Here is a 72,089-nt window from a genome sequence, read left to right on the forward strand (position 1 = left end):
ACAACATCTATTTGCAGTTGTCAACTGCCATTGAATTGTTCACAATGTCTGCAAAACATGGACACAACTGGAATCGTGGGGCCGTGGATTGTTGTAGTTTGACAAAGAAACAAAAATGGAGTAGCAGTCTAACAGAGGAATAAGGTTGGGTGAACGTTGTGACAATTAAATGGGTCTGCAAGTGTGATGAAAAGTACCAAACGGTACAATTTTAATTACTTGCGTAAATGTGCAAAAGACGCTCATGCATAACCCACATAATTTTTCTTAGCGCTACGAGTGCTTTCCCTTATAACGTTGATTAACAGGGTGACTTTCTCTGTAACGTAACGGGAACACTTTTTCATTAATATTTAAAAAAGAAAGTCTCTTAGGAAATGTGCTTGCATGGTGTTTCTTCCTCGTTTCGGTATATCGAACTCACCCATATATTCAATAAATTTATACACCCTGTTTAAAGGCGAGCTCGGAGGTAGTAATTAACTGTAGAGTTAATATGATTTTTCTGAAATTATGTGGTTCTCGTTTATCTTGATGGTTACCCTGTACTGGGGTACAGCTTTAGGTGAGGAACACTATTTAACCTACGGTACTGAAGATCACGTGTTAGAGATCAACCGCTGTCAAGGCAATGAAAAGTAATCTAAGTGAAAAAATATTCAGAAGTCACTGGAAGAAAATGTAGTTGCACTTAGCACCAGAAATTTTCTAATTTGTGCAACATCCTTATGTTTTAATTCTGCATGTGTGCACTTACATCCAAACGAATTATATTAGATGCGGTGCGTATATCACGTAACTGTACTTAAACTGACATCGATGTCTGAGTTCTCGTTGTCTCTCGGTAACGTCATTGAAACTTACAGTGCACTTCATTATCATTGTGGGATTACTGGAACAACGCACCAAAATAATTACCGAGGTGTTGTTATAAAGTCCGTTGTAGAAGAAGCCGCTTCTAAACAGTTCTACAGATTAAACTTTTTGAGACTCTTCTAATTAGGAGTGCTGAGAACATTTTCCACCAGGGAAGAATTACACATCGAACAAAGAAATGTTCCGAAAATTAGCTACCAAACTTCGAGCTCCTCGCTTTAAATTACTTCTCCGCAATATTTAACTGAGAACTAAAGCGTAAGTTCCCGCAAAGAATTCATGATACTTCTGCTAAGCAGCAACTTCAGCAAATTCGGTGAATGAAAATCAGTAGTTTATCTTCCGCAGTTTTGCAGGAAGCGATTTGGGCTCAATCCTGCCTTACTTGTTTCTGGACGGACGCAGTGTCATTTTAGGCTTGAAAATTAGGGTACAGACTGATCTGCTACCATCAGTGGGTTTCAATTATGTGATATATGGAACTCCCTTTGGCGAGCACAACTGAATTTTTGAACGCGGGTCATAATTCATGCCCGGACAGCTTAGTCGTTAGAGTATTCGACAAGAAAAGCAAGATTCCGGTTCGAGACCGGACAGGTACACTGTTTTAATCTGTAAGAAGTTTCAAACCAGCAAATACTTCGCCACACAGTAAAAGATTCATTCTAGAGTCCTACGTCGGTTTCTAAAATCTGGTAGCGATTTCCACAACATGTCTTTTTCTAGACGCAGCCTAATGGCACGTCAGATTGCTCAGCCGACGATGTCTCCAGTCATGTTTGGAGCTACTCCAGTCATGAAAGCTGACAACGACCGGGAGAGCGCTGTGACGTCAATGATCTGAGGAAGACACGGCGGTCGGTCACTACCGTCGGCCCTTCCTAGGCCTGTTCGGATGGAGTTAGTTTCCATTCTGAGGTTTGTTCTCTTGGGTGTTATTTTTCACTGGAACCTGTGCTCCTAATTCGGAGACCAGTATTAGTTGCGGCCCTGGATACTATGAAGTGAAGGACATGCTACGGGTACTGTCAGCCAACATCCAATATCGCGCCGCCACCATCTGAATTTTTAAAACGGTGTGTTGGACTTATAGCCCAATAAAGCCGAATACTAAAACTGCTCCTTCTCCATGAGGGAGCAGGATTCTGCACTGAGGCTCGTAATATGCCGCCTCCGTCACGACCGAATCCAGATCAATATGTTGCGAAAGCTACGTTTACGTCTATGTCTAGATCTACACGATTATTCTGTAACTGACAGTTAGGTGTCAGGCAGAGAGTTCATCGAACCACGTTGAAGCTACATCTCCACCGTTCCACTCTCGAAGAGCTCGCGGGAGAAAGGAACATTTCAATTTTTCCGTGCGAGATCCTCTGGCCGTAATAACGGCCTTGATACGCCTGGGAATTGAGTCAAACAGAGCTCGGATGGCATGTACAGGTACAGCTGCCCATTCAGCTTCAACACGATACCACAGTTCATCAAGAGTAGTGACTGGCGTATTGTGACGAGCCAGTTGCTCGGCCACCATTGACAAGACGTTTTCAATTGGTGAGAGATCTGGAGAATGTGCTGGCCAGGGGAGCAGTCGAACATTTTCTGTATCCAGAAAGACCCGTACAGGACCTGCAACGTGCGGTCGTGCATTATCCTGCTGAAATGTAGGGTTTCGCAGGGATCGAATGAAGGGTAGAGTCACGGGTCGTAACGCATCTGAAATGTAACGTCCATTGTTCAAAGAGTCGTCAATGCGAACAAGAGGTGACCAAGACGTGTAACCAATGGTACCCCATACCATCACGCCAGATGATACGCCAGTATGGCGATGACGAATACATGCTTCCAATGTGCGTTCACCGCGATGTCGCCAAACACGGATGTGACCATCATGATGCTGTAAACAGAACCTGGATTCATCCGAAAAAATGACGTTTTGCCATTCGTGCACCCAGGTTCGTCGTTGACTGCACTATCGCAGGAGGTCCTGTCTGTGATGCAGCGACAAGGTTAACCGCCGCCATGGTCTCAGAGCTGATAGTCCATTCTGCTGCAAACGTCGTCGAACTGTTCATGCAGATGGTTGTTGTCTTGCAAACGTCTCCATCTGTTGACTTAGGGATCGAGACGTGGCTGCACGATCCGTTACAGCCACGCGGATAAGATGCCTGTCATCTCGACTGCTAGTGATAAGAGGCCGTTGGGATCGAGCACGGCGTTCCGTATTACCCTCCTGAACCCACCGATTCCATATTCTGTTAACAGTCATTGGATCTCGAACAACGCGAGCACCAATGTCGCGATACGATAAACCACAATCGCGATAGGCTACAATCAGACCTTTATCAAAGTCGGAAACGTGATGGTACGCATTTCTCCTCCTTACACGAGGCATCACAACAACGTTTCACCAGACAACGCCGGTCAACTGCTGTCTGTGTATGAGAAATCGGTTGGAAAATTTCCTCATGTCAGCACGTTGTAGGTGTCACCACCGGCGCCAACGTTGTGTGAATACTTTGAAAAGCTAATCATTTGCATATCACAGTATCTTCTTCCTGTCGGTTAAACTTCGCGTCTGTAGCACGTCATCTTCGTGGTGTAGCAATTTTAATGGCCAGTAGTGTAGGTGATTGAAATTTCCTGATATGGTCATGTCGCAGCAAGAAACGCCTCTGTTTTAATGACTGTGACCATAATTCGTATATCACAGCCGTGACACTCACTTCCTCGTTTCACCATAATATAAAGCGGGCTGCCCTTCTCTGAACTTGCTCTGTGAGTCGTATCTGACGAGGATCCCACAACGCACAGCAGTACTCGAGAGACCAGCGTACTGTAAGCAGTCTCTTTAAAGGACCTGTAATATTGCCTAAGTGTTCTGCCAACAAATCGGAATCTTTTTCTTGATTTGGAGATCGTTCTAGAACTGAGTTTTGTGTTGAGTATGCCATACAGCACAGTTTCCCAGACCATGGTAGAAGGTAGCTTTGGTCTCCTCAAAACAGGGAAGGACCGAACAACTCCAGCAGTTATCGAAGCGTCGCTCGTATTAGCTGTTAGGGAAAGACGATGGGGCGTATGGCAAACCGTCACCAAGTATGGATTTTAGAGTCCAGGAAGCTCCTTAGCCGCTCTCAGTATGGATTCAGGCAGTATCTATCATTATTGACAGGCTGACGATGGTGAAGACCGCTATGAAATGGCCTTCCTACGGAGAGGGTCTCTACCAGGCATATTTTTTTATGTGGACAAGGTGTACCATACCACTTGGAGGAAAAATTTGCCCAGATTGTTCAGTCAGCGGGACTAGCGTGGAGAACTCTCGTACAGTGTGCTTCATATCCCACATTATTTTGGATACCGAGATTCTGTAATTCGATCTGACACATCTGAGCAGGAGAACGGTGTCCGTCAAGGCAGTGCTATAGGTGTAACTTCGCTTTCAGTAGCCGTTAATGGTATAATGTCCAGTGTGACGAGCTCAGTGGAGTGTTTCTCGTTTGTGGACGATTTCGTAGTCGTCTGTTCCTCTTTGAACGCTGACAGCAGCTCGACAGTTGAAAGTTGCTATTAGATATCTGGAAGAACACGTTGCTTACACGTGTTTTATGCTGTAGGTAAGTCTGTTTGTGTTAATTATAACCATTCTTCCCTATTTTTTAATGTAACTGATCTCTAAGGTTTCTGGACACATATTTGATTCAAAGCTGTGAAAGATATCACACATAAAGGACACAGATGCTAGATACCTAAAAGTAATGAACATTTTGAAGTGCTTTAGTCGCAGATCTTGGGGAGTAGACGGGACGCGTCTGCCCTAGTTTTATAAAGCTTTTGTATAGTCGAGACCAGTTAATGGAACAGCGAGACATTGTTACCTCAAGACTATTGATGCTGTGTGCCAAGAGGGGATCAGCCCTATACCTAGTCTATCCTGATGTACTGGAGCTACCATTTTACAACTGGGGGCAGCTCTCTAATGTTCCCCAGCATACAGGTTCTCTGTTATTGCTCATTTATTAGCGTACCAAAACACTACTCCTCCTCCGATGTAAACTATTTTTACACCGTCGGATGTGCCCAGGAAACTGTGATAGGCCAGCTCTTATTGTCCACATACGTAAATAAACTGACGGGCAGGGTGAGTAAAGTTTGAGGCCGTTTGCTGATGATGCTGTGCTGTAAGGGAGGTAGTTGAGCGACAGTGGGAGGATGCAAGGGGACTAAGACAAAATTTCTAGTTGGTATTATGATTGGCAGCTTGCTCTAAATGCAGAAATATGTAAGCTAAAGCATGTGAGTAGGAAAAGAAAAATACCGTAATATTCGAATACACTATTGATAATGCACTGCTTGACACTATCACGTCAATTAAAGACATAAGGATAACGTTGCAAAAGTATACAAAATGGAACGAGCACGTAAGGCCGGTAGTACGGAAAGCGAATGGTCGACTTCGACTCATAGGGAGGATTTTAGGAAAGTGTGGTTCATCTGCAAAGGACACCGCATGTGTGACACCAGTTCTTGTGTACTACTCTCCACCAGATCGGATTAAACAAAGATGTCGAAGCGGTTCAGAGGTAAACCAATATATTTGTTACCGCAAAATTCGGTCAGCATGTGAATATTACGGAGACGCTTCGTAAATTCAAATAGGAATCCCTGGAGGGAAGATGTTTTCCTCGAAACACTATTGAAAACATTTAGTGAGTGAGCATTTGAAACTGACTGCAGAACAGTTCTACTGCCACATTTCACATAAGGCTGGTTCAAATGGCTCTGAACACCATGGGACTTAACTTCTAAGGTCATCAGTCCCCTAGAACTTAGAACTACTGAAACCTAACTAACCTAAGGACATCACACACATCCATGCCCGAGGCAGGATTCGAACCTGGGACCGTAGCAGTCGCGCGGTTCCAGACTGTAGCGCCTAAAACCGCTCGGCCACCTCGGCCGGCTTTCACATAAGGATCACTAAGAGAAGAGAAACTAGGGCCTGTAGGGATTCATATACATAGTCGTTTTTTCCCCTTACACTCTTTACGAGTGGAACACGGAAGGTAATGACTAGTAGTGGTACAAGATAGCCCCCATCAATAGCACCATACGGAGGCATCCAGATAATGTATGCAGGTGCAGCTGTAGATATTTCTGTTCGGTACATTTGTAAAATGGATGTACGTATACCTAAGTATCCGGAACAGGCGGTGTCTTTCTCAGCACTAAAAAATGCATGCAACTCAGCATATCACAGGAAAATTTTCGACACACTCAGAATAGATCGCTGTGCTGCCTAGACAGTCCCCGAACGTTGACCCATTTTTAAATATACTAGTAGATATATGCACGTTGTATTCTTTGTTTTTCGGTCTCTTCTTCCCGAAGTTGCAGTTATGCAAGTTTTATACGTTAATATCGTCTTTTACAAATGTCATGAAACTCTTATTAAGACCAACGCATTTCGCTTCATTCTAAAGCATCTTCAGTAATCAGTATAACAATATGATTCTTTTCTCTTACAATTTTGTTTGTTAGGGTCATGTACAGTTCGATTGCTTTACTACAATAAACAGTGTTAATTATTATCGTTACTCAAAGTGTTTTGATGTTCACATCATTCTTTTGCTGTTCCACATCCATGTGTTAGATTTTAGTACACACCACTTTCACTGTACTAAATACAGAACATCCACGTTTCTGTATTGTGAAGAACTAGTGTTACCTCGCTATTTCGTGAATTTGTTTGGTTTGGTAGTGATGTGAGCATTTGCTATTGATGGGAGCGTTTGCTATTGCTCCTCCCCCCCCCCCCCTCTTCTCTCTCTCTCTCTCTGTGTGTGTGTGTGTGTGTGTGTGTGTGTGTGTGTGTGTGTGTACGTGTATGTGTGTCAGTGTGTGAGGATATATATTTTCTTTTCTTTCATTTTTTTGGTAACATCCACAAGAAACAAGGAATAAAAATAGCATACGACAGCAATAACTCTATTTAGAAATGTCTTAGAACTTTTGAAATACGGTATGAGGAACACAGAAGAGGTTGTAAATATGGCACCAGCCATTCAAAATTTAGAGAACACCTCCTAAATAAAGTCAGTACTCTATAACAATATTAAAGGACAGGAAAATACGCAGATTCACTAACAATGAACATGTCCTACCCCTACGAGAGAACTTCCAAATTCAGAAAGCACTAATAGAGGGGAAACAATAAATGACCAAACAAACATCAGCAGCCAGACGTTATTTAAACTAATAAGATACATTGTAGACAAATAACAACGTCCCTAGAAGGCACAAAAAAATGTCCAAACTTGGCAACATCCCAGTTCTAGATCACCGAATACTGTTATATAATAAAGCAACAATTTATACGCATACCAGTTAGGACATGTTAGCTCCGTTTACAAACACGAACACACACACACACACACACACACACACACACACACACACACACACACACGCGCGCGCGCGCGCTCTATAATACAGGGTGATTCAAAAAGAATACCACAACTTTAGGAATTTAAAACTCTGCAACGACAAAAGGCAGAGCTAAGCACTATCTGTCGGCGAATTAAGGGAGCTATAAAGTTTCATTTAGTTGTACATTTGTTCGCCATTTCAGCCAATAAAGTTTTTGGTCCCTTTTTCTTCGAAGGTGCTACTGTAATTGGACTACAGTATCTGGAGATGTTAGAGAATTGGCTGTTCCCTCAGCTCGAACAAGAAGCACAACAATTCATATTTCAGCAGGATGGAGCGCCACCACATTGGCACTTATCTGTCCGTAACTACCTGAACGTCAACTACCCGAGGCGATGGATCGGCCGCCAGGCAGCCCGTGACAGAGCACTTCATCACTGGCCTCTAAGAAGCCCTGATCTTACCCCCTGCGATTTTTTCTTATGGGGGTATGTTAAGGATATGGTGTTTCGGCCACCTCTCCCAGCCACTATTGATGATTTGAAACGAGAAATAACAGCAGCTATCCAAACTGTTACGCCCGATATGCTACAGAGAGTGTGGAACGAGTTGGAGTATCGGGTTGATATTGCTCGAGTGTCTGGAGGGGGCCATATTGAACATCTCGGAACTTGTTTTTGAGTGAAAAAAAACCTTTTTAAATACTCTTTGTAATGATGTATAACAGAAGGTTATATTATGTTTCTTTCATTAAATACACATTTTTAAAATTGTGGTATTCTTTTTGAATCACCCTGTATTATTGGGTTTCGGATGCTCTGCATATAAAATATTTGTCATAAAAGAGAAGAACAGCCATCGAGCTGCAGTTGGAAGAAAGGTTCGCATCACAGCACAAATGTTAGGAAAAGAAATATTTTTGTAATGTGCGTTTACACAAAGACGCGAGTCCAGCATTAACTGCTTCAAATAAACACGATGACCCGCCTAGCGCAGATATACAGAGAATTGCCGCAGCGCTCGATCCTAATAAGATACGAAACATATGAATCATAAAATTTTTGTCTTTTGTTATGAATAGCTCTAGAGACTTGCTTACCTTCTACTGTTCCGATGCTGACGTGTTAAGAAGTGTAGTGTAACGTCGCTACAAGTTTTATATCATATTTGTGTACCTGTAATGTAAATTTTCGAACGAACACTTCGATAAACAGTGCGACGCTACGAAATATTCACGGTCACGCAAGGAGAATTAATTTGGAGAAAATATTGGACACTGTCGTAGCACGGAACGTGTGTAAGAAGTGCAAAATGTTTTATATGCCTTGATTATTTGTTCATGCTTAGTGGTATGGATTATTTCAAAATGTACTGATGTGTTATAATGCAATCCCTTTTTTTAAATTCTTTTTAACCTCAGTGTTTTTCCGTTGTATGCAAACTATGTTACAGGGCAGCTCTTTACAGCGGTATCTTGATTGTTTTCGGGAGGCTTCTAATATATTCAATCGCAGGTTTGATAACCGTTACCATAACACACTTTTCTTCATCCATTTCCCTTTCAATATTCAGTTAGGTCCCTTAGGCGTTTGTACCGAAAAATCAGATTGCGTTAAGGCAGTCCGGTTTAAATGTCGGGTTCAAACCACCTTCGCGTAATCAAACACTATTCCTCCTGGACGCAATCGAGAACCGACGCAACGCAGATCACAAATTCTACTCTCTCTCTCCAACCTGCACCAAAGTCAGTAAAGAAATTACCGTGAGCCGTGAGTGAACATCTATCGTAATTACTATCGTCATACCACATTACGTACAAATTATATATATATATATATATATAGCAGACGCTCCCATCACTGCCAAAACAAAGGACACGAAATCACGAAATAGTGAAATGATGTTGGTTCTTGACGAAACAGAAATTAGAGTAATGGTATTTAGCTCAAATGTGTGTGAATTTCTAAGGGACCAAACTGGTAAGGTCATCGGTCCCTAGACTTACACACTACTTAAAGTAACTTATGCTAAGAACAAGTCACACATCCATGCCCGTGGGGAGACTCGAACCTCCGTCGGGAGGGGCCGCGCAGTCCGCGACATGGCGCCTCTAACCGCACGGCCAATCGGCGCGGCTGGTATTTTGAACAGTGAAAGTGCTGTGTGCTAAAATCCAATAGATACATGTGGAAGAACAGGAATAATGACTTAAACAACAAAACTTTGAGTAATGAGAACCGATTACACTAGTAGGTAACGTTACGTCTAGCTACTTAATCGACATGATTGTGTCAAGTAGCGCACTACCAACGCTGTATTTGAACATGAGGGGATTGTTTTCCCTACTCATTTGCTTTAACTTACAATATTCTATATTTAGAGCAAGATACCAATCATCACAGCAACTAGAAATTTTGTCCAAAAGACCTTGTGGCCTCCAATTGTCACTCAAGGATGACACCCTCACTTACGCCACAGCATCATCACCAAACAACAGTAAAATACTACTCATCCTTCAGTCAGTTGATTTACGTATACGTAGAACAAGAGTGTTCCTTCGACTCTTTTCTGAGGCACTTCCGACGATACTTTTGTCTTTAGTGAACACTCGCCGTCGAGGACAACTTACCGGGTAATATTACATAAGGTATCTTCGACCCACTCAGGTATCCAGGAACATAATTTGTGTGCTCGGACCTTCGATGACAGTCAGCAATGGACATCGTGCGAAACACTTTTTGGAATTCTAGGAATATGAAGTCTGCCTGTTGTCCTTCATCCATGGTTCGCAGTACATCATGTAAAAGAAGGGCCACCTTAGTTTCGGACGAGCAGTGGTTTCTAAATCCACACTGACCTGTGGGCAGAAGATTTTCCGTGGCAATGAAATTTATTACATTCAAATTCGGCGACAAACCGATGATAAGCATAGTGATCTGTAATGTTTCGGTCCGTTATTTGTCCCTTCTTATACATAGGACTCAACTGCGCCTTGTTTCAGTCGTTTGGGAACTGATAAAAGCAAGCCACGCAACTGGACAAGTCGTAGCAAACTTCCCATAAAACCCAATTAGGATTCCAACCAGACCTGGTGACAAATATGTTTCAAACCCTTTCCGTTGCTTCTCTACGTCAGGGATGCCTGTTACTACGTGTATGTCTTCCATATGGCAGACTCTGCGACTTGTACGATCCTCCTGCTTGGAAGCAAAAGTATCCAGATCATCCAGGGCTCCCTTCTCCGCCTGAAAATCCTGGGTAAGGAAGTTGCATTCTGCTGGATAGCAGGTGAAGAGATAACGCGGGAAAATGGGTTAACTGGTGTGACAGCGATAGACGTGTATTTTTATCCCCCCCCCAAAAAAAAAACGATGTATTCTCGGTACTGGGATACAGAACGAAGTGCTGGTAGGCTCAAGAGTGACTGGAAGTGACAGACCCTAAGTTGTGGTTGGTTAAACCAACTACTCAACCTTGGCGTACCTAATTCAAGTTACTGAGACGGCTCGTCATCGTATTGAGTAACATACCATTATACATAATCCCTGCTCTACTGTGGGTATCCTTAAATTCATGGTGCTTGTGGCATAGAGAATGTAGTATACATTTAAATTGAATACATTTTTGAGACCTGGTGGTCAAGGAAAGGGAGGATTCGGTTACGATTGTGGACGGGGCCGTAATCAGTTACTACTGGTAATTCTAGACTCAACAATAAATCAAGACACCACACGTTATTAATGAAGGAATAAACAACTGTGTAATTAATAGTACTTTCAGTGCGTTACAATTTACCAAATGAGCATAAAATACAGACACAGCAAACAATGTTTTAAAAACAAGCCATCATGATCCCAATTAGAATCTTAAGGCAAGTAGCCACAGTCACGGCTGAAGGCCTTTACGCCAATATCGGCAATTATTAAAAATTTAACAAACATACTGTTAAACAATAATGCAATAGCAAAGGTTAATTTAAAAGGACAGACAACTGATCACCAAACAGGTGAGACAAAATGATGATAAACTTGTTAGCACAACCATTTATACCTGCTGTAACACCTAGAATGGCAATTATATAAAAAATTTAAAAAAAAACATAGAGTAAAACAGCAAATACAACAGCAAAGGTTAATTTAAAAGGACAAGCAACTGATCACCAAACAGGTGAGACAAAATGATGGCAAACTTGGTAACAAAAAAATGGTTCAAATGACTCTGAGCACTATGGGACTCAACATCTTAGGTCATAAGTCCCCTAGAACCTAGAACTACTTAAACCTAACGAACCTAAGGACATCACACACACCCATGCCCGAGGCAGGATTCGAACCTGCGACCGTAGCAGTCCCGCGGTTCCGGACTGCAGCGCCAGAACCGCACGGCCACCGCGGCCGGCAAACTTGGTAACACAATTATTTAAACCTGCTGTAACGCAAAGAATGACAATTATATAAAAAATTAGAAACATACAATAAAACAGCAAATACAATAATAAAACACAATGGCCAGTCACAGACGGTGCACCAGGAATCGACCTCTGAGCAGGTCCGGCAAAAAGCGCTTTCGCGAGCGATAAGATAGGCAGCCAAGAGTTGCATTCATTTCACGAGATGGTAACTGAGACTAGTGGCAGTCTAATGAATGACTAATGATAATCTTGCTGAGGCTACATAGCGTCCAATAAACCAAATGCAAAGATGTAAAAATACGCCAAAGCCGGAACTGGTTGTCTGGACTCTGCCCGAACAATATTGTGCTTAGAGCCCCCAGAACAAGAAAGGAATCACTCACTACCACCAGAGTAGCTGCCAAAACTACACGCCTCACCGGACAGCTGCGGCAAGGCGAGGAAACATACACTGCCATTACATACACTAACCCCCAGGGCAGGTAAGTGGGGCGTTAGCGGCCACGAGGCAGGAAAAATACCGTTGGTTGAACTTAACAAATAGTAACAAACTGAATGCAATAAATAGTAATCATAAGTCCAGGAAAACTAATCAGACACCTTCCCCAAGCACTCCACTCACTGCTCTTCGCCTCGGCAACACTACGAGCAGCTACACGAGCCCAAGTCGCTGGATAACCACAAGATCTTGCAATGGTGGAGGTTTCTCTGCTTGAATCCAAATGCACTCAACTTATAGCTTGCAGGATCCGCTTTACGACGAGGTCGTGCACCCTCGTGACCACAGGCCTTCGATCCGGCAGTCCATGAGCGACGGCAGCGGTCCAGGCGTGTTCTTGCACTGCATAGATCTGGCTCCTCCTGAGTCCCCAACCGAACTGCACCCCGACACGACCCGGAAGAACGACGACATCGCCCAAAAGATAGGACCACAGTTACTACATATCGATAACCGCTGCTGCTGCCACTAGCGGACAGGCAACGCTTGCGAAACCAAGTGGCGCCAGTCAACACAAGATCAAGACAAACAACCGCAACCATGTCAGCTAAACGATACAGTCTGGCCTCCAACAGAGGACGGAAACCTATAAACAGCACCGACGCGCGCCGCAGCACAGCCTAATTTTATATTGAGACTAAGCCAGAAACCCTTCACCATATGCTGTATGGAGTGTGACACATTTACTACCAGTACACTGACGTGTCAAAAGTCGTGGGATAGCGGTATGCACATATAAACATGGCGGTAAATCGTTTACGGATCGTATAAAAGTACAGTGCACTGGTGGAGTTGTCATTTGTACTCACGATTCACCTGAAAAGGTTTCCGACGTGATTCTGTCCGCACGACAGGAATTAACAGACTTTGAAAGCAGAGTGGTAGTTGGAGCTAGGCGCATGGGACATTCAGTCTTGGAAAATCGCTAAGCAATTCAGTATTCCGCGATCCACAGTGTCAAGAGTGTGCCGAGAATATCACATTTCAGACATTATCTCTCACCACGATGGGGTTTATTTAACGACCGAGAGCACCGACGTTTGCGTTTAGGTGTCAGTGCTAACAGACAAACAACACTGCCTGAAATAGCCGCAGAAATCAATGTGGGACGTACTACGAACTTATCCGTTAGGACAGTGAGGCGAAATTTGGCGTTAATCGGCTGTGGTAGCAGACGACAGGCGTGGGTGCCTTTGGTAACAGCACGACATCGCCTGTAGCGCCTCTCCTGGGCTCGTGGCCATGCCGGTTGGACCCTAGGCGACTGGAAAATCGTGGCCTGGTCAAATGAGTTCTGATTTCAGTTGGTAAGAGCTGATGGGATGGTCCGAGTGTGGCGCAGACTCGACGAAGCCATGGACTCGAGTTGGCAGCAATGCACTATGCAAGCTGGTGGTGGCTCCATAATGGTATGGGCTGTGTTTACATGGAATGGACTGTGTCCTCTGGATGTTCGGCTCCTCGGAGACCAATCGCAGCCATTCGCGTGGATGTCATGTTCCTGAGCAATGACGGAATTTTTGTGGATGGCAATGCGCCATGTCATCGGGTCACAATTGTTTGTGGTTGGTTTGATGAACATTTTGGACAACTGGAGCGTATGGTTTGGCTACCGACATCGTCCGACATCAATCCCATCGAACATTTGTGCAACATAATCAAGAGATCAGTTTGTGCACAATATCCTGCTCCTGTAACACTATCACAATTGTGGACGGCTATAGAGGCAGCATGGTTCAGTGTTTCTGGAGGGGACTTCCAACGACTTGTTGAGTCCGTGTCGCATCGATTTGGTGCTTTATACCGACAAAAGGAGGTCGTACACGATATTAGAAAGTGTCCTACTGATTTTGTCTCTTCAGTGTATGTTAGTTTTTTTAGACAGAGCAAGTTGTGGTTCTTAGTGGAAAGTTTAGTAGGTTTTTTGACAAGCTTCTAATGCGTTTTAGAGTGTGCTGAATCCGTGTTATCAAAGTCCCTCCAAAATTTCCGGCCAAAAATGGGTTAAAAATGGAAAAAAATACGAAAAAGTGAGAGTTTTATCAGTTCTTCGCTGACAACTCGGAAGCCACACAATTTTCGGATACGTTGACTACTTATGCTAACAAAGATGAGAAAATTTCATACGAAATGGGTCTGAGTGACATTCTTTATCAGACCACTCATAAGACTCTGAAAAAATTTCTGAGAAGTTTCATCCCCTTGTCACTTCACGCACCACTGCTCTCGATTTTATTTGATTCATCTGCAGAATGAGGATATATATCGGTATGTTACAGCGAAGTATCATAATAGATGACTAATTTCAGTTATCAGATTATCGGAAAATAATAATTTACCTGTTATAATTGTAAGGAGTTAGAGTTGAAACGAATGTACAGTGAGTGTTTGTTACAATAACGAAGTAAAGAGATTTCACAAAGGGAATATGGCTTACCTTCTTTTTTAGCAGTCCTTTTTTCAGTCTCTCTTTCCTCCTTTACGTTCAACACAGCTTCTTCTGTGTCTTGTGAACTGCGGTGGTTGACATTCTCGCAAACTGTTTAGCAGTTGATGCAGAGCTTCGACCATTGGAAGTCTGTGTTTCGGCAGCTGCAATAGTATCCAGGGCACTATTTCCATTTGCAAGTTATATAGGTGAGAATAACACCGGGTACTGGCTGAAGCATAGTGGTTGGAACTAGGCGATCTTTGGGCCTCGTGCAACCTTATTCCTCGCGACTTTTGTTTTTGCTCAGCCAGTGTTATATCTGGTAGTACATTCGGAGAATGTGCTGGATACCAGCATCTTCAGCTGGTGGCAGAGAAGCAATGTTCGTAGTTGCTCTGAATGCCAGTTTGAAATAACTTCTGTACCTGAGATGGTTCAGATACTCTTAGCTTACACCGCCATTCAACTTGATGAGGAATCGTTTACTACACTCCACTACGGCCTCCTTGTCTGCAGTCTGATCTTTAATTATTTGTATGTGTTGTAAAGAGCAGAAGTACTGTCATAGTCACTCACTGCATGCAAAACCAAGATATTCCTTAGTGTGGGCTGGTCAATTCCACGAGAAGAGTAAGAGTGCTGTGGGATTTTGCCTCTCTCTAAAAACTAAAACTCCGCAAGAACAGGCCTTGGAAGGCCCAACGGTACTGACCGAACGCTGTGACGTCCTCATCCCACAGGCGTCTGGATGTGGATATGGAGGGTCAGCATACCGCTCTCACAGCTGTATCTCAGTTTACGAGACCGGAGCCGCTACTTCTCAATCAAGAAGGTCTTCAGTTTACCTCACAAGGGCTGAGTGCACCCCGCTTGCCAACAGCGCTCGGCAGACAGGATGCTCACCCATCCAAGTGCTTAGCCCAGCCCGACAGCGCTTAACTTCGGTGATCCGACGGGAACCGGTGGTACCACTGCGCCAAGGCCGTTGGTTTGCCTCTCTCTGGTTTCATCAATTGCACATTACATTGTTAACTGAGGACTGTTAGAATGACGAGAAGGTCTATGTCATTCCCAACAACTACGACTGCTGAACGTGTGGAGGGGCCAAAGATAGTGATGTTGATAATGAAAGTATCAGTATCTTCCATAGCTTGCCTGATTTGGCCAATTTGTCCATTAACACTGATACGAAACAGCCCTTATTCGCCAATTAGAGAGGAATTGCACTTCAAAATGGCGGCATCCTTCCTCTTCTTACTTGCTTGGAGAACATGCTTGAAACACACTTTGGGACTAATTCATGACACACTTCTCCCATCGTCCAGTACACCATCACATACAACACACTTCTCACTTGATTATTTTATACATTTAAATTGAACTGACTGACAACATGTACGGTCTAAGCAACCATCCGAGGTCAAACTCGTTAACAACTGTCGGTGTAGCAGACAGACACATGGGAGCAGCCTTCCACGTCAGGGCGGACAGGTCACTGTCGTCTCACAAGCATATTCCCCTCCACCATACGAAGTGTCAACTACCAACAAGGCTAACATAGTGGCGCTACTGGGGGATGATATTCGGCAGTGGATGTACAACGAAGTACGGCATCGGCGTGGATTATGTGCGGAAGGAAGGGGTGGGAAAGGTCCGGCAGTTAGCCTGAAAAAAAAAATGATGGTCACTCAGACCTATTTTGTTGAACATTTTATTCTTTATACTTGTCAACTTTGCCGAAAATTGCATCGTTTTCGACTTAAAAGCAACAAACCAGATAGGTCCCGTTTTTGTGGATTTTTCAATTTTGACCCATTTTCGGACCGAAACTTAGATGGAACTTTGAAAGTTCCGATTCAGCATCTTCTAAAATATACAGAAAGATTGTCAGAAAAATTGTACAAATTTCCGCTATCTGGCCTTTCTGAGCGCCGTTTAACTGGACTATTTATACACACCTGAGGGGCGTGCATGTGAAATGTTTCGTAGCAGGAAGGTGGGGAAAACAAATACCCAACGTATTCTATCTTCTGCGGAAGGCGGCAAGGAGAGGGAGACACAGTTTCCTGGCGAAACAGTACCGCCGTGTATTTATGTAACCTCGTTGCCACTGGGAGCGATAGGGGGCGGAGAGTTGAAGGGCAGGTCGTAGAGAAACGCTGACGTGCTTCCTGAAGGTAGGCCGGACGGCGAAGGTAAAAGGAGCAGGCGGGTGAAGGAGGGTATGGACAGCTGTGTTGGGGACGGAAGCGGGGTTGGGGATGCTCCATATCTGTAAGGCGGCGCCTCACCACACCAGCCGCCCCGCCCACACATCGATAACCGACCAAAGCGTTTCACTTCCCTCTCACTGGCGGGGGAAACGACCGCCGGGTCCGAATCATATTTGCCGGAACAATTTGCTGAGCTGGCCGCCATTTCATAAGGGGCAGCTGCCGGGATAAAGGACCTGCCGCAGTAGATCGCATCTTCAGCGATTCATGAGGTTCAGAAGGCCGCACGTAAACGATGGCCAAGTGCTGTGTTTCCTTCCAGTTTTCCGATTGATTTTAAGAAATGTCGTGCAGCAGCAAACACACGGCCCAGTCACATAAATGTGACCACCGCCTACGTTCGGCGTCAACATGCAACAACCACTCACAGACGGACAGGTGGCAGCACTAGCAGCGGAGGTTTTATAAAATGAATCGGGACGACGCGGAAAACAGTGCAGCCGTCGTCGAAATGCGGAAACGTAGCGATTTGTCTGATGTCCAAATGGTCATCATCATTGGTTTTCTGGCTAAGGGTGGAAGCATTTCCTAAATAGCTAAGTTTTTAAGCTGTTCGCGTGCCTTCGTGGCTACAGTATACCGTGCATGCCGAATGGTGCTAGCCACAACTGGTGCAGAGGCAACTATGGCGCACTACGAGTCGGAGATGACAGGAAAGGACAACGACCACGGAGATGTGTACGGGCGAATAAACGTGCAACTGTTGAGCAACTGACTGGCCAGATGAACCAAGAGACTACCAACAGCGTCTCTTCAAAGACACGTTCAGCGAACGCTACTACGTATGGACCTGTGGAGCAGGCGCCTGCTTAACGCGCCCATGCTGACTCCTATTCGTCGGCGACGAAGGCTAGAAGTGAGTAGCGGCAGGAAGCCTGTCCAGGTAAATCACGCTTTATATTCTCTCGGACAGACGCCGGTTGGGGCGTGCGGAGTGAAACTTCTGAAAGGAACAATCGCTGAAATGGTCCATGCAAGAGGATGAAGGGTTATGGTCAGGGGAATGTTTTCTTGGCATTTCCTAAGTGATATCGTCATTCTGGAAGGCACACTGGATCAATACAAGTATGCAGATAAAGCCCACCGGTACGTGAACTTTGTCTTTCCTCGACTGATGGCATCTACCAGCAGCAGAATGCAACGAGTCACACAGCTCGTAGTGCACTTGAATGGTTCAAAGAGCACCAGGATGAATTTACCATACTCGCCTGGCCTCCAAAATACTCAATCTAAACCAAATCAAGAGTCTATGGGACCACATTGATCGGGCTATTCGTGACATACATCGTCAACCGAGAATCTTAGTGCAGTTAGCCACGGCACTGGTGTCGGCATGACTCCACATCCTTGTCGGTAAACTACCGAACCTCGCTGACTTTCTTCCTGCACTTCTCGCAGTGGTCCGAACAACAACAGGTCGTTATTCAGGCTTGTGACGGGCGGTCACGTTAATGTGACTGAACAGTGTAGGTGCGCGTTTATGTAAATGGAAATATACAGGCTTGTTTGAAAGTTCCTTTAAACTGCGACATGTAATGGAGATAACCTGTAAATAATACAGACCGGGTTCCCCTGCAATAGGGAACTCAGAGTAACGTCAGGTTCGTCACGGTGCGTGACAGATGCAAAGAGAGGTCCCTGTGGGTTTATGCCGCACTGTTTCAGATTTAATAGACGGCATACATTTCGTAAATGAGTCTGCTATCATAGTGAATATTAGTGAGCACAGCCGCCTAGTTTCCTTAAATCTTAGCACAAAGACATCGTGATTCTATTCAAAACGTCATTTAGTGAGTATCCATTACAATTTGTGTAAACCTGTAACAAGAATTTGGAATTGGTTGTTGTATGCGCTATGGTTCAGATTTGTTGATAATCATGACGTGGATTAAGAAACACAGTCAGAAATGTACAACTAAAACTGGAGTATATCTGAGACTTTAATGAACCGTGTTAGACTTATACGCATAAAGTTCCTAGACTAAGATTTTCCTAAAATATACTTAGCCTTCTACCAGGTAATTCTTCATCAATAGGAAATTTTTAGTGAAAATCTAAAGCCTTAACTCTCACACCATTTGGTGTAATACACCTATGTAAAGAAAAACGTAAAGTCTACCACCAGAGACATAAACAGATCGCACAAAATCTACTGTAGCAAAGCATGATAGTATGACCATTAGCCTGATAAGGGATACAATATATGTTTGATTAACATAAAAATTAAATGACTCTTGTCGCATATTCAGAGACAATCATTTACTGGATTGTCCACTATAACTCGCATTTTCAAAACGTGTAAATTCCCGGCGTCGTTTAAGAGTACCTTAATTAAAACCTCTACAAATGAAAGACTACCCCTGTGACCACACCAAATTGTCTCTCCTGCCATCGATGTCGAACTCAAACGAATACCTATCGCATTACCAATTAACAACTATGGACGAATGAGGCATTAAGACTCGTAACTCAGTACTTAAAAAAATCAAAATAGCCGAACAGCTCTAATAAAAGAGACAGAAACTATGTAACTTTCAGTGGTTAGACGATAAGAAACTGTAGGAAGTGTACTGATACTGTTCGATTTGAGTAAAGCCTTCATCTCTGTTTATTTTGAAACGTCAAAAGTGCCTTCAAAAATGGATTACTCAGATTACCATAGCATGGCTGAGAAACTGTCTGAATAACATGTTACAGTTCCCAACAAGAAGAAGCAGAAGAGTATCATAACATTATGCGATGCTTGCCATTACATCATTATTTTATGTATAGGTAAACAAAGTGTATTACATACTCCATCACTGCAACTGACAATGCAGAGCAGATGATCTTTAACCGTATTTGAGCATCATACCAGGATATCCCCACGTAAGCACATTGTTGACATACAACTGCATGATCACACACATGTGCCTGCACAAAAGATTCATCGTTACACACAGTTCGAAGAGGTTATTTCAGTAGGTTTTATTTGCTTTATTGGCTCTTTAATAATGACAGTCCTAACTAAGTTCTCTCAAATCTAGCTCACAGATACTCAATCGCTGTATTCTGCATTACTTTCAGCCTCTTGGCATACCTTCCAGCCTCTTGGCATATCAATACGAGACTGGAATAATAGAGAATTGTGAAGGTGGTTCGATGAACCCTCTGCCAGGCACTTAAATGTGATTTGCAGAGTATCCATGTAGATGTAGATCAGTGTTTAAGCTAGGTCCTTCTGTGCTGCAAGATACGAAGTAACCTCTCCGATAGTATAAAAGAAAAAATATATTCGCCATTTAAAAAATAAATTTATGACTTTTTATTTGATAAAAATAATGTCTATCTCTTAAACAATCACTAAATCTATATATAGAATAATTCACTCGGCCCAAGACTGGATCCTGAAGATTTCGCAAATTTTGGTTTTCTCGCTCCACTCTGCCGCCTAGCCTCTATTTTCCTTTCCTGTTTACAATGATTTTCCGATTGGTGTTATGAATATTAGTATTAGTGGTAGTATTCTCTGATCCGCATTCTTTACATTTTAGACGTCGTGTGACCTATGGCATGTGACCTAGTGACGTCATAATGCTTATGAGTGACGGCTTCAGTGAGCTCATCGTTGTTATCAGTAATATCATCATGCTTATCAATGTGTATCCATGGCCTTTTTACCCCGTCCTTCACCGCACCTCCCTTCCCTCATAGCACAGTATTGTAAATCCAAGTGGCGCAAATAGCCCATTTTCATTATTTGGAAAATTAAAAATCATGTTCTTCTACCCCTATCTCTAATTAGTCACATAGCACAGTACTTCTTATCTCTAACAAATCATAGTGCTGAAAAGATCAAAGATGGCCGAAATAAACGAAATTTGTTAATGAAAAATTTAAAAAGCCCTCCTCCTCTCACCTCTCCCCTGCTCCTTATCTCCATCGAATTATAGCACAGCAAGAAGCTGGAAACAGATCAGTAGTGTAGGGTTTTTATACCCCACGTCCCCTTCTGTCACCAATGAATCAGAACGGACAATGGTGTCAATTTACATTATTTCTGATGTACACATCAACTCTACTCCTCACCTCCAGCAAGTCATAGCACGTTATTTAAAAATTGTGAGTGATCGTAACAGACCAATTATCAGCCCCCTCCTCCTCTTTCCAATCATTCAGAGCATAATATTTAAATGATGTGCAAAAAATGGTTCAAATGACTCTGAGCACTATGGGTCTCAACTGCTGTGGTCATCAGTCCCCTAGTACTTAGAACTACTTAAACCTAACTAACCTAATGATATCACGCACACCCATGCCCGAGGCAGGATTCGAACCTGCGACTGTAGCAGCAGCGCGGCTCCGGACTGGAGCGCCTAGAACCGCACGGCCACCGCGGCCGGCTAAATGATGTGCAAAATTAGGGACAATATGTAGTAAAAGGTATATAACCGCCCCTTTAAAGTCAAAATACTCATTGTATCCTTGAAAGTTTCATTATTTTGTACATTACGTACGTAAAATATCGTCCCTGTATGTCACATTCTGTGCTCCTTACAAACGTATAGTCTCTATGTTCTTCTTAAGTCAACTACTATGCTTTCTAAACACCTCAGTAATCAAAACCTGTCACATATAACAACGAATTTCCCATGGAATTATCCTCTGTACTGTCTCATCATTTAATTTTTCTCATAAAATCTTATTTACATATAAATGTGTGCACATCTATCTTGTCACTGAATGTTCTATCTCAACTTTTTATGAACAAGTATGAATACTCAATTCTCTAATTTTCCGTCAGTCACTCATAGACAAACAATGACATGAAGTGGTCATCAGTCCCTCTTTGGGCTGCAACCATTGCTCTTAGGTGGCCGTCATCTCCCTCTTCCCCCCCCCCCCCCCTCACCCTTCCAGATGGTCACCATTCCCCTACTAGATTGCTGCCATTACTTACGTGGCCATAATTTCCCTTTTAAATGATCGCCACTCCCACTATGCGATCACCATTCTCCCTAGGTGGGTACCATTCCCTAGGTGGCCAGCTTTCCCCCTTAGTGTGGCTATAACTAGCCTTTCGGTGCCTATCATTTTCCCTAGATGGTCCGAATACCTCCATTAGGTGGCTGTTGTTGTAAGTGGCCACCATTCCCACTTTGGATGGCTACAATTCGCCATAGAAGGTCGCTATTCCTCTACTAGGTAGTTTGTATTTCTGTAGGGGGCCACTATTCTGCCTTATGGTGGAGGCCATTCCCCCAACGTGGTTACTTTTCTTCAATAGATGGCCCCCATTTTCCCACTGGTGGACATGAAATGGTAAATGCTTAACGGTAATTGCTAAATGCTAATTAGTAACACTAAATATCAATGGCGTCACCATCAGGGATCACTGATCATCACTGATAGCAGCAACTGTAATGACAGGTCTCTACGCAAATGTACGATGGTGTCAAGTTAAATGCTTAACAATACATAACTTTGCCACGCTGGGTAGCCGCGCGGTCTCAGGCGCCTTGTCACGGTTCGCGCGGCTCCCCCCGTCAGAGATTCGAGTCTTCCTTCGGGCATGGGTATGTGTGTTGTCCTTAGCGTAAGTTAGTTTGAGTTAGATTAAGTAGTGCGTAAGCTTAGAGACCGATGACCTCAGCAGTTTGGTCCCATAAGACCTTATCAGCAATTTCCATTATTTTTGCGTAACTTTGTGGCCCTGGAATATTTTTTTTAATAATATTCTGCCAGACGTATGCTTATGTACACAATCATCTTTGACTTTCACAGAAGTAATTTAATTTAACACGACCATAAACTTTCGTAGAGACCCGTAATTATACTTACACTGATCAAAGAAGGCCGGTGGTCAACAGTGGTCAATAATCAGTGACAGTCAGAGTTCTCTGACGGTTAGTAAACAGTGTTACTCAATGATCACAAATGGTCAGTGACCAACAATGATTAGTAATGAATAGGCATTATACCACAGGATTTTATCGTTACCGTTTAGCATTTAGCATTTACCTATTACTCCTAAGCTTTTATCGTTTGCTGGTGGACATCTAGGAGCGAATGATGCCCTTCCAAAGGGGAGTGATGACCTGCTATGGAAACAGTAGCCACCTAGTAAAGGAATGACGACCACCTAGAGGGAATGGTAGCAAGCCAAAGGGGGAATTTTGGTGATTTAGCAGAATAATAGCCAACTAGTAGGGAATGGTGATCACCTTAGGAATGGTAGCTGCCTAAGGAGAATGGCGACCAACCAGGGGGAACGGTAGCCGCCTAGTAAGGGAATGGTGATCACGTTGTGCCTTATGTATGTCTGTGAGTGAGTAACGAAAAGTTAGAGAGATGGAATATTTATACTTCTTCCTTATGAGGTGACATCTAATGACGAGACAGATGTGCACAAAAACATGTATGAGACGTGTGTGTACGTGTGTGTGTGTGTGTGTGTGTGTGTGTGTGTGTGTGTGTGTGTGTATGTGTAAATCTACAAAGACGATATTTTACGTATGCAACGAACAAAATAATGGGAGTTTCAAAGAAATAATGACTATCTTAGACTTGCAAGTGGAGTTACTTAATTTTTCACTACATAATCAATAAATCGTAAACTATCTGCTTTGAGATAATGCAGAGCCTATTTGATGAGAAAAAACGAAAAGAAACGGTATGTTGGTTGAAGGAGGTGAAATATTACTCATATTCTCAATTCGATCTGGTCGCAATATGTAGCAGAAGTACGTCGTTACGACTGAACACAGATTGTTTAAGCGGTACAGAAAAGATGTAACTCGGGAAAACTGCTGTTAAAGTCAAGAAGCATTAGGCATAAGAACTGCTGTCTAACAGAAAATGTTACAAAGTGCAACATAGTGCGAGTGAAGAAAGAAAATGTCTCTATAGTCTTATCAGCGATAAGACAAATTCAGTAACATAGATCAATAACTTCACTATGATAGATCGTTCACAAGGCTTTCTAGTTTGGGAAAAGATCCTGCTTGTTGTGCTTGGGTATATGCTTGCCAGTATTGAGTATGTTGAAACAGTGAATGTTATATTTTGACTAATGCACAATCCTAAATTGAAATAAGAACTTGCCCTCTATCTTAGAAACCGACGAATTTGTTTCGTGCATTTTAAACTTATGTTTTCTTTCGGACCCACTTTAAATGAGTAAATAAGAGAGAGTCTACTGTGTTCCGGTGTCCTACTTCATAAAATGTTACCCTTTAATTTATTAGCCACATTTCTCTTCCATTGGTGGTTATTCTGGTGGGTTAGTGTGTACTATGTTGGATATATAGTAAAAATTCAATTATTTTGATCGCTATCGTCTGTTGCCGAGTGCGTGAAAACAGTCACATTCTACATGGTATTATCTTATACCTCGTGTACGAATTCATCATCAGTTGGAGAAATTACATCTGTGTTGACTAACCTTGAGTATTATTTCTTGAAAGTTATCTTGGTTATGTCTAACTGAAACAATACGAAAGGCAGAGAAATAAAACTGGAATTTCAAGTAGGTAAAATCTAAGAATTTGCCTACTTGATATTGCAGTAGACACCAATATCTCCGCATTCAGATATTAAGAATCTGGCGCCATGAGTAAAATGTATCACTAGTGCAACTGAGATGACAGCGTACTATATCATAATTGTTGGTATTAAGGGCTAGATAGTATAACTAACTAGGCTAAGTAATTTTGTTAATAATATATACGTCTCTCTTGGCCAACTCCTGCATGGAACCCTGTGTTTTCTCACTTACCCAAGAAGTTGTGTGGGTACCTGATGAGTGATGTTCTTCTTGTTGTCGTTGATTCAACGTCTGCTTTTTTCTTGGTGGAGGAGGGGGCGGGCGTCATGATGCATCAGGTTGGTTTGATGCTGCTCTCTAGGGCTTTCTCGCTTATGCCAATCTCTTCATCTCAGAGAAGCATCTACACTCAACATTCTCGAATGTTTATGCTACAAGGTGACCCAAAAGTCAGTTAACATTTCAAAATGAACTAATTAACAGAATAATGTAGGCAGAGAGGTAGAACTTGGCACACAAGACTGAAATGATATGGTTTTTTACTGAAACCAAAAACAAATTCAAAACTCGGCCGACAGACAGTACTGGACAACAACACCGACGAATCCATTTCACACTCTGAGGGCTGGCGACACCTACAACTGGGAGACCGAAAATCCTAGAACTGTTGTAGAAACCCAACTGCGTGACGAGGAAGTCATGGTGTGGTGAGGATTTACCACATCAATTGTGAACTGACCTTTTCTCTTCTAGTAGATGCACGGTGCTGCTTTTCAACTGCCAGTGTTACCTGAAGCTGTAAGGCTACCATAATAGTCCAACCTGATTAGGGATGGAAAAAGACAACATCCAACGGCAATTTATCACCATTCCTACCGATATGCTGTAAGGTGTTGGTCACAACACTGTCTCTTGCCTTATTGATGACTGATGGTCGACTTGATGATTAAGCGTTTGTTATAAGAAACATCATCTTTGTTAAAAATTAATTGTGCTGCTAATTGCTGCTTATGCAGCGTCATCTGTTGGTCACTTTGTGTACTTGTCTGGTTTCAGTAACACCCCATGTTATTTCAAGCATGACCGGCCGTTATGGCCGGAGAGTTCTAGGCGCTTCAGTATGGAACCCCTCTGCTGCTACGGTTGCAGGTTCGAATCCTGCCTCGGACATGAATGTGTATGATGTCCTTAGGTTAGTTAGGTTTAAGTAGTTCTAAGTTCTAGGCTACTGATGACCTCAGATGTTAAGTTCCATAGTTCTCAGAGCCATTTTATTTCAAGCACGTATGTCAATTTTTACCTCCTACCTATTATTTGGTGAAGCATTGAATTTTCAAATGTTGATGGACTTTTGGGTCACCCTTTATATATTCATATCTCTGCCCGCCCATAAAATGTTTGCCTTCTATGGCTCCTTCAAGGACTATAGATGTTCCCTCACGTCTCATCACATATTCTCATATCCTTTTTCCTAGTTATGGATTTCCACACCGACACTGTGGAGAATCTCGTTTTATTATACGGTTTGCCCACTTCTCCAGCCTCCTTCTGTAACACTACTTTCCAAACGTTTTACTTTCTTCTTTCCCTGTTCCTACACTGTCCATGATCCACTTTGTAGAGGACAAGGGGTTATTTCTAAGAAATACGATGCGAAATTGTGATTTACTATGTTTTTAGTGCGCAATGCGCCAGCCTCACGGCAAACGGCGGACGAAGGCTGGCCAGCGCGTTATGCAGGTGACACAGTTTTGCAACGAGCATCGGTATGTTTGTAAGTGCGCGGCAGCCATCAGAACGCAGCATTAGCAGAATTACGTAGGCACGGGCCGCGTGTGGCGCGGTTGCGTTAGCCAACTCATCGAGAACCTTCTAATAATCACGCCGCCGCGTAAACGGCGGATTCAGCAGTGGTCTGCACTATTTAAGGGCATCAGAGGTGGGCGTCAGCATTCGGTTCGACTCACTGGGCGTTCGGTCGCTGTCACTTCGTCGTCATCAGTGACGCTGTCTCCGAGGACCGGTCGGCGGGGGGTGTTGCCCGCTGCTGCATCGGCTGCTCCCGGCGTCGTCACGAGCCACTGCGTCTGCGAGCTGGGCCGCGCCTCATGCTGCTAACCTCCTACCGCCTGCGCAGCTGCTGACCGAGCGCGGCGCCGCGTTCCCCGGACTACGTGCATCAGCTCGTCTCCACCAAGACACGAGTGGTGGGGCTAAGAACCAACAATAAAAAGGAAGATTGCTAAAAACAGCCACCTTCTTCAACCCAGCCACACCTTACAACCCCGACCACGTCACCCGCTCCGGTCATCCTATTACAACTTGTTCTTTCTTTGACTTGCTCTCACCATACTTGAGGTTAGAGGACCATTTATTCCACTGAACAGGTCTTATAATTATTGCTGATTTCACATAAAAGGAAGTGCCATCACTGAGTCTTATTGGTGATATCCAGTTACCGAGAATTTTACCTCATTTTCCAATTTTCTTTCGCAAAAGAAATGGCACAATTGCAGAGACTTTTACTGGTTCACGCAGATATGATTTTATGTATATTGACTAAAGCAGCGAGTGGAAACTTGTGCCCAGGCTGGGAATCAAACCCAGGTGTCCTGCTTACTAGGCAGGTGCGCTTTTTTTTAGCAATCGTTGAAGGTGTTCATTCTGTAACATTCATGGTGTAACTCTTTTGATTTCCATCACTGTATTTTTCTGAGACTTTCAAATATCTTATACCACTTTATAATGATGAACGCTTTTTATAGGTCAACTAATCATATGAAGAAAAAGATACGTTCATTAAGTCACCTATTGCCTTGGCAGGATCAACTACTCCGTACCAAACTTCACACGGACCGGGTGTTCGAGACGCACCCACGCCACAGCTCAGCCCTTTCCATATTTTCTCGGTCCTTCACGGAACTAGGCCTTCTCGTTACAGTGTGACATTTCACTTAGCATTTCTGTGTTGCATTTTTCGGTCGGCACAACTCTTCAGTTCGCCAGACTCGTACTATTAGTGCTGTTTATCCGTCGATATTTGTCCGTGATTTAAAGACGATCACACGTCCAGTGGATATTTGCACAAAATGAGACAGTCTAGCGATCTATCGGTTCAAGACTTTAAAAATGAACGGGAATGACAGACGAGAGGGATGAAAATTCTGAATATCTATTATGTAGTCACGCAAGCGATGGCTGCTGGAAATTTGCTATGAAACGACATTAGAGTATCATGCAGAAGGAATTTAAAGATTAAGTTGACAACAAAGAGCAAAAAATTGCAATGATCAACAGGCGAGATTCATTCTTCTGTACATCAACGAGCACTTTGTCCTAAATTATGAGGCATGTAGTTCGAGAAGGATTTAGGAGTGTGAATAGTAAAATTTCTGAAGTCGTACACAATATTCTACTATCAGTTGCAACAGTTTTCGATGGGACTGAACGAAGTGTATGGAGACTTTATATATTACTGCATAGTATCTTCGTTAAGTCAAGGGGCACGCCGGGAAAGATTTTTCGATTTAAAATCCGCTATTGTTGAATTTATGAAGGGAAAAGGAGTGCAGGAACGAGAATTAGAACATCTGGAATGGGTTGCAGACCCCTCGTTTTAAGTGGAACTGACTGTACACTGCCCACAGTAAGGCATTGCAAGGTAAGAAACAGCTTCTTTCTTATTTGATGGAGATGCATTTTTAAAAAATGGCGTAATAGAAGGAACAAATTCTGAGAAACGCACCCCCTGTTCCATAATTTCACTGCCGTTAAAGAAAACAAAAGGTTTTAGGAATTCATTGTGGCTTTGAAAGAATTGCAAAGGATAGTTTCCTTAATTTTTTTGAGGACACTGTTAGTCTTACGTCTGTTTTCGAGTTGTTTTCGAGACCGTTTGTCGTTTCAGCTGAAAGCACCTCTGTGCATGTGCAGATGTAATTGATTGATCCTCAATATTAATCCCATTTTAATGATTAATCCGTTTACGTCGCCAGCCGGAGTGGCCGAGCGGTTCTAGGCGCTACAGTCTGGAACCGTGCGACCGCTACGGTCGCAGGTTCGAATCCTGCCTCGGGTATAGATGTGTGTGATGTCCTTAGGTTAGTTAGGTTTAAGTAGTTCTAAGTTCTAGGAGACTGATGACCTCAGAAGTTAAGTCCCATAGTGCTCAGAGCCATTTGAACCTTTTACGTCAAAACTGTCCAGGACATCTACATTGCTTTTCTTAGGGAGAGTTTCCATGTCTCCACAATGAGGTCACAGAGGTGATATAATATTTTGATTCGAATATTTCTAAATAAGACCTTTCTTCGATTATGAGACTAAATAAATCACTATGATGTTGCACCCTTTGTGCGAAACTCTGTGTGAAATTGCCTATGTATGTCCGTAAGGAATATCCACATATACTTTCTGTATCTCTTCATCTTCTGCTTGTGACGTTGGCAAGTATATCTTAACTGTTGTGGTTGGCATTGGTTTTCTGTCGATTTTCATGACAACTACCGTATCACCGAACTGTTTGCAGTAATTCACTTTCGGTTATACTTCCCTATTCATAACAAATCCTATTCAAATTATACCATTTCTGTGTTGGCTGATTTTACACTGTATTCGTCCGAAAAGAAATTCATATCTTCCTCCCATTTCACCCCCCCCCCCCTTCCTCGCCTCCGAACCTCAACCCACTCTGTGTAGACTGAGCCTCTGCATATCCCTTTTCATGTTTTATAGCTTCTCTTCCACGTTCAAACTTCTGACATTACACATTGTGACTCGTAATACGTTATCATATGCAACCGCTCGCTCGACGAAAGATCCGTACCCCAAGACTGGAATGTTACACAGGTCACACCAGTAGTCCAGAAACACAGTAGGAGTAGTTCATTAAATTACAGGCCCATATCATTAACCTCGATATGGAGCAGGATTTTGGAACATATATTGTGTTCAAACCTTATGAACTACCTCGAAGGGAACGGTCTATTGACACATAGTCAACATCGAGTTAGAAAACATCGTTCTTCTGAAACACAACTATCTCTTTACTAACAAGCAATGTTGAATACTATCGACAAGGGATTTCAAATTGATTCTAAATTTCTAGATTTTCATAAAGCTTTTGACACTTTATCTCAAAAGCAGCTTGTTATCAAATTGCGTGCGTGTGAAATATCGTCTCAGTTATGTAACTGGATTCGTGGTTTCCTGTCGGAGAGGTCGCAGTTCCTATTAATTGACGGAAAGTCATCGAGTAAAACAGAAGTGATTTCTTGCGTTCCCCAAGGTAATGTTATAGGCCTTCTAGTGTTCCTTATCTACGCAAACGTGAAAGGAGTATACTGGGGCACCAGAATAAGATAAAATACTAATAAATTAAAGTGAAACTAGCCCGCAGCTCGTGGTCGTGCGGTAGCGTTCTCGCCTCCCACGCCCGGGTTCTCGGGTTCGATTCCCGGCGGGGTCAGGGATTTTCTCTGCCTCGTGATGACTGGGTGTTGTGTGATGTCCATAGGTTAGTTAGGTTTAAGTAGTTCTAAGTTCTAGGGGACTGATGACCATAGATGTTAAGTCCCATAGTGCTCAGAGCCATTTGAAAGTGAAACTAGTATATTATAAAAGACGGATGTCTTTGATAGGCTCGTTAATGTGGATCGCTGACTGTACGCGACCGCAGAGCCAATGATATTGCCTGTGTTGGAGTAAGAGAACGCTTGGCGCACAGTTGCAGGTAGCTGTCTGTTAGGGAAAGACGATGGACTAGGCAGTCTTTGGGTTGTTGTCTGTGTGAAGCCACCCAGAGTTAGATTAACGTAGGCTCTTCAATATTGTTGAACATGGAAGCAGAAGTCTTCATGCAAATAAGTTAAAGATGTTTAATAATTAGGATTTCTGTTTTTGCCAGCGCGTTAGTATAGACAAGTTGGGTGATAATTTGTAATTTTTGAGTAACCCCAGAATGTACGTAAACGGTTTTCACAAAAAGGATACTTACATATTTCATTTTTGTGATGCTTTTAAGATTTGTTAACAGAGTTATGTGTAATTTGATGATTTGCATTTATGTTGGATTAATAAAATTGGATAATACTTGCTCTTTAAATCTCATTGTTTGTGAATCAATTGTGAGTAATGTAACTTCAGTTGTCAGATGTTTTGAAAAGTCGACATATAATTTTGCTAAAAAAAACTGAGGTTAGTAATTCACGATAATCAGTACCGCCTCCGAATCCAGGTCATATATTTTTCAAAAACGTTGGATTTTCTTAAATGTTCACGATCATCAGGCAAATGAATTTCATGTGCTTTTCAAATATTATGGCCAGCATTTTTTTCTATGGGAGACCAGAATATATCGCGTTCCACAGTTGCTGCTCTAGAGGCAAGACAATTTAATTTATTTGTTATGTGTACAGGGACCAGAGTTATAAGTTTTTAACAGGGCCAGATAATTCAGCGCCTACGGGGCTGAATGTATTTTTCAGTGACTGTATTTCTTTATGGGTATTAGGATTTACATTACCCAGTAGATTCGTAAAGTTTGTTAACAATAACACAGGATAAGCATACCACTTGTAGTTACAACATGCCACACGACAATTCGAGTTCTATATCCATTCCACAGTTCAGACATTCATTCAAAGTAAGTTTAAAAAGTTTATTTTTATAAAAGAACGTTACGAACGATTTGGGCGACAATCCGAGCAGTCGACTTAGGTTGTCTGCAGATGATGCTGTCTGTTTATCGTCTAGCAATCATCAGAAGATCAGAACCAATTGCAAAACGATTTACATAAGCTATCTGTATGGTGCAAAAATCGATACTGACTGTAAATAATGAAAAGTGCGAGATCATCACCATGAATGCTAAAAGGAATCCGTTAAATAACGATTACACGATAAATCAATCAAATATAAAGCCCGTAAATTCAACTAAATATCTAGAAGTTACAATTACGAACACCTTAAATTGGAATGAACACAAAAAAGAAGTTGTGGGAAGGTGAACCAAAGACTGTGTTTTATTGGAAGAATACACAGAAGATGCAACAGGTCTACTAAAGAGAGTGCCTATACTACGATTAAAATTACCAAATATGCAGCAACCAGTCGCAAAATCATGTTTTATTTACTCACTTTTGCAAATCGATTTCAACTGATTAACAGCCATCATCGGTGCTTTCAACCAATATGTGCCCTAAGTAGTATTACTACTTAGGGCACATTTTCGTTGAAAGCACCGATGATGGCTGTTAATCAGTTGAAATAGATTTGCAAAAGTGATTAAATAAAACATGATTTTGCGACTGGTTGGTGCATATTTGGTAATTTTATGGTTTACGTTCGCTGCACGACTTGGGAACCACATGGAGCCCACCATCCATATACTACACTTGTCTATCCTCTTTTACAGTACTGCTCCGCAGTGTGTAGTCCCTACCAGATAGGATTAACTAAGTACATCGAGAAAGTTCACGGGAGAGAATGTCACGAACATGATACAGGATTTGGGACAGACACCGATTAAACAAAGGCGTTTCACGTTGCGACTGGATGTTTCACGAAATTTCAATCACCAATTTCTCCTCTGAATGCTAAAATATTTTGTTAACAACCATCGACATAGGGAGAAATGATTATCAAAACATAATAAGGGAAATCAGAGCTTGCACGGAAGGACACAGGTATTCATTTTTTCCGTGCTCTGTGTGAGAGTGAAATAACGGAGAGTTATCGTGAAGATAGTTCGATGAACCCTCTGCCAGGCACTGAAGTGTGATTTGCAGAGTAGCCATGTAGACGTAGATGTCAATGCGGATCCCTTCGCTGGTTACTCGATCTTTCTCTCAGGGCCTCCGTCACATTGTCAGTTCCCTCCCAGACTCACAAATGGGAGGCTAATCCGGAATCTTCTGCCAACGGAGAGATCATCACGACCCTTTTTCAATTACAGGCCATATGTTCTTTAGATAAATGTTGTGTGCCTTTAACGTAGTTGTTTCCATTGCCTGCAGCATTCTCACACCGCTGATCATGGCTGATTATTTCGTCACGTAGAGGCAGTTTCCCTCACAATGGACAAGAAGTCTACCCGCCTTCCCCCAACCGTTCTGTCAAGGCCGTTGGATGAACGAGGGTGACTCCGTATACGGGGAGTCTTCGGTCATCGTGGCTGTTGACTTTTATTCCAAATTTAACCAATGGTTGGGTTAGAACCCCTGAACCAAGATGCTCTGATTACTAGTCGAAGACACAACGCCTAGGTCACGGGTTATCTAGTAAATACTGCATCTGTTAAGAGGTAACTTGTGAATGTTGTCGACACCTAAATCTATTTGACTACTCCGCAATTGACAAGTAAATGCATGCATCAAACCACTTTCAAGCTATTTCTCTACCGTTCCACTCTCGAACAGCACGCGAGGAAAACGAACACTTAAATCTTTCTGTGCGAGCTCTGATTTCTCTTATTTTATTACAATGATCATTTCTCCCTATGTAGGCTGGCACCAACAATATACAGGGTGTATCAAAAAGAATCATCCGATTTGGCACGTCTGTATTTCCGAAACTAATGAACATATACAATGAATCTTGTGTCTTGATGAACGGAAAACTCATGAAGTTTCCTTCATGCTCTTTCATAGGTATTCAATATGCCCCCATTGAGATGCACGCCATATGTCAATGCGGTATTCAGATCGTTCGCACATTGCAGCGAACATGTCTTGAGTTACAGCTTCCTCAGCTGCTGTTATGCAATGTCTCAGTTCATCCACTGTTGTTGGTAATGGAGGCATATAAACAGTCTTTTATAAACCCCCCAAAAACATTCAGTCAGGTAAGGTGACATTGGAGGCCAGTAATGTAAGGCTGATCATTTGGTCCAGTGGGACTGATCCATCGTCCAGTAATCCTTTGATTTAAAAATTTCCGCACTTCCAGATGCCAGTGTGGTGGTGCCCAATCCTGTTGGTAAATGAAGTCGTTCGAATCAATCTCCAGCTGTGGTAACAGAAAATTCTCAAGCATATCGTGATATGTGCTTCCTTTAACAGTCTCCTCGGCAAAAGAAAAATTTACCATAAACCCTTTCCCGTGAAACGTCACAAAATATATTAAATTTTGGAGAGTCCGTCTCATATTGTACAACTTCACTCGGCTGTTCCTTATGCCGTACTTTCACATTATGACGGTTCGCTTTTCCAATTCAGTGGAATGTTGCCTCGTCACTAAACAATTAGTATGGAAGAAAAGTGTTATGTCTTGCCGAGAACGAAATTACAGAACTCCATATGTCGTTGTTTTTCACATTCACGAAGAGCTTGCAGTAGCCGAATTTTGTATGGTTTCTGGTGTAAACGTCCACGCAACACACTCCGGACAGATACAGGGGGCATACTGAGCTGTCGAGCTGAACGGATTTATGCGGACTCCTTGTGAAACGGCGGATTCGTTCGACGTCTGTGTCAGACACTTGCGGACGGCCCCGCGATTTGCTTTTACACAAAATAACCTGTTTCTCGGAATTGCTCATGCCATCGCCTAATCCTCTGTGCTGCAGGAGGATCCACACCATACACAGTACGAAAGTCAAGCAGATCAGCTATTACTGACCCTCCCTGCGCAAAACGTAGAACACAAAACGCTTTCTGTTGTCCCGACACCATTTTACTACAACTGAAGCGGGCGCACACTGCTGCTACCTAGCGGAAACCTTGTAATACTCGAGAGTTTGCTCTTTCCAACTGGACGTTGTTCAAGCACATACCTCATATAACATAATAATTAAGATTTTTTAAAATCGGATGATTGTTTTTGATACACCCTGCATTTCGCGTTTGGAGGCGAAAGCTGGTGGTTGAAATTTCGTGAAAAGATTTTACGCAACAAAACACTCCAGTTTTATGATTTCAATCGCAACTCACGTATCATATCATGGCACTCTCTAGTCTATTTAGAGATAACACAAAATGTGCTGCCCTTCTTTGAACTTTTTCGAGGTTCTCCATCAATCCTGTCTGTTACGGATCCCCCATTGTGCAGCGATACTCCCGAAGATGACGGAAAAGCGTAGTGTAAGCAGTCTGTTTAGTAGATCAGCTGTATCTTTTACGTGTTCTATCAAAAAATCGCAAGTCTTTGGATCGCGATCGCTTTCCCCACAACATTATCTATCTGAGGGCTCCAATTTAAGCTATTCGTAATTGTAGTATTTAAGAATTTAGTTGAATTCATAGTCTTTATATTTGGGTCATTTATCGTGTCACCGAAATTTAATGGATCCCTTTTAATAATCCTGTGGATGACTTCACACTTATCTTTATTTAGAGTGAAAGGCCACTTTGTGCACTACACAGATATGTCTGAATTAATCTGCAATTGGTTTTGATTATCTGATAGCTTTACTAGTTGGTGAATGACAGCATCATATGCAATCACTGGAAGAGGACTGCTCAGATTGTATCCTAAATCGTTTATATAGATTAGAAACAGAAGAAAGCCTATGTAACTACGTTGGGAAATTCCAGGTATCATTTCCGTTTTACTAGATGATTAACGCCGACTACTACGTGCTATAACATTTCTGACATGAAATCACGTGTTTAGTCGAACAACTCAAACGAAACTTTGTAGGTATGCAATTTGATTAAAAGTCTCTTGTTACAAACGATATCAACTGAGATCCCTAGCGACAGCGTTCATTATTTCGAGCGGATAATAAGCTAGCTGTGTTTCAGAAGCTTGATATTTTCTGAATCTCTGCTGATCAGCGGTGTACCGTAGGTCTCTAGAAGAGCGTGGCGTTCCAAAGGATTGGAAATGGGCGCAGGTCATCCCCGTTTTCAAAAAGAGACGTCGAACAGATGTGCAGAACTATAGACCTATATTTCTAACGTCGATCAGTTGTATAATTTTGGAACACGTATTATGTTCTAGTATAATGACTTTTCTGGAGACTACAAATCTACTCTGTAGGAATCAGCATGGGTTTCGGAAAGGACGATCGTGTGGAGCCCAGCTCGCGCTATTCGTCCACGAGACTCAGAGCGCCATAGACACGGGATCCCAGGTAGATGCCGTGTTTCTTGACTTCCGCAAGGCGTTCGACACAGTTCCCCACAGTCGTTTAATGAACAAAGTAAGAGCATATGGACTATCAGACCAATTGTGTGATTGTATTGAAGAGTTCCTAGATAACAGATCGCAGCATGTCATTATTCTCAATGGAGAAAAGTCTTCCGAAGTAAGAGTGATTTCATATGTGCCGCAGAGGAGTGTCGTAGGACCGTTGCTATTCACAATATACATAAATGACCTTGTGGATGACATCGAGAAGTTCACTGAGGCTGTAAGTAGGCTGTTTAGGTTTTCTTATTGGTAACGCCACGTAGTGCTCTGTATGAAAATCACTGGCTGTGCTGTGTGCAGTCTGTGGCTAGTTTGCATTGTTGTCTGCCATTCTAGTGTTGGGCAGCTGGATGTGAACAGCGCCTAGCGTTGCGCAGTTGGAGGTGAGCCGCCAACAGTGGTGGGTGTGGAGAAGTGAGATGGCGGATTTTTGAGAGCGGATGATCTGGACGTGTGTCCATCAGAAACAGTACATTTGTAAGAATGGATGTCATTAACTGCTGTATATATTATGACTTTTGAACACTATTAAGGTAAATACATTGTTTGTTCTCTATCAAAATCTTTCATTTGCTAACTGTGCCTATCAGTAGTTAGTGCCTTCAGTAGTTAGAATCTTTTATTTAGCTGGCAGTAGTGGCGCTCGCTGTATTGCAGTAGTTCGAGTAACGAAGATTCTTGTGAGGTAAGTGATTTGTGAAACGTATAGGTTAATGTTAGTCAGGGCCATTCTCTTGTAGAGGTTATTGAAAGTCAGATTGCGTTGCGCTAAAAATATTGTGTGTCAGTTTAAGCACAGTCATGTATAATTTTTCTAAGGGGACGTTTCAAGGCTTTTTGCGGATGATGCTGTGGTACATCGAGAGATTGTAACAATGGAAAATTGTACTAAAATGCAGGAGGATATGCAGCGAATTGACCCATGGTGCAGGGAATGGCAATTGAATCTCAATGTAGACAAGTGTAATGTGCTGCGAATACATAGAAAGAAAGATCCCTTATCATTTAGCTACAATATAGCAAGTCAGCAAGTGGAAGCAGTTAGGGATTAGGAGTGATTGAAAATGGAATGATCATTTAAGGTTGATCGTCAGTAAAGCAGATGCCAGACTGAGATTCATTGGAAGAATCGTAAGGAAATGCAATCCGAAAACAAAGGAAGTAGGCTACAGTACACTTGTTCGCTCACTGATTGAATATCGCTCACCAGTGTGGGATCCGTACCAGATAGGGTTGATAGAAGAGATAGAGAAGATCCAATGGAGAGCAGCGCGCTTCGTTGCAGGATCATTTAGTAATCGCGAAAGCGTTACGGAGATGATAGATAAACTCCAGTGGAAGACTCTGCAGGAGAGACGCTCAGTAACTCGCCACGGGCTTTTGCTGAAGTTTCGAGAACATACCTTCACAGAGGAGTCAAGCAGTATATTGCTCCCTCGTACGTATATCGCGCGAAGAGACCATGAGGATAAAATCACAGAGACTAGAGCCCACACAGCGGCATACCGACGACAATCTTTCTTTCCAGGAACAATACGAGACTGGAATAGAAGGGAGAACCGATAGAGGTACTCAAGGTACCCTCTGCCGCACACCGTCAGGTGGCTTGCGGAGTATGGTTGTAGATGTAGATGTAGATGTAGACCATGTGACAATAGACGGTGATCTTCGAGCTAATGCATATAGCGAACATAGCATGGGTTCAAAAATCCTACTGCAAATCGACTTCAGTGATAGGGTCAATAATTCAGCTGATCACTAATATTTCCTTTTCTGGGGATTGCTGTGATCTACGCAACATTCCCGTCATTAGGTACGGGTTTTTCGTTGAGTGAGTGGTTGTCTGTGAGTGGTAAGTATGCACCTAATATATCAGTATACTCTGAAGGAAACCAGACTGATACAGAATCTGTACTGGACGCCTTGCCTTTATTAATTAGTTTAAGGTACTTGGCTTCCACGAGGATACCTACTTCTATGTTGGTCATGTTGGCAGCTGTTCTTGAATCAAATTTTGATATATTTACTTCGTCGTAAATTTCGGAAAACTGTGCATAGAAATCACATTTCAGTGACATTGTGACCAGTAAGATTACCATTGCTATCATGATTTGTCTTACCACTGGTGTACTTTGCTTATGACCAGAATCTCTTTGGATTTTCTGACAGGTTTCGAGACAGAGTTTCGTTACGGAAAATATTAAAGCATCTCACTGTACTATTCATTGAGACAACTGTTGAATTTATTTGTCTGTGTCAATCGATTATGGTGTCATGCACTTTGAAACACATCACTCGCTTTTCGCTCAGCGTCTTTCATGCAGTTTGTCTTTTCTACATGGTTTGTAACACTGGTGTGCTGCTCTTGTACTACATTAGTTCTTATTGCATATAAGTATTTACTATACCTTCCTCGTGTGTGGTACACTGGTTTCACAAAGTTACTGAATTCTTCAGAACTGATGATCTTCACTATAATTCTACCAACCTTCATATCTCCCTAATCACTCTGTGATGTATGCCCTACTGTTACCTACGCTAGGCCATTTTGTTCCGATATTTTACAAAAGTGCCAAGCAATTGCATCATGATGTTCTGGCTCATCTTTCTAGGTGTCAGTCGCAGTGTTGTGCTCCGACATGTCGCTAGTTGCTGTGCGGCGCGTTCTGGAGTCGTGCTGCTCCGTGACCAGAACATCATCCTCATGCAGGCAGTACCAGCTATCGTGGCTCTGTCGACAGATTTACCGCCGTCAGCTGCTTGCCTGCGCCGCTGGCAGGCTACTACTATCGTCGTACAAAAACATTTTACCCTCAGTGTATTCTCTAGCAGTATTCGTTCCGTTTCCTGGTCACGTGATGGATCAGTTAGTAACGTACTTTACATTGGCCATTAATGCTAATGCATCGATTTTTACAAATTATGTGAAAAGGATAACAAAAATGCAACCTCTCTCTAGAAAAGAATTTAATGCCGCTGTAACAGGAGGAATAACAGCTGAACACGGTCTGGCACTATAGTGGAACCACCTCATGGTTTCAGCAACTCGGTCCATAGCAGCGATGCTGAAACCTGTTAAAACTCTCCTGCCATATCTGACCCGCACTATTTCTGACATTTTTCTCCAAATGGTCGCACTCGAACAGTTGTAAAATTAAATGATAGCCTGGGAAGACCCTTGTTGCCCAGGAAACAAGTACCCAACATGTTCTAAAAACATGTCAAGGTTCTGTGCCATGCAGTTACACTGTACTACAGCCGTAACGATTGAAAATCAAAGACAAATGAGAATAACACCAGAATCCTTCATGGAAGAGACCAGTTTAAAGCAATCGTCTTCCTGAAGTAACTCTGATGAACTAGGGATCCCAGTGGTATATCGAGCAAAATATGCTGCCATGTGATACTTTATAAGAGAAACGCTAGGACTGCTCTGATGCTGCTTGCCATTTTGACCTACAAGGTTCTCCACTACTATTAAATTTCCACATGCAACCACAACCAGAAATTCATCTGCGATTACCCATGATAATACTGAGTGCTTGCACAGTAAAACAATAAGCGAAGCCCTACTTACCAGTACCAACGTGAGACAGGATGTAACAGAATGACTAAGTTTTATTCATCTGACATAACCACACCTAAATATGTAGCTGTAGTCACTGTTAAAAGGACAACATTTGAGCATCCCTTACACGATTGTACATCATAATACTTTGCCCAACATCGGATGAAAGAACAATAAATCCTATTGTGCCACTGGGATTCGGTTGCCATCAGCTACATGGTCGGACCTCAACCAACACCCAACGCTAACTGCTGAGAACAAGGGGATACTATCCCTATACGTAAGTTTATAGCAAACTGTAACCTCAAACATGTCAATTTTCCTAATATTCACAGTTTAGCTACTTAGAAGAGCCACTTTGAAAGTCACATGTAAACACACTTGCCGGCCTCTGTGGTCGAGCGGTCCTAGGCGCTTCAGGTTGGAACCGCGCGACTGCCTCGGGCACGGATGTGTGTGCTGTCCTTAGGTTAGTTAGGTTTAAGTAGTTTAAGTTCTAGGGGACTGATGACCTCAGATGTCAAGTCCCATAGAGCTCAGAGCCATTTGATCCATTTGAACCACACTTGGAGAACTTCCTGTATTAATTTTATATGAGCCGTTTACCCATTTTTATGAAGGACTGTTTTATTTCTTACAAACTTCAGAGCTGGGGACGAGTCTCCTGCTGTTGCAAAAGGGGTGTTTTTCCACTAAGACTGCATCTTACTTTTAGTTACGACAGAAGTAGACCTACAACAAGCTTCAAGAACATTTGAGACTCCTTGGTTTGCCCTTTTCTGTGAACTCTATTTCGACCATTTAGCGCACTCTCGCCTCTTGGCTGAAACTGCTCAAACATGGTTGCCGCTCACCTTCCTGAATTCTAATATACCAGTCGATTGAAATTCACATAACTCTTGGATCAGACGTGGGATTTAGATGTGGGTTGTACCAACAAATGGCAAAATTCAAAGAGCATTTATTTGTAATACATTTCACATGAAGTTATTATTTTCATGGTCCGTCCCGATAGCTGAGGGGTCAACGCGGCGCTCAGTCACGCCAAGCGGCCCGGGTTTGATTCCCGAATGGGTCGGAGATTTTCTCCGCTCATGGACTGGGTTTTGTGTTGTCCTCATTCTCATTTCATCATCATCAGTGGAAGGCAACGGGAAACTGGCACTGGAATCACTTCCCTAGACGCTCATGCGGTGGACGTCATTGACGAGGCTTTCCCCATGACAAGACTTGCCGTAAAGCAGAACACAAAGTTTTTTTAAAATTATTTTCATATACTTAAGAAATTATGTGATTTTATGTTTGGAAATGAGCATGTGCAGGGAAATAGTATGTCACTACTCTGTCTCTACGCTTACTGTCAGTCCAGCCAAAGGCAACTTGACAGCTGTGGATGTCTTTAACATCCTCGTTGAAGTTTCAATTTGCAGACCAATGGAAATTTTCATTAAGAATGACATCTGGACAGACTTTTATCCATTCCCCACCCAAAAGACAATAAGATCTACCAAACTGGAAGTTAAAAAACGATCCCATCTCTAAAGAGTATAGGAGACTGTCAAGCATACATCATATACCATACATGGGACAATTACCAGCATGCTTCATAACTAATGAAACAGATCAAGTTAAACAGGAATTCTGTAGACGAAACTTTTGATTTGAGGTCAACCTAACTAAACGTAAAACTTCATTTTCTGATCTTGTAGGAGAAATAAGTGGAGAACCGATACCACAGAAGGCCCTCTTACCTGACAGTAATTCAATTCCTGTTAATGGTGCTGAGATTGTAAACAAAGAGACAGAATACGGTAGTTATGTGCTCATTACTTAAATTAAGGAGCATTTACGTATTTAAGCATTTGTGGAAACAGTCAGAACGATTTAGGAATGGATAATACAGATCCATTATCTAACAGTCGGACCAATGCTAGCAGTAAGGATCAAGATTACAGCACAGCTCATATTAGTAATGTGTAGGCAATACACTGTAAAGAACACGATCATCGGAGAATCATTTCAGTAGCAGTCGAGCAGTTTACAAGACACAACGCAGAACTCTCCGCAATAGAGGCCGTTCTGGGTAATGAGAAGGGCGGCACTCTGAAGCCAAGTCTTGAAATGTGGCCAATGGTACAGCCAGCGGAAGCATCTGAGGAATCAGTATCTGGAACAACAGAGGAATCATAAATGGACACAACTGAGTCTGCTGTGTGTACGTGTCGTTCTTCATCTGCTGCGGCTAGACCCTATGCTCTGTAAATATTGTGCAATCCATAGAAGTAGCTAGTTGCTGTTGTGTACATAAAAATCATTCTCTTTCTCTCTTAGTATAATTTATCTCTGCTAGTCACGTATAGCGTGTGATGCTGTTAATATTGCATAAAAATTAAATCCATAGTAGTTGATCAGTTACTGTTATGTAAATGAAATCATTCTGTCTACAAGAAACCATAATTTTGAAAAAATAAAATGCATTGTTGTTCGTGAATAACCACGAGTTGATTTCTTATATCTATGTTATTATTTGGTCCGTTTACCATTAAAGTTATTGTAGGGTGTTAGCAAATATGAAGAATTCTTTTGTAGACGTTTTTTATTTACACGTAGATGGACACAGTCACTCTGTTTTGGAATACTTTCTAAATAATTGTTTTCTATATGCCTTGAATTCAGCTTGCGTGGTATTCAAACCCATAGCCGCAATTACATACATGGGCATTCCTTCAGTAAATTCAACCTCCACAGATTTTATAGGAACAGTGTCAACACCTACTTGCTTTGGTACAGGGGGAGTACAATCATTGTTGCATTGCTCCATTCCGTCTGAAGTCAGGCTGTTGTTGTGCCAATATTCAACACTTTCGTAGCACACCCCTCTTACATATGGGCAACAATGGCACAATCTATCTGTTGCAGCTGAATGTGAATAACAGAACTTCCAGTTTAACAACATTTGGAGTTTCTAGATATGTAATTGTGTACCATCAGGTTAACTCTAACGTTGTCTAACCATACTTATCTACTACAGACACTTTACAACCATACATGTGAATGTCAATAACAGTATGTTCGTCTGTCATTTTCCTCTCTATATAGTGTGGTCAGATACAGCCTGAAAAGCTTGGAAGAGTGTTGTTGGGTGGGTTGCGCTGAGAAATAATTGTTAAGAAAAAAACCTAGATGCACTGCACCGTTTCTAAGTTAATTAGCGTTCAAGTTAACGGTCAGGTCTTTGTGTGAGCAAATTGAAGTGGCCCGCAGGACATGGTGTAGCTAATCATGTTGTTTGTTTGTTTTTCTAAAATCAAATGAGACAGCGATACAAACACTGGAGTGTGACGATAGTAAGGATAGAACCTGAGGCAAACGCTGAGCAATCTCGTGCGTTACCATCTACGTTAAAAGATCAATTGACACTAATTTTATCTGGTAGGGCGCTTGAAGTTGCGCTTGTAGCGTTCTGGTTGGCTAACTTCACTACTAATTAACTGGGAAACTGTGCAAGGTATCGAACTTCTGCTGGACAGTTATTTCTCAGTGCAACTTACCCTGCAACACCCTTACAACCTTTTCAGGCTGTTTTTGACCACCTTGTATATTCCATCTGTAGAGGGACGAGGATATCCGCGTAGAAACCCGAGTGAAATATGAGTACCTCTTGGTTGGCAATTTGGGGTCGAGCCTTCCTTTGTGTTGACTAGGGAGACAGGGAAGACTTGTGGAGAAGTGCCAGAGAGAGCAGCAGTGGGCATATTCAGTCATTTATTTCTTTATTCAATCATTCAACTTGATTCCTCGATGAACATGAAAAAGTCTTTAATTATTCAATCTAGCTAACACATTAATTGTGGTACATTTCCTTATTGATATAATATTCCACTCTGAGCGGCAGGTGTAATAAAAGCCTGTAGAACACGCAGGGGAGCTAATTGCCTAGTGGAGCATCTAATGGATCAATGACTCGTACGACAGCGATGCAGTCAACGCACGACGCCTTCTGGGGGGCATGGGGGTGCGTGGGGCGGGGAAAGGGGCGACCTTAATGATAACAAAGTGCTGAAGTTGATGGCAGGATTCCCAGGTTAGCTGTGGTGCACGTGGCCAGATGCGATGCAGGCAGAATTCTGGAACGGCCTTGATGATAAGAAGTGTTTATGGCTCAAATTGCTCTGAGCACTATGGGACTTAACTGCTGTGGTCATCAGTCCCCTAGAACTTAGAACTACTTAAACCTAACTAACCTAAGGACATCACACACATCTATGCCCGAGGCAGGATTTGAACCGCCGACCGTAGCGGTCACGCGGTTCCAGACTGTAGCGCCTAGAACCGCACGGCCACTCCGGCCGGCAAGAAGTGTTTATTCTGATGTTAGCTAAATATAACAAGCACGATCGTCTGAGAACCAGATGTCATAGACTTGAAGATAACAAAGTGCTGACGATGATGGCAGCTAAATTCTTGTTCTTACGTGCAGTGACCTACTACTTTTGTTCAGTAACAACCAATGTGAGACCATATGCGAATAAACATGTGGGTTATTTGTATAAACAAACAGTACAAGTTTACTCTGTCGGATATAGCCTGCATTATTATCCTGTTTGTTCTTCGCTTAATGTTTTCCTTTAGTAAAGAGATACTTACTTGACAGACAGGTAATGGTTTATTTAATAGTGTCAATTGATAATTAAGGGGCTTTCATGAATAAACCATGCTTCTATACCGGCATAAAGGTACCTCTTTCAACAGATGTACCATATGAAAATCTAATTCGTTACTCACCTTCTGGTGATTAAGTAGCAATGAATTCGTGCCTAACGGCGATTAATTTCAGATTACTGCTACCCGATATATAGAGAGTAGTAGCTTAGAGTTATTCGTGTTGTTTCCGTTTTGATCGTACCACTGTAGATCATTTAGTATAAATTTTGGTCGAGAATCAAATTTGTTAATGGGATTGTGTAAGGACGATTACGTGAGAAAGCTATGTCTAGTATGAGATTTTTCAGATTCGTAATTCCAGATGGAGAAATTTTTGAAGATATCGTAAAAGTGGCAAAAACAAAATTTTTTCAGTTAGAAAAATTCCTACGGACATTGTTTTATAGATAAGGAGAAACGCTTCGCAGTTAGGAAAATGCAAGACATCTATTTTACTGGAAAAATTCAGAGTTGTTAGATGCCCGAACGGGACAGCAGGGAGCGGTTTTATGCAACTTCAGCGGTTTCCTACCTTTCTTACTGAAGGCAGTTAGTCCCCAGAGCGGTGGTCTGCTTTTGGAGCCTGGCGCAGCGCTGCAGCGAGTACTGAGGCCTGCCATACTTAAACTAGCTGTTTGCAGTGGGGTCCGCTGCCGACAACCACCGCCACATACCGCGTAGTTCTGCTTCAGATAAGCTGGGGGACATTATTGTAGTTTGTATTTAATGGGGAAAGTATTGTGAGAAGATATGTCTGAGAAGGCTATTGCTACCGAGGGGTGGGTAGGTAGGCGCAGTTATAAGATCATACCACAGAAGCGAAAGAGGAGCAGGAAGAATTTGATGATCTAGGATTTCTGTCAAGTGAGGGTATGACTGAAAAACATGAGAAACCGATGAAAGGGCAGGAAGAAAAGCAAAGACTATCTGAAATACTCGCACTAGTAAAAGAAATTAATCGCTTCGCTGTTTATAGGACTTCTAATAATCATGAAACTTTTAAGGGAGCTCAGTTGATGAAGTAGATTCATCAAGTGCCAATATTTCCAGTTTAGACTCCATTTTATGTTATAAAATTACTAAACTAATGGTAGTGTGGACAAGATGAGGAATGATTTTTAAGGGGGGGCAGGACGTCAAAAGCGCCAACTTGAAGGAGGAGAGGCACCACAGGACATTTTAATTTCTACTGTCTACACTTTTACAAAAAAATTCATAAAACTTTGTCAGAATGATCAGGAAGGATTGAGGACTCACACTCATAGCAGTGGAAGTTCAAAAACGTAGCAAAATACCTTTTTTTTACATGGGAAATTTCATCATTTCTTCACTTACTACTGGCTGCATTTGTTGCTTTAGGTACACTTTTCTTCCTAGGTAAGAGAGATTCTTAGATGAATTTTCCACAGCATACAAACATTACTTACAGGTGTGTGAATCTCCAGAAGTGTCTAAATCTTTTAAAAATTGTGGTAAAAATCGAGATAATTAACTATAAAATTTGAGTTTTTTCTAAACATGAAGTTTAAAATGTAACAGTTGATTCATTGTTTCACAAATTAAGTAAATTCTAGAGTTTCATACACCTGTAACTATGGTTTGTATGCTGTGCAAAATTTATCGAAGAATCTAACTTACTTAGGAAGAAAAGTGTACCTATAGCAACAAATGTAGCCAGTAGTAAGTGAAAAAAATTATGAAATTTCACATGTAAAAAATGTATTTTGTTACTTTTTCGCGCTTCCACTGCTATGAGTATGAATCCTGAGTCCTTCATGGTCATGTTGTCAAAGTTTTATGAATTTATTTGTAAAAGTATAGACAGTGGAAATTAAAATGTCCTGTGGTACCTATCCTGCTCCCCCCAGTCGGCCCGTTTGAGGTCCTACCCCCCTTAATATAAACTGGGGCCTATGAAGTTGCTACTAAAAAGCATATATAAGAAAATTTGGTGTCAGAAGAAGTAGATGGAGCGACCAAACTCTGCCTCAACAAACACAGGGAAGCAGAATACAAAATTTGAAGGCTTCGGCAAAGAGGAAGTGTTGCTATGTAGTGAATGTAAGCGCAAATTTATTGTGAAAAGGCTGGCCAATCTAATCACGATATTAATGATAATGATATACGAGTTGGGGCTGTGGAGCTTAATACGACAGAACTAAATTGTAAAGAACGGAGGTGTAAAGTTAGTACGAATGTTGCCTCCGAGGAAAAAAAGCAGGAAGCAGCAAATGGTCAAAGGCAAACCAGTAGTGGTCGCCGACGCTGCACTCATTGAAGCAGGCAGTTTCGGCGTTTTTATCGGGACAATGACGTAGAGACTCTGGAATTTGGTAATGATTCAGAAGATGTATTGCCTAGGGGCTGGACTGAAAGGCAGAAAGACTTACATATAAGGAGTCAGTCGCTACGAGAGGTGTTGCGTTGATATGCGACAGTTTGGCTTAATGCAAGTCCATCTCTATCGAGAAGTACTGGTCGTGAGGCAAACAGAGAGAAGTTTTATGAGATTTCTGGAGCGATAAAAAGTTTAACCCAGGGATAGAATCTTAAAGGATGAATCATCTCTGTAAAGTCTGTTCATAAGACTGTTGTCCCTTTTTATTCTGTTTACCTCTCATTCACAGCATAGCTTTTCTGCTGAGTAGTTCAGTTAACTCTGTCAGAAGGACTGAGCAGTACAGTTGATGAAAATGGAATATTTGTCTGACGTTAAATGCAAGCAGCCTGTGCGTGGCATCAGTATGTCATTCCTTTAGGTGAATGATTTAATTTCCATATGCAAGCTAATCCCATATTTATCATGTCCTACCTTTACCTTACCTTGTTTGTATTAAAATGTGAGTGAATGGGTGATTTTATGTGTCTTTTCTGGTTTTTCTTCTGTCTGGTATTGATTTTTGCCTGCTGGGAGCATTGTATAACCAACCTCGTGTCTCTTATCTGGGAAAAGAGATCGATCCCTATTGTTCGGCAGTTGTCTGTCCATAAGATTGGTTGCGGAAACGACCCTTCTGCTAGCTTCCGTTTCACGTGTGGGTTTTCTGAGTGCTCTGACCGAAGTGACACAATGTCCTGGCTGTTGGTGAATGTGGGCTATAGCTCTCAAGTAGGCCTTTGCTACCAGTGACGAGTTAGGTCGTGGCCTCAACCACTGTCTTCATGGGTTAAATCGTTAAGAATTCTTAAGTTCTTAAACCTAACTGATGTGCTCCGAATCAGTATGTGCTACAAATTGCTGATGATAGGCAATGCTTGTGTTTATGACTTTATCAGTGGTCGGAGTTTGCTTTGTTCCTTTGGGACGTTGCAGTGTGGAGTACTCTCCACGGAATATGGGTAGGCTGAGCAAGGGTGTCTCTTGGTATTTGTGAGATATTTCTTTTCATTCGTTGTACTTTTCTTTCACCTGTTCCGTTGTCTGGTTTGTTCTCGTGTTGTTCCACATGTTCTTTATTCTGTGAGCCTTCCGCTGCGTTACTGCATCTCAATACATTGTCCGAACTAGTTTAATTGGCCAGTGCGGGTGAATTTCATCTGTCGCCTTTTCATGTTTTGTGGAAATTTTTAGTAATTGCCTTTGTTTAGTGGGGACCACGTGTTTCTTGAACTACTGAGGCCTTCCGCCATGCTTATTTTGGTATCAATTCTAGGCGATTCATTACCTATTCTTTCTTATAGTCGTGTTCCATAATTGATTCTATACTTTTAGTGATTTTCATTTATTTCTATTTGGAATACGTATTCACACGTGGCCAGTTCATATGTTGTGTGCGCCAATCCACATGTCATATATTCATGCTAATCAGATGTTTCAAACGTTACACATCTCTTTACTGTTAACGCATGGACGTAATAGTGGTGGTTTCTCCCCCTGATGTTCGTCTTATTCGTGTGAGTCTAGATTGGGTGAATGAAGTCGTGTGTTTTCTGTCTTTTTCCTTAATTTGCGCAACGCAATTTTATTTTATCAAAACAAATTAATTTATTTCCTATTATTGCACCAGTTAGTAATATTAATAGCATGTCGATCCAAAATTTTTTGTGCTATGTTTGAATAAATATATAGCCCACCAAATAGCTACCCGATTCGCAAGTTAATACTTTTAATACTTTTATTCTTTTGTATAGTAGCCGGGTTTTACGTGCTTCATATACGAGCAGGCATGTCAAATAAATATTCCCAGATAGAGGGAGTGCATATATCTGCTGTGCCAAATTTACAAGTGGCTAACAAATTATTCCTGTTATTTAAGAATGTTACGTGTTCCAGTTTTAATCTTGTTCACTTCGATTATAATTTCATTGACTTTTGTTTTGAATACGTACACTAATAACTTCCAGCTCAATCTTTTCCCGTACATCAGGAAGGGCATGCGCTGGTGGCGGCGAACCTATAATTTAATCGAACAGTTATCCCTTGCAGGTAGCTTAACCACTTATCGAGCATAAATGCTAAGTGTGCTTGCAAACTGGCGCTTAATATACGTCGATTCAGCCAAGTTCCAACAGTAAGCTGTAGACATATAGCTTAGAAGGATTATGGCAGAAAATGGGTGCTAAGTTATTGCAGTGTCAAATAAACTGGAGCTCGAATTTACGGTGTAATAGCTAGAGAACAAGTTACCAGTTTGCTAGCGTAAGAGATAGGGGCTTAGAGATTGAGGCGTCGCGCGATAATACTGACTAGTTCATTTAGTATTTTGAGCGGGTAGAGAGACTTACCCTATGCAAACTTAAACACGAGACAGTCACGGTATTAGTGTGTGTAGAAATGCTAACAGTGAAAGGCGTCTAACCTTTTCGGATACTGTATCCGTTTTCTGGAAGAGATTACGAGTCAAAGCAAAAGTGGAATACTTGTTAAGCCTTCACTACACTGTTGCTGCAACCTGGTTCCATTTATGTTTGTGTCGGAAATCTTGTCTGGATCTGGCATTTTAGCGCAGCCTCACTGGGTTGAGGGCCATCTGTCTGAAAAGAAAAAAAAAGAAAAAAAAACACCTGATCTAACTTCAAGCGTTCGCTGGTCGCACGGTAATTGTGTGTGTAGAAATGTTGACAGTGAATGGTGTGTAACCTTTTCGGATCATGTATCTGAGGTCAGGAAGAGATTACCGGTCAAAGCAAAACTGGAGTATTTGTTAAGCTTTCACTACACTGTGGCTGCAACCTGGTTGCATTTATGTTTATGTTGGAACACTTGTTTGGATTTGGCATGTTAGGCCGGCCGGGGTGGCCGAGCGGTTCTATGCGCTACAGTCTGGAACCGCGCGACCGCTACGATCGCAGGTTTGAATCCTGTCTCGGGCATGGAAGCGTGTGATGTCCTTAGTTAGGTTTAAGTAGTTCTAAGTTATAGGGGACTGATGACCTCAGAAGTTAAGTCCCGTGGTGCTCAGAGCCATTTTTTTGGCATGTATGCGTGACCTCGGTGGGGTTGAGGGCCGTTTGTCTGAATAAGCCACCTGTTCTGAATTCTAGCATTCGCTGGTTGCACGGTGATAGTGTGTTTAGAAATGTCAACAGTGAAAGGTGTCTAATTTTTTGGATCCCGTATCCGTGGTCTGGAAGAGACTACCTGTCAAAGCAAAACTGGAATATTTGTTAAGCCTTCACTACACTGTCGCTGCAACCCGGTTGCATTTGTGGCGAGTGCTTGTTCACTTCACGCGATGTTGAGTAGTTCTACTTTACAATAGCTGGTGAACTGTTTATTTTATCTCTTCATCTTGTGAAGGATGTCATTGAATGCGCCCTTGTTGGCGCCATTTGTGTTGTGTGTATGTGTGTGACCGGTTGTAACTGATTTATGTTTCAGGTTTGTCATGCCACTTAAGTGATTTGCAGGTTATAATGTATCGCCAAGAAGTATACGCAGGACTGAAGTGTGACTTAAAGTATGGTTTCAAGCTTACGGCACTATAAACCTACTGATGTAGCCGTGGACAAATTCCAATGCTGCAGATCAATATTTCAGTTAAGTAATCACATTTTGTAACTGAACAATTCGCGTCTCCGTATTTGGCATTCATCTTAAGACGCTCTGTGCCTAAGCTTAATTTGAAAATATCTGGTGCCGTCGTAGAGAATGTAAATCTTAAATTGTGCCACGAGCGAAATTGGTGTGCGTAAAACCTTTGAGTAGGGGACCCGCTTTAATTGTTATTGTGTATTTGAAGTTCTGTTGCTAAACTGATTTTATCTGAAGATTGTTTATGAATTGACGTCAGTTTATCACTCAAAATTTTGTTGAAGGGTTTACTGTACGAATTGATTAGATAGGTTTTGGCATTCTAATTTTAATGTAAAATAGCTTTGACGTTTTAACTGTCGCGAGCTCAAATTGGACATCATTGTATCTGCAATATTTGCTATCAATATTACATAAGGGTCAATATTTAATGGTTCAAAAATGGTTGAAATGGCTCTGAACACTATGGGACTTAACATCTGAGGTCATCAGTCCCCTAGAACTTAGAACTACTTAAACCTAACTAACCTAAGGATTTTACACACATCCATGCCCGAGGCAGGATTCGAACCTGCGACCGTAGCAGTCGCGCGGTTCCGGACTGCAGCGTCTAGAACTGCGTGGCCACCGCGGTCGGTCAATATTTAATCAAAAATGTTCAAATGTGTATGAAATCTTATGGGACTTAACTGCTAAGGTCATCAGTTTTGTGGCGGCGTTCGTAGCGACAAACAATTCGCTGTAGAAACGGCTTACGAAGTCACCGCCACACTTTTAATAGCGGGCCGACCGGTCCGCTGGAACAGTGAACAGAAAGATGAAAACCCAAACACTCTGATTAAATAAAAGTCGGTACTTATCTTTATTAACGAAGATACAGAAACACAGTAGTGAACTCCGTGTCTACAGAAATCTGTCTAGTTCGAGTCGGAGCGGCTAGGTCAGCGTCGGCTGACGACAAACAACAGCTCTGCTGCGATGAACACACAACTGACTAGCAAGTATACAACTGAGCGGCGAATACAGAACTGTCCTAGCGCTCGCGACTCCAGCGCTTAAGAAACCAGAAGCCAGCGGTGGCGCGCGCAGACTTGCGGCGATTTCCTGTCTCGCTGGCGCTGCTTATGCGGACGGCGTCCGGACTTTGATGCTGCCAACCTTTTGGCAGCGGGCTCGGGTGGCATTACTGGCTAGGATATAACACTCCTCCCCCCCAAATCGCCCTCCGTCGTTGAATAATGACGTGGCGAGCGGCGACGGCGGGGGAGGGGTCTGGCCGCAGGCGTAGCAGAAGAGACCGGGGCGGAGACTGTTGTCGGTGGCAGTCCCCGGTCCGCACCCCAGCATTGGCTGCGCGGGGCCTCGGGAAACACCGACTGAAAACCGAGGTCAGGGTGCACGCCTGTGACCACGGGCGCAGCTTCTGGTACTGGACGCGACGGGGCGTCGGGGCCCACGAAGAGAGGCAGCGTCTCCTGACGCTGCGTCGACGGCTGCTGAGTGGGCGCCGGACAAGGCGCTGCGGTGTCAGACTCCTTGGGGGTGCCTAAGGAAAGCGGCTGCAGGACAGGCTGCACAGCCACCGCTTGGGAAGGCGGCCCGGCTGAGGGGTCGACGTCCATCAGCTCCGAAGGCGGTGGCGACTGAAGAGGGACCGCAGGCGCCGGAGCGACCACCTGGGGCGCTCCCGGATGAAGCTGCGCGGGAGGCATCAACGGGACGGGCTGTCGGCGTGGGAGCGGCGACGGCTGCTGCTGCTGCCCTGGGGGCGGCAGCGAAGTCGGAAGGCGCGGCTGGAACCCGCCGCGGACCAAATCTGTGGACAAAGAACGAGCGGCAGAATCCGGGCGGCCAGCGCGGCGCAACTGGTTCTGATGCCTCCTGTGCACCCCAGTAGCACCTTGAACAGTATAAAAACCGCGACCATGGACACTTATCACGGTACCACGTTCCCAACGACGGCGACCGTGATAAACTCTGAAAAAAACGGCGTCGTTGCGCTGAAAACGCGTGCGATGCTCAGAAGCGGCGGGTCGATCCGGGGGGTGCAACAACCGTAGTAGGGTGCGATGACGACGGCCGTGGAGAAGCTCCGCAGGCGAAGGGCCGTCGCGTGGCGTGGTCCGGTACGACGACAGGAACGTGATGAGGGCCTGCTGACGAGAGTGCGTAGCACGAAGGCGGTCCATATGATCCTTGAATGTGCGTACAAAACGTTCCGCTGCACCATTCGATTGAGGGTGGAACGGCGGAGTAAGAACATGGCGAATGCCATTGGCAGAACAAAAACTTTCAAATTCAGCAGAGGTAAATTGTGGACCATTGTCAGACACTAAAACTTCTGGAAGACCGTCAATACAAAAAATTGAAGTCAACGCCTGTATAGTTTGTGCAGACGTTGTAGACTGCATGGGCACAACAAACGGAAAATTACTAAATGCATCTATCACGATGAGCCAACGAGAATACCAATAGGGACCAGCGAAATCAATATGTACTCGCTGCCAGGGACCGGCAGGACGTGCCCACTCAAAATAGCGTTGAGGCGGAGCAGCTTGGTGTTCGGCACACGTCGAACAATCTGTAGACATCTGCGTAATCTGCTTATCAATGCCGATCCATGTACAATGACGGCGGGCAAGCTGCTTGGTGCGGACCACTCCCCAATGACCTTGATGCAACAAGTCGAGGACCTTGGATTGGAGCACTTGGGGAACCACGACACGAAGCTGGTCATTCTCGGTGCGTAACAGCAAAACTCCGTGCGAAACAGACAACAGATGACGTTGCGGATAATAGCGACGAACCACAGGATCCGATATGTCCTTTGCCTTCGACGGCCAACCACGTTGAACAAAACGTAATAGTAAACTCAGCTGAGGATCTGTAGCTGTCTCACGTGCCACCTGACGATAATCTATCGGAAAATCCCGGAGGGATTGATGCTCATCGGCGTCAATCTGATGGCAAGAGTCGTCAGAGGAATCGAAGACATCATCCGCAGCAATCGGCAATCTAGAAAGCGCGTCAGCGTTTGCATGCTGAGCTGTAGGGCGATACAGTATCTCATACTGGTATTGTGATAACAAAAGAGCCCAACGTTGTAGTCTCTGAGCTGTCCGCTGTGGAACTGGTTTAGACGGATGAAACAGTGACGTCAGGGGCTTGGGATCTGTTACTAAATAGAATGGTCTACCATAGAGGTAGTGATGGAATTTTGTGACACCGAACACAATAGCCAACGCTTCCTTGTCCAATTGGCTATAATTACACTGAGCTTTGTTTAGCAATTTAGATGCGAACGCAATAGGACGTTCGGTGTTACCGACTCGGTGAGACAACACAGCACCGAGGCCGAAAGAAGAGGCATCACAAGCTAACACCAGAGGCTTGTTAGGGTCGTAATGGACCAGACAACGATCATTCAATAAAGCCTCTTTAAGCTGCTGAAAGGCTGATTGGCAATCAGCTGACCACACAAACGGAACATTCTTACGGCGGAGACGATGCAACGGTGCAGCAATCTGTGATGCATTAGGTATAAACCTAATATAATACGTCAATTTGCCAAGAACTGCTTGCAATTCATGCAGATTGCGAGGGGCGGGCAAATCACGAATAGCTGCTAAATGTGACTGGGAGGGATGAATGCCTTGAGCATTAATAACATGTCCCAGATACTCCATCTCCGTAAGGAAAAATGAACATTTATCGATGTTGCAACGTAGGCCTGCCTGAGACAACACTTTAAACAAACACTCCAAATTACGGAAATGTTCAGCAGGCGTCCGACCGGACACAACAATATCGTCTAAATAGTTGCAACACGATGGCACATTAGCCAGAAGTTGTGGCAAAAAACGCTGAAAAACAGCTGGAGCTGACGCACAACCAAAAGGCAAACGCAGAAAACGGAACAACCCCAACGACGTGTTTATGACAAAATACTGTTGTGATTGCTCGTCGAGGGGCAATTGCAAATATGCTTCACGGAGATCAATTTTGGAAAAGAAACGAGCTTCCCCTAACTTATCCATCAGCTCGTCCGGTCTAGGCAAAGGAAAAGAATCAATGACAGTCTGAGGATTAACTGTCGACTTAAAATCAGCACACAAACGTAACTTGCCAGACGGTTTCTTTATAATAACTAAGGGAGAAGCCCACTGGCTCGCTGAAACGGGTTGAATAACACCGTTGTTTTGCCAACGACGAAGTTCATCTTCTACAGGTGCCCGGAGGGCGTGAGGCACTGGACGAGCACGAAAAAATCGAGGCTGAGCATTATCTTTTAACGAAATATGAGCGGGAAAGTTCGCAGCACAACCTAGTTCGTCTTTAAATATGTCACTGTATCGTTTACACAAATCAGTGATGCTGTCTTGAGGAACAACAACAGAATTAATTTGCAACACATTGTCTTGGATAGACAGGCCAAACAAGTCAAAACAGTCTAATCCGAAAATGTTTACACTGTCTGTAGCGCGGAGCACTGTGAATGAAACTGTTTTTGTATTGCCACGGAATGTGGCTGGCACGCTACATACACCTAACACAGGAATTTGTTCTCCACTATAAGCAGCCAAAGAATGTTTTGCCGCTGAAAGTTTAGGGCGGCCGATAGCCGCATACGTAGCACTATTTATGAGAGTCACAGACGCACCAGTGTCTAATTGAAAATTGAAGGTCTTATCCTGGATGCGTAGCTTCACAAATAGTTTATTACACTGTCTCTGGATTGGTGCAGTGGAGGCGGAAGACACAAAATCAGCGCGTTTCGCGCGTGTTCGCTGCTTACGACAACTCGTGGGTTGGGCGGGCGGAACAACAACTCCCGCTTCACTTGCAGTCTGTACATTACTTTTTACAGCGCTTGAATTACGCTTGGGTCGCATAGCAGAGGGCTGGGTGGGTGGCTTACTGCGAACAAGTTTATTTCCCACACGAACCGTGGAAGAGTCTTTAAACGCGACCTTCTGGGCGGGCTGGCTTTGAAGAACATGAATATCCATGGGCTGGGCGGCACTAGAATTGTTCTTGCGTTTACGCAAACAAACAGTCTGGATGTGTCCTTTCCTTTGACAAAAGTGACAAACCGCGTTTCTTAACGGGCAACGTTCACGAGGATGAGCAAGAAAACACTTAGGGCAAGACTTAACTTTATCATTTTGCACACGCGGCTGACGAATGTGTTTAACATGACGCGGCCGGCTAGTGTTTACAGTCTGACTCTGCCGGTGGGGCCGCGGGCGTGACATAACTTGCTTAGCACAGGCAATTTGAGAAAGACATGGCTGATCTAACTCACACTCAGCATGGTCAAAAGTATCTTGGGCTACAATGATGTTCATCACAGCCTCTAATGACGGGTCAGGCAACTTTAAGATAGCAGCACGAATATGAGAATCTGCAATGTTTTGAGTAATAGCGTCTCGTAACATGACATCACTGTAGGAAGCTCCACACACACAAATAAATCGGCACTGACGGGTGAGGCCCTGTAAATCTGTTAACCACTGTTTATTAGATTGATGTGGCAGTTTCTTTAATCTGAAGAACTTGAATCTGGCTGCTGCCACATGAACTCGCGACTCGAAATACTCAGCAAGCTTGTTAACAACAACGTCATAGTCTAAAGCTTCTGGCTGGGATTCCGGGAACAACTTACAAAGTAGTCGATAGACTTCCACACCTGCAGTGGAGATTAAATAAAGCTGCCGCTCAGTACCTGTGATTTTGTAGACTGTCATGTGCGCCTGCAACTGCGCGAAATATTCTCGCCATTCTTCTCTTGATGCATCAAAAGCACGGAAAGGTGGTGCTGCCTGTGCTTGTTCCTTTTGTGTTGGAGGATTAGTCGCTTGTTTGGCGATTGCTTCCACCAGACTTTGTATTTGCTGACTCTGTAACAAGATCAACTGTTGTAATTCGGCAGACATAGTGAACACAAATTAAACCAGCCCCCAAAATTTTATCGCTATAATTAGTATAACCAGAAACAAGTTGAACCAGCCCTGCACACGAATTCGGAAGTCCTCGTCGCCAGTTTTTGTGGCGGCGTTCGTAGCGACAAACAATTCGCTGTAGAAACGGCTTACGAAGTCACCGCCACACTTTTAATAGCGGGCCGACCGGTCCGCTGGAACAGTGAACAGAAAGATGAAAACCCAAACACTCTGATTAAATAAAAGTCGGTACTTATCTTTATTAACGAAGATACAGAAACACAGTAGTGAACTCCGTGTCTACAGAAATCTGTCTAGTTCGAGTCGGAGCGGCTAGGTCAGCGTCGGCTGACGACAAACAACAGCTCTGCTGCGATGAACACACAACTGACTAGCAAGTATACAACTGAGCGGCGAATACAGAACTGTCCTAGCGCTCGCGACTCCAGCGCTTAAGAAACCAGAAGCCAGCGGTGGCGCGCGCAGACTTGCGGCGGTTTCCTGTCTCGCTGGCGCTGCTTATGCGGACGGCGTCCGGACTTTGATGCTGCCAACCTTTTGGCAGCGGGCTCGGGTGGGGCTCGGGTGGCATTACTGGCTAGGATATAACAATCAGTCCCTAAGCATACACACTACTTAACCTAAATTATCCTAAGGACAAACACACACACCCATGTCCGAGGGAGGACTCGAACTTCAGCCGGCATCTGTCGCACAGTCCATGACTAATATTTAATGAAATGTATTGTAATAGTTACCTTTTAAAAAAAGAAGGAGGTAGGGCAACCTGTGTTAAACGTTGAGTTGCAGTTCCTTGTTTATAAATTTGTTTTGAAAACATTTCTCAAATAATGTTAGCCCAGTACCTTACCTTCCTCCTACAGATCCTACCATACCGTCATTTTTGGATTGCATTTTCATACTTTTCCCAAAATATCTTCTTTTTTATAAGAAAAATGGTATCGTTTTAAGGTTAAATGTAGTTTTTATAGCAATGTTGTGTTGGCCTGTGCTAGGATGTTAGTGTTTCAGGTACAGATATTGTGATCATTGCTACCTTAATATGTAACAGCTTCAGTGGGTAAGCTCTTTTTTCTCTGCGTCTATCAGTCATCCCGCAAACACATCACTTAATGTACTCCCTAATGTTTTCTGCCTATCAGCACACTTTATCCTTCTGGGTCTATGCATCCACATCTCAGTACCTGACCTGCCGTATGAGTAAAAATAAACTTTAATGACTTGCTTGTGTAACGCCTACTTGGAGGTATTAAGCAACTTAAAAATATGCTACTCGTTACAGCTGTAATTATAAGTCTGGAAATAAAGAAAATATTGATGTAATGTTGTTCAGCACATTGATGTCACTCGTTACTAGGTATAACTGTATACTGGATGTCCCGGGAGGAATTTCCAATATCCAGGAATACGACAGGAATAATCTTACAAAGCAAAAAAAAAGCCACCAGACATGGGTTCTAAAATCCACACGTTAAGAGCTACATATAAACAACAATGATTTTACTAGCAATAATCTTATTTTTCCAGTTAAATAAAGTGGATTATGAACGAATGCTAGAAACGTGAACCAGATTTAATTGCAGTAGAGCCCTATTAAGGGATAATTTGTGTTCTGTGGACGTTAACAGGGTGGAGGGGCGGGGGTGGAGTGTAGATGCGCGAGGGAAGGTAGATAACCGGATAGTGGTCGTGCTCTTACATCCTCCATAAATCGCAAACTGAAGAAAGAGCACGTGGTTTCCCATTCGCTGACAACAACACACTTATAAATTATACACTTCACAGCCACTGATTGTAAGAAATACACTTCTGGAAATTGAAATAAGAACACCGTGAATTCATTGTCCCAGGAAGTGGAAACTTTATTGACACATTCTTGGGGTCAGATACATCACATGATCACACTGACAGAACCACAGGCACATAGACACAGGCAACAGAGCATGCACAATGTCGGCACTAGTACAGTGTATATCCATCTTTCGCAGCAATGCAGGCTGCTATTCTCCCATGGAGACGATCGTAGAGATGCTGGATGTAGTCCTGTGGAACGGCTTGCCATGCCATTTCCACCTGGCGCCTCAGTTGGACCAGCGTTCGTGCTGGACGTGCAGACCGCGTGAGACGACGCTTCATCCAGTCCCAAACATGCTCAATGGGGGACAGATCCGGAGATCTTGCTGGCCAGGGTAGTTGACTTACACCTTCTAGAGCACGTTGGGTGGCACGGGATACATGCGGACGTGCATTGTCCTGTTGGAACAGCAAGTTCCCTTACCGGTCTAGGAATGGTAGAACGATGGGTTCGATGACGGTTTGGATGTACCGTGCACTATTCAGTGTCCCCTCGACGATCACCAGTGGTGTACGGCCAGTGTAGGAGATCGCTCCCCACACCATGATGCCGGGTGTTGGCCCTGTGTGCCTCGGTCGTATGCAGTCCTGATTGTGGCGCTCACCTGCACGGCGCCAAACACGCATACGACCATCATTGGCACCAAGGCAGAAGCGACTCTCATCGCTGAAGACGACACGTCTCCATTCGTCCCTCCATTCACGCCTGTCGCGACACCACTGGAGGCGGGCTGCACGATGTTGGGGCGTGAGCAGAAGACGGCCTAACGGTGTGCGGGACCGTAGCCCAGCTTCATGGAGACGGTTGCGAATGGTCCTCGCCGATACCCCAGGAGCAACAGTGTCCCTAATTTGCTGGGAAGTGGCGGTGCGGTCCCCTACGGCACTGCGTAGGATCCTACGGTCTTGGCGTGCATCCGTGCGTCGCTGCGGTCCGGTCCCAGGTCGACGGGCACGTGCACCTTCCGCCGACCACTGGCGACAACATCGATGTACTGTGGAGACCTCACGCCCCACGTGTTGAGCAATTCGGCGGTACGTCCACCCGGCCTCCCGCATGCCCACTATATGCCCTCGCTCAAAGTCCGTCAACTGCACATACGGTTCACGTCCACGCTGTCGCGGCATGCTACCAGTGTTAAAGACTGCGATGGAGCTCCGTATGCCACGGCAAACTGGCTGACACTGACGGCGGCGGTGCACAAATGCTGTGCAGCTAGCGCCATTCGACGGCCAACACCGCGGTTCCTGGTGTGTCCGCTGTGCCGTGCGTGTGATCATTGCTTGTACAGCCCTCTCGCAGTGTCTGGAGCAAGTATGGTGGGTCTGACACACCGGTGTCAATGTGTTCTTTTTTCCATTTCCAGGAGTGTATTTTACATAATAAGTCACTTAACTATCTCAAATAAATGCTCATTTAATAAACTGAAAATAACCACGCTATATAAACACGAACTCAAAGAAGTTATTTTGTCTACTCACATGAGAGAACCGGAGAAGAAAAGCTAGGGAGGCATAATTCGTCTGCAAAATTCGAAGAACTAGACAGGACTGCGGGATCCTGACGCTTCTAAGTCCTTTCGTAACATGATCTCCTGTTATATTCTTTCCTCTGTGTGTTGCGACCAGTATGTGGTAAGGAATGCGTCCTTAAATTCTTGGTAGGAGCGACAACTCTCCGCAACTCCGAGCATACGTTCTACAATCGACCCTTCTAAGAAACCACAGATAAACTGGAGCTTGCACTTCAGTGGCCAAGATTCTGATAGTACGTGATCGTTGTGTGCCATCGAGGTCTTTGGATGTAATGCGTTGTATACCCCCTTGTAGACTTGAAAATTCTGGTTGGTCAAGAAAAGTTTGTGGTCGAAAGTTTCGACGTATACGCTGTACGAATTTTCCCTCTCGCCTGCAGCGCATAATTCCATGTATCCTTGCCCAGACACTCCTCTTGCACTGTCATGGTATTCCCTCTTATTGTCAGATTCACGTAATAAGGTTTCTGACCTCCGTAGACGTGTACAATAGTTTTCCGGCTCGATCTGACATGCTGCCTGTTACCGACGTAGCGTGTTCTATTACACGTTTCGCCTCGGCAGGAGCATATTCCTGTTGCATAAACCCAAGTGCAGGGGGTGTGTCCTCATACACGGGTTCGGAGAGTCTCAAAATATTTTCTTCACTTCTGTGATGCTCTCGATGGCGCTCTACGGGACGAGATTGTGTTTGCAATTGCGTGACCCGCTCGTGTGCCAGCCGAACGTCCTTAGCCAATTCGTTTTGTTGTGCGGCGACTCGGGTCTGCTGAACTTTAATTTCAGAGATTTTGGCCTGTTTGATTTCTATCTGTTCGATTCGATTCGTAGCCTCACTCATTTCTTCCTGCGTTTCTTGCACTACTTTTTTTTTGCCTTGCTTGTGGAGAGTTGCAAGTGCCTTTTTTTTCTTACACACCTCAATTCTTGCTAGTTAAATTTGTTCTTTGGCCACTGGTGCGTCCTTTCGTACTACTTACACCACCAATCGCACTGTGTTGGTATGGCGCTTCGCCTGGACCACGACCTCACGAGTTTCTGCTGTCGTTTCCTTGATATTCTCTAGCTCTTCTTGGATTGCTACGATCTCTTTCTTGACTCCATCTGTACCGTCTGTGACCGTTCTTATGACTAATTTGTGTTTTTCGTCCTCCTCCTCCCATCTCTTGTCACTTCCTTCGTGCCTCTTGCATGAATTGCTTGTGAGACTGAAACTGAGAACCACCTCTAACACCTCCATTACTAGATGAAAGAGATTCCAACATCCTGTGTCTACATTTCATTCTGCTGCGGTCTCCCGTTCACTTTCGTCACCTGACTAAGGCATCTCATCTCTGCAGGTTCTACGTTCGACATTTCTGGCCGGTCTGCAAATGCATTTACCTGATAATCCTATGTAATATCTTCCTGGTCACTGCTAATAATCTGACTTGAATCCATGGTTAACAAAGCACAATTACTTCCGGTACTCTGTAGCAAAAGTGCGTTGCTTCTTGTAAGCATGCACTATAATTCTGACCCAAACGAATTTAAACACTACGCATTCCTATGTTACACATATTCTACACTAAATTACGATCCCGTGAGTTACTGATTCCTAGATCGCGACAACGAATCAAAATAACAGCACGCTTGTCTGCGCTAACAAACGAAAATCTCAATCTATCCTAACAAATCAGCACAACGCCTTTCGCCGTCAGAAACAAAGAATCAAGTGACACAGATGTCACAACCACAACATGAAAATACACACACACTATAATCAAGTATTAGTACTATGTCTAGGCGCCAGAAACGCGAATCTACACTACCCAGTGCACCACATTAAACATGAGAAACAGAAACTTCACTATGTAATACTATCTACTATCTGACGGTCACAGAAGGTGCCATCAATTCAAAATTCTGCGCAAGGGACGTCAAATTGAATGACTACGCTAGGCAACGCGATCTGATGGTCACACAAGGTGCCATCAGTCCGAGATCCTGGCATGGGACGCCACAATGAAAGCTAACTCGTTTGGACTATTTAATTGATTCATAATGTTGGCAAAATTTAATGTACTAACAACTTTTACTTTTACCAAACAAGACATAAATTATACTAAACAAATTATAGATTGAATTCCCTAAACAACTGACAGATGTTTAAACACTCCACTGGGTGTCGCCTGGTTGGCAAAGGAAGTTTAACTAGGTGATCAGGCAGTCAAGTACTCTGGCCCTGAAAATGTGAGTAACAGAAGCTGAATTGATGACGCTGAGCAGTCTTTGATTGATGAAATCTACTGAAGTTTCTCTACATAGGTGCAGTTGAGAACAAGTGGCGATTGAGTTCTGTACGCCGTGACAATGCCAGGACGGCAGTACGTTACCCTATTTTTTTTAAATTGTTTATTCTTCAATACAGCCCACCACCTAATACATTAGTCGGTCGTACTTGATACCAATACAATTATTACTACTGCAGCTTTTGTTCTGAATGTTAGTACTATTACTATTCCACTAAGGGCACTACTGCTATGTCCTAAAGTTACCAATATTTGCTATGTCTACTACTTATGCTAGTCTACTCTACCTGCAGCGTTACATGTGTGCCAGTGTATATAAACCTGCATTGGTTGGCCGTGCTCACCGAGCTAATCCCCGTGAGCATGCCCCTGGCACCGGGCTGGCCCAGAGTGGTTAATCGCTGCAGTACTACTCTAATGTTACTACCGTAGCTTATCCTACATGTAACCTAAGTCCTATGTCAAGTCCGGTGAGTGTCAGAACCGGGTAAAAGAGGTGCACCCTCCCCCTAATCCCAGACGTGGCGGATCCTAGCCGTGAAGCGGCTGGCCAAGTCCACGCCTCGGCGGAACAGGATAGGTGCACGGAGTCTTAGTCAGGTGATCAGATATGATCCATTAGTGATTGTTCCGTAAAAATTCCTTTATGACTTTGTGTGATATTTCATGAGCTAGTTTGTTCCCGATTTGGAAGTAGTCCTCTTGCCTGAGCAGGTGATACGCGTCATGGTTTGGTAACTGTTGTCGTAATTGTGCCACTACGTCGTCGAAGAGGTGGCACTCATACACCACATGGTCTGGGGTGCCTGGTGCGGCCTCACAGTCACACGTTGGTGTAGCCCGTTTCCCATGTCCCGTAAGGAAGTGCAGCAGTCCCCTTGACGGCTTGAAGTGTTTTAACTGTTATCGCTCCCTGTTGGGCAGTAATTCGTATGTTCTGCGACCTGTGTCTTCATTAGCTCACTGTTCCTGCCAGAGCTCCTCCCCCCTACATCTGATTTCTAGTTTGTTTCCCACGTGAATTCCAATTTTGTCCCTGTTTCCCTTTTTAACCCAATACCACGCCGCCTGTTCCCTGATCTTTATATCGAGAGGACGAAGTGCCATTAATACTGTTAGTGCTCCCCCTGGAGTTGTTTTATATGCCCTTACTGATATGCCCCTACTGATGTTTACGTCGTGCAGCGATGTGACTTGCAGCTGGCAAAATGTTAGATGTGTGCGGTACAGGAGGTGAGACGTGGAGGCGACACCTGTGAATCGATCGCGACCACGAAAGAAATGCAAAAATCTCACGGTCAAGTGATCTACCATGATTTCAGTGTTCTCTGGTCATACCAAGGACGAATTTGGCTCACTTACACGACAGAGTGCACAAGGATACCAAATGTCAAGACTAGTAAACCAAAAACGAATAAGTGTGCCCTCACAAACAATTGGTCCAAGACGCTTAAAGTCACACTGTCATTACAGTAAGAACTTTACCACAGGCTGTTTAGTGAAAACTATTCACAAGTGAAGTTCGTCTCAGGGCAGGTCCCAAGTACCAACGACAGAAGCCAGAGCTTCGGCCAGAAGTGGTTCCCAGACCAAAGTCCCATACCACATAGCTTCCCACCTATCCAAAAAAAAATTCCGTTTTCCTGCAAAGTGGACGAACGATGATGCCTTCACACAGTCTTGAGCCAAACACAAGGCTAGAGTCCAGGCACTAAATCTCCCCTCCCACAAGACAGCACAAACTCATATTGCACTAGGGCAAGAGTTAAGAGACCTGTGTCTTTGAAACAAACAATGAAATCGTCAATTACTGGATTTTTTAAGTTTTTGCAGAGGGGGAAAAGATGATTTTCTTGCAATATTGGTGAACACAAAATCATGTGTATTTTCACTACACATGGCTCTGCACACAATGCCCAGTCTACGACTCCAGTGTGTATACGCATTCCCTTTAGACTGTCACCCCTGTCCAGGATTTTGCTGGCGCTGCAGCAGGTATTGTGGCATTGTTCTGCTGGAGCCCTGTCTGCCCAGTAAGGCTGAGGACCTTTCGAGCAAGATTTACTAAGGAATGGGCTCGCCGCCAATTGCTTTCAACTCCCAATGAGCCGTTTCTAAGAGCTAAGAATCATAAAAATACCTCATGTTTTTAACGCCCCACCAGGCTCCATAAACGTCTGCTCAGGCCGTTAACTTTCTGGAGTCTTACTCAAGATGTGTCAGGTTGTAATAAAATTTTTAATAATTATCAGTATGCGAAAAATAGGTGTCCTCTCTCACTACCACATCCTGACTAGTATAACTTTTTGTTGGTTTTTCAATCTTTTTATCATGTTCACCTTGCCATTTGCAGTCGCCTTCTGGATATGTGAATGGGGTACTATTCCTGAATCTTTTGTCAATGGAGGAATCATCATGACACTTTTTCAATTACAGGCCACATATTCTGTGGATAGATATTATGTGTCTATAAATAAGTGGTTTCCATTGCCTTCTGCATCCCCATGCAGTTGATCATAGCTAGTTCTTGCGCATTTAGGGGCAGTTTCCCATCTCAAGCACAAGAGAGTACCTGTAAGCTCTATCTGAATCTCTGCCATATTTGACAAGGCTGTTGACAGAGTGTTGGTGACTTGCTATGCCAGAAGCCTTCGGCTGCCAATGTTGATTTTTAATCAGAATTTAAGTATTGCCAGGTTTCGAACCCAGGACCAAGCACATTTTGCTTGTTAATCAAAGACGCTACCCCTATACCACAGGTACAGCTTCACTACATCGAAAACCTCCACCAACGGAAACTAAACTAAGACAACCAGAATCATTCGAGCACCAATCCTTAAGAGCGATAGGAATGAGGGATAGGCGATCCAATAACTATCAAACAATTTGTTATGTAATTTTTCTTTTATTTAATTTTTATATCTGTTGGTTGGGTCATTCATGTTGCTGTATTGGTCTGTACATGTTGGCGCACCATGCCATGGAAGGTGATCACTACTGCATCATTAAATGGGGAGGTGGGGCATATCTCAATTAAGGGGTGAGGGAGGGTGCAGTCAAGTAAGATGCTACGGAAATGTCCTGCTTAGATTCATCAGTAATATGGCGACTGAGTGTACTGTGCGTGATCACACCTTACTCCAGAAGCTGACCACTGTCTGTGGACTATTGTGAAAGAGGTATTCTAAAGCCTGTCCTCAAAATTGATGAGTGTGTGGTGTTTTACAAGATGGTGTGGTCTGGGACCCCCTTTCAGGTTGAAAGTAAGACAATGCTCATTAGTGTTGTCGAGCTGGTAGTCAGAGCAAAATGGCAGGGTATCCAGTCCTATATGATGGAGTCAACGATTGGCAGGAATTTACCACTAACAAAAACATCTGGGATGTAGATCCGTTCGAAGGTAAAAAGGGTGCATGGACGCACCCCCATGCAATCAGCCAATTCGCTTCTGGATGCTGTTCCTCTATGGGGTTTCGATGGATGGAGAGGGCTGCTGATCATTCCAAATGTAGCTCAGTTCGACGAAGTAAGTTACAATATGGTACAATAATGGTGAGATATGTGTTATGTAGAGTAGTGGCTGGAGAGGAACTGGTTGGAGAATATCCATGATAATGTTTGTTAAAGATGAGGAGGACCCTTGCTAGTACCACAGCGTAGTATATATAAAGTGCACGGTAGATTGTGCTAGCAGATTGATGAGTTTGAGGCAGCCTTTTAGAGTAGAAAGGTTTAGTTGGTTGTAGCAGATCTTGAAAAGAGCCGCTGCTGACACAAAGAGTGCGAATGCTGATTGGAGTTGGGGACCAAGAAGTAATGGCATTGGGAAAATATGGGCAACATGCACCTCGCTAGGCGCCACTTATATGGTGACATAGGACAAACGTTTTAATCGGTTCAAGCTACCGTGGACAGGGCAGCGGACATGCCGCCATATGGACTGTAAAAGCTAGTGATAAGACAATGCTGCGGTGCGGTATGTGGAGCCAATAAAGTCTATCTTTAAGCAATGTAGGGTGGTACTGACAGGAAGTGACTCTGCCACCACAGCCTGGTATGCATCATCATCGTCATATGGACGTTAAGGGTGCTACCCGAAATATGTCCATACTGCTGGATTCAGTGGATGGCTTCATTCAGCTCTGTGTGGAGCAGGCGAGAAGTAGGAAATCATCTGCAGAGACTCTGGAGCAATAGGTATGATCGTGCGAGGTGAAATCCTTGAAGGAAGTTGTAAGACCAGCGATGAAGGACTCCAGGTTGATACTATATAGTACAGATGTGGGCATCCTCGATACACAGAGCGGCCTACAGGAATCGGTCCAAGTCTTCTGTTGACCTGGACCATGGAGATGGTGGGAAGCCATAACCCCCAAATGGCACCCGCGAAGTTTGACAGAAAGACCATATCCATCTTATGCGTGAGGAGGAATGGGTTTCGAATGCGATTGGAGACCTGTGGCATATGGAGCTGATAGACTACAGCTATGAAGATGAGGCCATGACATTCTCCCAAAAGTGTCTGAAGGATAGCCTCATAACCAAATGCAGTCTGTTCTGGTGAAAGGACTGTAGGTAAGACTTTGTGTACTTTCACAGCAAATAGGGGCATGCAAATTCCATAATCCACGTTCATTACTATAAGGGGGCAATATGCAGAGACATTTGTTCCCCCTTATGGCTTAGACAAATTCGGGAGATATCGGGAACGGCGGATTGAACAGTTACTGAGGCATCTTCCCAGTAACAGAACAATAAGGTGGTGAATGCCGGTAAAACAATCTGTTCCTGGCGGCCCTTCGTAGATCACACTGCCACCTTATCTGTGGCGATCACAGACATCATTGGTGTCGACTCTGCATGGTGAGGGTCAATTGACGAGTGGGAAGGAGGTGGTCAGGAATTGGTGCCGCCATCGGATCGTGGTCTAAAAAGTGGCGGTAGTGGTCGGCGAAGGCAGATACCAGCACCGCTTGTGTGGAGAGGTGGAAGGGGAGAGAAGAAAAGGCGACGTCGACGATGATGGTCAGATGCAGCGTGGACCATCGACGGTGGTTCCTCATGTAGAAGGTTCTTTCACAACAAACGTACCACTATGTCATACTGTTTATTGCCTTGGTGAGTTAGCTGGCAACCTCTATGGATATCAGGTGATAGGGGGAGTGTATCGAGCTCACGAAGGACTGTGTAGTGAAAGCTGGTAGTATCCCAATGCTATGCCGCTGCTTCCTTGCCACCTGCATGAAGACCATTGTGACTGTAGGTTTCACACAGTTGAGACGTCAAAGCAACGTGGATGCATAACGTGGGAGACGCTTTCAGCAGGGCGCCCATGTAGTGGCAATACGTCGTCGGCAGTGTGGGTCTCCAAGTATGGAAGTATTAAGCTTCCAGGACCCTTTGTTGAGCCAAACCGATTAAAGTAGGAGTGTGATTGTGCAGATGATGGCGCAATGGTCCGATAACTCAAGGGGCCATTTTTCTGCTTGGGAGGCTACATTTCCAAGGTGAACAGAGACGTAAAACCAATCAAGTCTGCTAAGAGAATGAGCTATATAATAGGTAAAACTGGGGACATCACCATAAATCTTCTCCCAAACATCAACAAGGTAAAAGTCATTGACCAACGTACGTAGCAATAGGCATGGCGAATAACAAGGTGTCTGGTCCTTTCGGTGGAGGATGCAGTTGACATAGCGACGCACAACAAAGTGATCACGGTCTGGAAAAGAGGGGGGAGGGGTCAGTGTTGGAACAGCACTTCAGAATCGAGCGAAAAGTGGAATCGTGCCTGAAACCCAAGCATAGATTGTTTAATAGAATGAAACTATGTGGTTCCAGAGACCTTTTTTCATGTCTCAAGCATCTAATATATATATTTGCAGACTGAAGCGACGAATGAAAATATGTATCAAGTCTGGGATTTGAATCCAGATCTGCTGTGCAATAGTCATCTGCCTAGTGAGCAGGGGACCTGGGTTAGAATGCCGGTCTTGGTACAAATTTTTATTCGTCGCTTGAGTCATCATAATTATTAAACATTATTGTTTCTAGAAAAGAATACAAGCAGTTTGCGGCCAGAGCGAGAGGAAGAGAGAGCGGTTTGTTGCGGCAGAGTGAGGAGATTCGATGCCAGACACCTTACAGAAAGCATTTTTGTTTTTGTTTTTGAAAAGCTCCCTGAAATGATTGAGGGTAGAAAATGATTATGAGATTATTCCATAGAAGAGAATGCTTTTGGAAGAAGACAAAATGCATTAATTGTTATTTGCTGCTAGCGCTAATGGCGAAGCATTGCAGTGTAAAGATTTCATTGTGTCTAAGAATATCTACGGTTGGTTGTATCCAAGGTGAATTATATGAGTCATGTGTTCAGTGTTCTAACTAGTTTCCTCGCACTATTGTTCACCGAAAGTATTTTTTAAAAGCCAAAGAGTAAATTTTAGATAATTTGAAAATTCTGTATAAATTAATTTTTATGATGTGTGGTAGTGGTTACAGAAATTTATTGTTTACACTAGTTAGAGTTTCTTTCTGTCTTATTAAAAGGATTAAGCTTATCTTCACACATTGAATGAAAAGTAGATTGGGTGAAACCTATATTGCCACGCTTTGCACTATTGTGTGGACAGTGAACTATATTTTCAGAACGGTAAGAAAGGTTTAATTTGCAAAAGCATCCTGATAAAGCAAGTGAGATGTGGCAGTTTGGCGAGGCGAGTTTTATTTCAAGTGCAGACAGAGTAGAGCCGGGTTGTCCGTTATATGTTTAGAAATAACTGCAGGGCCTAAATAAGCATTCTGAATAAAATGAAGAACAACAGTAATTTGCAAAATTTCTCATAAATTCAATAGATGCTTTTCACGTAAGGTCATTTTTTCAATACGTAACAGTTAGCCATTATGTGTGACTGAGGAGAAAGTCATAGAATAATATAGGTAACCATTCTTTATATTCAGTGTCGTTTAGAGATATTCAGATGCAATTTAGATTTACTAGTAGCACACAAATGGTAATTTGCATAGTTATGTTCATGTTCAAAAGTAGGGTAGCTAACGCTATTCTAGATCAGGATACAAGGGCGACACTGTAATGGAAATTTAAAACTGACACTGTTTATAAGTAAAACCTAATATCTGCATCACGTTCAGCCAGTTACAACACAGGAATCGATTTTAGGAAGTTTCGCTTCCTGTTGGAAAGTATCAAGTTTCTCAATAAATGACGCAAGTAAATAAAACAATGTGTAGCGAGCAGTGCGATAACCAATGTTCCCTGCGTTTTTTATCGATAAAGTTCGTACCGCAAATGTCACTACATTAATCACCTGCAACAGTTCTGTCGGCATGCACAAATATGATACTGTGGAAGTCTGTCACTAATAACACTGGGCAACAAAAAAAAAAAAACTTTTTGAATGTTTCGAGCACTTCATGAGGCAATTCCTACTAATTTTGGGTTGAGAAAAACAAATATGACAATGAGTAATTTTTATTAGCTCTAGTTTCTATGATATACACAAGGTGGAAGTATTACATATTAACGGATTAAGAGAAAAGGATACATTTTAATTACATACATACTAACAACAATGAAAGTGCATTTTATTTTTTTAACTGGTAATTACATGCTAAGAGTTCTAAATTGCTGGAAAAATACTTCGTAGATGGTCGTGTCTGAAGAGAATCATGTGGTGGCCTATTGACTTCGTCGTCTTCTAGCTTGCCTCTTTTAATGGAGTTCCTCAGAATCCCTACACAAAGACCAACAGTAATTCGCAAGCATTACTTCATTCCAACGGCCCTGATGTCTTTTTTCCATAACAGAAATGTCCTGATGGAATCCCTCACCATGTTCATCACTAACAGCTCCACAACTAGGAGGGAAAAAGTCTAGGTGGGAGTGGAGAAAGTGGATCTTAAGGGACATGTTGCATCCAAGGTTACGGTATTTTTGCAGGAGCACTGTCACCAAATGCTTGTAGTTGTCATCCCTTTTGTTGCCTAAAAATCCATGAACAACACCCTTGAAGGCTTCCCAAGCTTCCTTTTCCTTCCCCTACAAAACTTGATCAAATGCGAGATTCTTTACAAGTTCTCTTACTTGTGGTCCGACAAAAATGCCTTCCTTAACTTTTGCATCACTTAATTTCGAAAATTTCTCTCTTATGTACTTAAAGGCCCGTTCTTCGCGGTTCATAGCTTTGACAAAGTTTTTCATCAAACCCAGATTGATATGCAGGGGTGGAAGAAAAAAGACTTTTGGGTCCACAAGAGGCTTGGAACCGACATTTTTCTCGCTAGGGTGAAGATTTCTTGCAGGGCAGTCTTCTTTAATATAATGCAATTTCCTATCTATACGGTCCCACATACATAAGAAGCAGCAATGCTTTGTGTAACCCAGCTGCATTCCTAATAGTATGGCAATGACTTTTAGATCACCACAGATTTTCCATTTGTGTTCATGATATTTAACTGAGTCCAAGAGAGCTGTCATAGTTGCATATGTCTCCTTCATGTGAACAGCATGACCAACAGGAATAGATGAAAGAAGGTTCCTGTTGTAAAGCAACACAGCTTTCAAATGGTTCAAATGGCTCTGAGCACTATGGGACTTAACTTCTAAGGTCATCAGTTCCCTAGAACTTAGAACTACTTAAACGTAACTAACCGAAGGACATCACAAACATCCATGCCCGAGGCAGGATTCGAACCTGCGACCGTAGCGGTCGCGCGGTTCCAGACTGTAGAGTCTAGAACCGCTCGGCCACCCCGGCCGGCCCACAGGTTTCAAACTAAGCTTGGGGTAGTCTATGAATAGCCTCCATTCAGTTGGATCATGGTTCAAATTCAAAGATTTCATCAAGCCAGCAAACAACAAGATTATTTTCTTTCTCAAAAAAGGGAAGCAGTTCCATGTGAGGTTTTCTGTACTGTAAGATTCTCACATCACTTTGGAGAAGATTCCATTGCTGTAGTCGAGACCCAAGAATTTATGCATTCTTCTTCGACAGGCCAAGGTCTCCAATGAGATCTCTCAATTCCGCTTGACTCAGTCTCTGCGGTTTATCATCTTTTCCCTCAGAATCAGGGTCATTGGATGTGGAAGGCTTGTTTGGTTCTTCTTGTTCCACACTGTCTTCATTTTCTACTTCAAACACACAATTTTCGGGTGGAGTAGGAACTGGTAAAGTATCCGAATGTGGCATGGGTCGAATAGCAGATGGAAGATTCGGGTACTGAACTGTTCTTCTTTTCATCATAGACAATCCTGCCTTTATAGGTGGAGTCAGGCAGAAATAGCAGTCATCTGTATGGTTTGTAGGCTCCCGCCTAATCATAGGCACAGCGAAAGCCATAGATCATTTCTTCTTTTTCAGCCATTCTCGCAGTGTTACTGAACATGCGTTGCAACATATATGTGGAGTCCAAAATTTATTCTGGTCCTCTACTTTCATACCGGAATAATACTGATAGGCAGTGTTTACAAGAGGCGTCAAATTGCGTTTCTATGCGGAAAATGTTATTTCACCACAAATCTAACAAAAGTTATTCACCATATTTACACGTTTTCGTGACATTTTTACAAATTTTACTCTAAAAAAGCACTCGCGAACCAGAAATTTTGCATTAATTTGAGTAGAAACTACATGTAATTCACAATCACAGCAACAGTATCTCTGTTTATGACTTACAAACAGCTGAAGAGCATTTGTGTTTTGTTAATTGACACCTGTGCCAACTCCCAAAAAAAAAAAAAAAAAATTTAAAATTCCCCGAAATTTAAAATTTTCAGTCTAAAAATTAAATGTCACTTTATCTTCAAAACAAGAGCTAATTTGTCATTTTAATGGTGATTTTTGAATTCAGCAGATGGAAATATATGTAAATTTACTATTTTTAAGCCCGAAACATTTTCATTGTTGACCAGTGTAATAGCTCTATCGTTCAAATACGGAGTCTTTAAAAGTTTACGCAAAGTCCGAAATACACAACTGCTAACGACCCTATAGGGATGTTGCACTCTGACCGTCCAAACAGTCATTAGTCTTTCCAAAAACCCAGAATGGAGAACCTCAGTGCATCGCCCTCTAAAGAAGCCTTGATATTCGCTCTGCCTGCTTGTTTAAATCCTGGGTCACGTAACCAAAATGTCGTAATATTTACAATTTTGAACCCCATATGTAATTTACATATATACAGGGTGATTCTCATTAACGTTTAAAAGTATCAGAAGCGGCTTAAATTACGCTGAGACACGTAATTTGAAATAAGATACGAGGTGCCGAAAATGTAGGAGAATATCTCAAAAGCGGATGTCAAATGTTGAACATGTGACGTTGCTCTTTCCCAGCAGATCACACCAACACAAGTGAAGTATTCATGTCGATGAGGCTCCGGGCCTACGTGCGCTACTTTGGCGCATGGGAGTCAGGGTTCGAGTCATGCGTGCGGCAGGCAGTGTGTTTTTTGGGTTGCGTTAAACAATCATGCGTTTACTTTCTATTTTATTTTTATTTTTCTTTATTTACCGGTCTCACGGTCCCCGCTGGTTGAAAAGTACGATACAATAAAAAAAACTGCCGTATTGCGTCACTAGTAAATGAGTATAAGCTTTCAAAT

Source organism: Schistocerca piceifrons, chromosome 8 (genome assembly GCF_021461385.2).
Source record: "Schistocerca piceifrons isolate TAMUIC-IGC-003096 chromosome 8, iqSchPice1.1, whole genome shotgun sequence".
NCBI classification, from domain to species: domain Eukaryota; kingdom Metazoa; phylum Arthropoda; class Insecta; order Orthoptera; family Acrididae; genus Schistocerca; species Schistocerca piceifrons.